Source organism: Dryas octopetala, chromosome 2 (assembly GCF_963921425.1).
Source record: "Dryas octopetala chromosome 2, drDryOcto1.1, whole genome shotgun sequence".
NCBI lineage: Eukaryota > Viridiplantae > Streptophyta > Magnoliopsida > Rosales > Rosaceae > Dryas > Dryas octopetala.
In genome coordinates, this window is record NC_141367.1 from 30,612,511 (window position 1) to 30,679,875 (window position 67,365).

Sequence of the window (67,365 nt, forward strand, 5' to 3'; positions counted from 1 at the left end):
TGGAACCTTGTCTCGAAGTCATTCAGAGTTTCAGTACTTCACATCATACAATCTGTCACGTTTTTGTTTACAGCCCATTGGAAGGTGGGTACTATAGAGTATAAGGAGAATACTAGCGCAGACAATTTAAGATGCTGTTGAAGTATTTATGGCCTTTTTATTTTTCTACTCTTTAATTTTAGGTAGGAGCTGTTATCATAATGATTTTTATCGTACAGTTGCTATTTTTTGTTACATAAATAAACAAAACCATGCAGATCAGTAGGGTTAATTTGTTTTGGTATGATGCACAGTTGGTCAAAACAAAAATTCAAAGAAATTAATGTCCTATACTCTTACACAGTTTATGGAGCATCTTCATACATGACTGGTTCCATATTTCGCATCTGTACCTTTGTAAGGATAGTGCTAGTGCCTTAGTGGTAGACGAGCCACAATTTGTTTGAAGTTCAATATCTATTTACTTTGTGTTTTCCAAAATGGCTGCTATTGCGTTGTTCAACTTATTGACAATCATTCCCAGCATTCAAAAACGACACATCTAATTCTATACTAGTTGGGAGCACCCTTTGTTTATTCTTGAAACTCATATATATATAAAACACATTCAATCTCAAATAGTCCTCCTTTTCCTTTTAATTCTCTTTTTTAATCTTCCGGGTCAGAAACTCTAACACAAGTCTAGTCCAATACATACGGCCCTCAACCTCCCTTTCATCGATCCCCATAATGATTGTCTATATATTAATAAATTCTCTCCTTTTTAACACAACCTACCTGTTTTGTCATCTTTTATAGAATTGAGAGGAAGAGATCCAAAGTAGAAATGAGCATGTGGTGTCCAAAGAGATTGTTAGTGGGTTGTGTTATTTTAGTGGTTGTGGTTTTGGGAATGGCATCAACAGCAAGTTGCAGCAGACCTTTGAAGGAGGACATGGATTCATATAAAAGCTTGATGGTGGAAGGAATGCTTCCAAGAGGACCAGTGACACCTTCGGGACCTTCTCCATGCCATAACAAGCTCAGCCCCAACCGCCACTCCGAGCTCTCTTATACCAATGATTATATCACATGCCCATAATTAAGGGCCATTAACACCATACCAAAAGCTTAATTAATTAAGCACTACTTCTCTCTTACGTACTCTCATCATTCTTTTCATTTTCTTTCTGGTTAGTCAATCAGTGTTTTATTTGTGCAGAGTTCGATTCGAACATAATAGTTTTCCACTTCCGAGAGGTTATTGGAATTCAAGATACAAAGTGGACTGCAATTGGAGCCCCTTGTTCAATTTCTTCAACTTGTAATTAGCATACAAGTAGTTCTATACTCTAACTTCTTGGAAACACACATGTTGATGTAGTACCTCTTTAATATAGATATACTGAATTTCTTTCCCACCAATCAAATGTCATCTATACTATGTTTAATTCTTGTTGGTTAAGCACCAAATTATACATTTCTAAGTGCTAAATTCATTGCATGCACTTTACATTTGAAAAGGTGGAGATTGATTATATGTTTCAATAAATAACATTTTATTATTATACTTACGCAAAGAATTCGACTCTCGTCTCTCTCTTTCTTAAATAAGAAGAAATTATCAAATTAAATGCAAGAAAAAGTCATTGATGACTACACTCTCATCTCCCACGTTGGTCATCTCATCCCCTAACTCAAGCTTAAGCATTTTCTTTTATAATAAAAAAAAAATTAGTTTCCTATTTTACCATCACATTACCTTTTTTTCAAAATTAAAAAACTTTAAAACAAACGTGACTTGCCATGGCTCGCCGATGGGCCATGGTACTTTTCTTGAAGTTGAGTGTTCCGGTAAAATCTTTAGATGCTTTTTTTTAATAAGAATCTTTTTTTTTTTTTTTGGCCACTATTTTTAATAAGAATCTTTAAATGCATTTGAAGTTACAAAATTACCCACAAAACAAAACGAAGAGAAAAAAGTATGACATTGTGTATCTGGTGCAGCCATCTGGAATTTTGGATCCAGCCTACCAAATAGACAAGTAGAAGTAGCCACCTATCCAAATTACCAACTGTTCCAAATCCGGCCCATTCTATTTAAAAATGAATTGGGCTTTGTTGGACATTTCAGGAAGGGGGTATTCTCCTAGGTGAGCCCAAACTCATATTATTTGGACTAAAATTAATTCAACTCTACTTATATCTCCCGGAACAATAATGTAAAAAAACCGCATTTTAGTATCCCATTATCACATTTCTATTAAAAAAGTTTGGTACACTATGTGATACAATAATGTTGTTTTATCTATCATTACTCCATATGGAAAGTGATTAAAAACAAAAAGTAATTGGACGGGTTTCTATTAAAATTAATTTCTAAATCATAAGTTGACATGTTATTTAAGTTGAGATGAGTTGACTTTTGATATTATATATTATAGTCTAGTCTATACTCTACATAGATAAACGAATAACATAATGTGATGATTTTGCATTAGTATGCTGTATGCATATCTATGGGTCAGGAGTGAGGAGGCCACATCCACATCAGTCATCAGCGGTTTAATAAGGCCAACTTTTTTTCTTTTCTTTTTTGTTTATAATTAATAAGGCCAACTTGAGATACAGGCATCTTATGCTCATGCCAAAAAACAAAATTAATCCTCTTCAATTTGAAATAATTAAGTTAACCATAAGGATATTTATAATGGCCAAAAGAAAAACCATAAGGATATTTATAAAAATTGTTTTCATGGGCTTAGAGCCTCATACGTTAGTTTCAGAATATATACAAGGAAATTAAAAGTTTCACTAAGATATTCTTGGGTCCAATTCTTCTATTATCTCAGTTGCTCACGCCTCACGTTGAGGTTGAACTGTTGAAGAAGGCAACCATTTCCGACCACAAAACTTTTAACGCCGAAGAAAAATAAGTTTTCTGAATGTTAATTAAATGAACGACTAAACAGTCTAAACCCGTGTCATGGGCCCCACTGAGAATACAATGAACGGTCCCAATTAATTGGAGCCGAAATAAAAGCTTCTGCTATCAGGAACCAATTAAAACAATGTTGATGGTGGCTCCCGCCTGGTCCACTACCCTTGTTCACGTGTTGTTGTCCATCGGATATCAGGCAAATTAATTTGTAAAAAGGGGAATGCTATCTAGTATCTACCTTCACCAATCCGCCTTCGTCACCGATTTTTTTATTTATTATTATTATTTTATAGTGTATTTTTATAATTAAAATTATTCATTTTTTAGATAATTATTTAAAAATTATCTCCATAAAAAGTCAACTAAATCGAAAATCATTTAATCATGTGTTCATTATTAAATAAACAAATAATAAATCAAATTATTATCAAAATTATATATTTATTTGATCACACTTACATAACTAAACGATTTTTTATTTAGTTGAGTTTTTTTGCATATAAGATCTTTATAGTTAAATCTAAAAAATAAAAGATTCTAATCATGCATTTACACTATAGAATGAGAATAATAAAAAAAAAAGTCGGTGGAAAATATAGATAGCATTTCTCTTGTACAAAAGAGGTCCTTTTCATGGAAAGAAAAATTAGAGACTTTTTTTATCATTGCATATATGTATGTTTTTTTTTGTTTTTGTAATATAAAATGTAAATTGGTCTTTTTTTTTAACCCTCGTTTTCATCAGGAAAGGTTTATGTGAACAGTGAACTTGAAACTCTTCTAATAAAAAGTCCTTAAAGGTAGCTTAGAAAAGTGACGAAGATGAATGAAGTAATGTGTTAGATTTAGGAATCAACTCTATTGCATAATGAAGTTGAAGTACGCCAGGATGGACTGATGAGCTATGTATCTGAATTCTGTACCTCTCCAATTGCCAAATTGGTGGTATTATACTCATCAAATCGATTGTATTCACTAAAATAATGCAGTAATCTTTTATTTATTCAAATTCATAATAACTTCGAATATCATTTATTTATTAACAAATAAAATAGAATAATGTTATATTTATTATATTTTTATATCACATTTTTATATCACTTTACGTGTTATTACTTTATTGGACAAATTTTTTTTTTTTTTTGAGTTTTTATTTTTATTTTTTAGTGTTCAATATATAAATATTATGTAAATTATCACATAAAATGGTATAAAAATATGAAATATCTAGCCCTACTAAATAAAATACTATGTTGAGTAACTTTTATTGCTATGGACATAGACTCATAGTATCAAAATCAAAAGACAGATGTACTGAAGTGATGTAGACCCAACAAACCGGAAGCTATATAAAGTAGTTGGTTAATGACTAAATATGGAAGTTGGTGGGGTTGTGTTCAAGAGGGGGTTGGTACGCTTACAGTTTCAACACCCAACAATTGTTTTAAAAACCAACAAATTAAGACAATAAATGTGTACATGAAAGCCAAAAATATATGGAAAATCTGACGCACAAGCTTTGCTGGGAAGCATTGATCGATGAATATATATACATGCAGTTTTGAAGCAATGAACCTTGCTTGATGTTTAGGTCCTATCAAAGTATCAAGGCCACATGATATCAATATTATAAGTCCATTGAATTGGAGTTAATTACATTTACACCTCTTAAGATTTATCATCTTTTCACATATATTCTTTGAGATTTTGAAAATTACATATACACTCTCTGAGGTTTCAAAACTATTATATATAACCCACTACAAGAAAAAAAAAATAAATAAACAAAAAAAAAATATTTGTATTGAGGTTGAACCTTACACCTTGAGTAATTTTATTAGGCCATTTTCACCCCTTAACATGTTTTTTTGCATAATTTCTCATCATTTTTCATCTCATATAGGGAGTTATATGCAACAGTTTTGAAACCTCAAGGGATGTATGTGTAATTATTGAAACTTCAGGGAGTGTATGTGAAAAAACGATAAACCTCAAGGGGTGTAAGTGTAATTAACTCATTGAATTGTCTTATAGTTTGAAAGAAATTTTGGAACCTATCTGTAGACTTCAGGTGGTGTGGTTGTAATTAACTCTTGATGATGTTGTTTCGATTACCTTTCTTTTTTGTGGGGTGGGGGTAAAATAAAACCATATATATTGAAATTGCTAAGATAAGAATTTAAGATATCTTTAGTTTGATGTTCAAGGAACAGTAATGTATTGGCAATGATCCCAAAAGCAAAATCTCCCTTTATATATAGTTCACAATATTTCCAACAGATGATAAGAATTAATGCGAATGTAGTAGCTGGTCATTTCATTGTGTGGTAATTAATATCACACCGTGTGTTAGGAATCTTAGGAGTTAGGAGGCACATGACACAATTCTCGGTTCTAAACCCAAAAGTCAAAGTGATCTCAAAGACAAAAAAACATTTTAATTTAGTTTGTTAAATAAAAGTATAAAACAAATATAAATTTAATTGATTAATATTGTAGGCTCCATAAATAAAGGTATATATCCTTAGTGGATAATTGATTAACTAATAATTATGTTGGTTGAATTTACCTCTACCATTCCTTTATCCCTTTCTGATCTCATCTCTCCTCGGGGAAGATTACACGTTGATTATCATGTCCTGATCCGCACATTCTCGCATTAACCAAAAGGTTGAAAATAAAGGCAGGCATAGTTGGCACTTTTTAATTAGTATTAATTTTCTTTTTAAGATTCAATCATTTATTATATTAATTTATTTATAGGTTGAAAAGTGCATGAATTTTATATATATTTATATATATTTGAGTGGTGCTTCTTTTCAAAAAATTGTTTTGGGATTAAAATATGGAGTATTATATGTTCAAACAAGCATTTATATGCGCTGAAAGTGTAATAAATGTAAAGTTTTACAATATATAATGGTTTAAATCTCTCAACTCATTACTAACTAATTTTAAATTAGTTATTCCAAAATATTGTATTAATTAGTTAGAGATAATTACAAATTTGGTCAATTTATTTTATGAGTTAATCACACTTACATCTCCTGAGATTTATCGTATTTTCACATATACCCTATGGGGTTTCAATAATTATACAACACCTCATGAGGTTTCAAAACTGTTACATATAACCCCCTATAGTGAGACGAAAAATGATGACAAATTATGCAAAAAAGCATACTAAAGGATTAAATAACCTGATAAGATTACTCAAAGTGTAAGGTCCAACCTCAATACAAATATTTTCTTTTTTATTTATTTTTTTTTCTTGTAGGGGGTTATATGCAATAGTTTTAAAACCTCAGGGAGTGTATGTGTAATTATTGAAACCCCAAGGGGTGTATGTGAAAAGACGATAAACATCAGGGGGTGTAAGTGTAATTAACTCTTATTTTATACCTAGTTCAATTTTGGTTCATGATCTTTTTTAAGTTCTGTTTTGGTCCACTAATTGGTCCACTAATTATTTCAATTGTTCAATAAAGGTCTAGATTTGTTTTCTTAAAATTGTCATGTTTTGTACCCTATCAAATCTCAGCCAAATTCAGCAAACATATACTTATTTTAAAACTATGCATCTCATATTTACAACCATATAAAGATCATTCAAATCGGAGTTCTAAAATTCAAGATAATTAGCCCTAAAGTAGGGTACTCAAAACTACTAATTTTTCCTATCAAATTATCAAATTTTTCAAACTTCACCAAACTTTAATTATTTTTTATTCTAATACTCCAAATTGGTTCCTATGACTAAGAAATAATGAAATATAAATTATACTTCAATTATAATTAAAGAAAACACAATCCAAATTATTTAAAATTATAACTTAAAAAATATCGTAGACTAAAATTGAACTAGATATAAAATAAGTGGACTAAAATTAAACTTAAAAAAGATCGTAAATCAAAATTAAACTAAATATAAAATAAATTGACCAAATTTGTAATTTACTCTAATTAGTTAATTGGTATCTTCGATCTGCCTTTCAAAGGGAGAAAAAAGTATGAGTGCAATCTAGTGGAAATCCAGTCCCTCCTTAATTAATTAGTTTGCTCCTTAATTCCTGACTGTATTGTCCTTTTCGATATGTTTTTCTCAACAATTAATAATAAGGACAATACTTCGGGTGACCTCCATATATAACCCCCACCCAAATGCTTGAGTACAGTAATTAATTAATTAATTTATATACAAATCAATTAGGTTCAAGTGTTCAACGAAAAAGCGGGCAGTTTTAAGTTTTAAAGAAGTGGCCAAGTGGGTCGAGTGGGTGTTTAATTATTAGGAGAAGCCAAGCCCGTGTGTACTGTGTAGTGTGTACTTCACTTCCATTCCAATTTCCACCCAACAGTAAGTAGTACACTAGTACTGAATTACTGATCCAGATTTGATTGACATATTCTAGTTTGTTTGTAATTTCAACTTTATAGTTTCTAGTTTGTTTGTTTTGTATTAAGATCGAGTACTACACGTATACGCATATATGTAGTAAGTAGTTATTAGTTAATAGTGATCGATGCAAATATTGCAATACGTAGCTGTCTCACCTCTATTTATTATTTATGATTATTTTTCTTTCTGTTGAAGGAATTAAACAAATTTCATCAAATTAATTAGCTACTGATCGAGGTGTCATTACTCACCAAAGTCAAGGCAAAATCAAATTAATTTATCTAATTTCTTTGTGGGAATTAATATTTGGGCGGGTCTGTAAAATGAATCCTAATTGATTTCTTTATGGGCCTACAGCCTACTTAAATTAATCCTAGAATAGCACTGAAGTTAATTTAAAGAACTAGATCGACCAACTACAACGGTCCAACCGGTCCCCAAATAATTAAGCTAGCTAGCTAGGGCCTAGCAGTACGTGTAAATTTTGGAGAAGAAAAATGGTTGATTGGTTTCTGCATGTGCTACCTAACTTTTACATCTTAATTCACCAGATTTTCAGATTTATATATGTATACAAACCACTATTATAAATCAATTCAAACATGCAATATTTAAGATATTACATTATTATTTACGATTGCTTTTGGAGGAAAATACAATATAGTTTTAATTTATCTATTTTCATTAAGTGTTAAATTTAAAACTCACATACAACATTAAACATAAATTAAGATGCGTCTTTATTTCAAACATCAAAATAAGTTACAATTAATTAATGTGAGTCAAGACCCGTATCAATTTGTGTAATTTTTTTAAATAATTAATTATAAGTTGGTTTACTTAAAACATAATTTAGTTATTAATTGGATTAATTACTAGTCATATGATCAACATGCATATGATTTCTCCGTGAACACAAATTATACTCAACATTGACCTATTAATTTCATATCAATTTCAAGTGTTGTTATTATGTCATGTAAAAAAGTACCTAGATCTCCTATGGTTTCGGATGGATTAAATTTTACTAGTTTCGTCTTATAGTCACATAATCAATGAGCCGATTGAAAAAAAAAGTACATATCTGTTTTTTAGAGTAATGTTATACGTACTCACCAAATTTATTACCAAATGGTGGGGGCTTATATCTATAGTGGTTAATATTTAGGCTTTTTATCACCAATAGTCTCTCTACTTTCACTCAAATATCAAATTGGTCCCTATAGTGCATTTTCAATTAATTTCATCCTTCATCTTTGCCATCAAACATCAATTTGGTTCCTAAACACACTTTAAAAATTCATTAAAAATAGCTTGGGATATGAAAAAATTCTCCAAAAATTCATACAAACTCGTCTTGACTACTACTATTTTTATATGGGGTTAAATTATCAAATTGATTTTCCAAAAAATTTGGAATTTCCAAACTAGCTAATTCCCCGAATTTTCTGGAAAATACTAATTTCAATTTGATAATTTAACCCTATATAAAAATAGTAGTAGTCAAAAAGAATTCATAGGAATTTTCGGAAAATTTTTTTATATCCTGAGCTATATTTGGCAAATTTTCAAAGTGTGTCTAGAGACCAAATTGATGTTCGGTGGCAAAGATGAGGGATGACATTGAGTGAAAATGTGATTTAGGGACCAAATTGATGTTTTGATGAAAATTGAGAGACTATTTGTGATAAAAAACATAATATTTATTCTTATACTTAAGGTCTCAAGTTTGGATTTCCTTTCTTCCAAAATCATTTGATAAAAAAATAAAAATCTACTAAATAATATGACTCAGTTATTTTAAATATAGAAAATTATGATTAAATACCAAATCCTAATAAGTTTTTGGTATAGCATGAAAACCATATAATATTTCAATTGAACTACTAAATTTAAATATGGTTTTTTAGATTATATCACAAACATGTCGGCCCCTTTAATTTGAGCCTTTTTCATTTGACATTTTTGTCTTTTGGCCCACATATAATGAGTGTTAGTTAAAATTTATAAGGTTTTGACAAAATTGCCCTTGAGGCTTTTACATTATCTTGAAAATTTGCTAATGTAGTCTCAACTTCACATTTAGTTGTGACTGTAAGACAATTACAACTTCAAATTTAGTTGTGACTGAACGATAATCACATCTAAGTTGTGAGACAATCATAGTTAAGTTGTGACTTAATTGAATTTTTTTTAGAGAAATTATATTACAATATAGTATAAATAGAGGTCAAAACAATATTTTTACTCAAAATAATATATAGTATAGTGGTGTGAGTTGTCTCTTTCAATTTACCAAGATAGTCATAGTTAAATTGTGACTGGATTGATTTTTTTTTTAATACAATATAGTATAAATTAATGTAATATTTGTGATGTAATATTATTTTTATTTTTTTATTATAGTGACATGTAATGTAATATTTGTAAATTATAATACCTTTTATTTTATTATTTTGTTTGACTTTTCAATTAGTACCTAATCTAAAATACTATTTAATTTTGGTACCTAAACTAAAAAATTATTGAAATTTAATAGTTAAAATCAATGGACCTTTTTAAATATTGGCCAATTCTAATCTCATTTATTTTTAATAAGTAAGATAATGAAATTAATTTTTTTGACACATTAATTATTTTTTGAGCAATTTTGGTAACTCTAAGATTATAAAGCCAAACCTTCTTTCAGGTCACATGCTTCATCGCTAATATTTAGGGTTTAATGGAAATTTGCAAAACTCAAAAAATATAGGATAATTATGTAAGAAAGTTAGAAGATTACGGTAGGAGTAGTATGTACTAGTAGTTCTCGTGCCCATTAATTAATTATAATGTACTTACGGTTATCACAATATATTTTTGTGATGACATTAGTATATTGTAGATAAGTTGTAAAAATGATGCACATGTAAGGATTAATGGAGTAATGAATTAGAATTAAAAAGATTCATCATTCGGTTTGTTGTAATGCAATTGAAGAAAAAATTGATGCATGTGTTGGTGCGTACTGAGTCTATATACTGACAGAGTGTTTGAGGGTAGCAAGAGCGGAAACCCAAAAAGAAAGGCAAAGGTTTAATTCCATGACACGTACAACGTACGTGTGTGCGTGTGAGGTGCGTGAGAGCCGAATCGATTGGGGAATTAAGGATGGTAGATAAGAAATGAAGTAGTGAAATCATGTGATGAGGTTGGACAAGATCGAACACTACGTACTATTCGATGGTTTGATTCTTGTATCAGCTGAATTTCAGAATCACACGAGTACAGCTAACCTCACCACTACTCACTCACTCACTCACTCACTCACTCTTCAGTCGTCTCTCTTTCTCTCTCCCAAATTTCCATCTACTCTCTCTCTCTCTCTCTCTCTCTCTCTCTCTCTCTCTCTCTCTCTCTCTCTCTCTCTCTCTCTCTCTCTCTCCATCCTTCCTTCTCCATCTCTAAATAAGCTGGTCGTGACCAATCAGGAAAAGGGCAAAAGGGCAAGCGAATTAAAGAAGTAAAAGTGTAAAACCAAAAAGAAAAAAGAGAAAGAAATTAATTTCAGGAAGTTGTTAAGAAAGAGATGCACATGCGCAATTCTCCTAATGCGTGTGTTCCACCCGTGAGTCAAAGCTGCTCACGTGTCCAATGCTTCAACCCCTCTATAAATTCAGACCGAATGTTATGACAAAACCAACCCCATATATGAAAACAATGAACTCATCACTCTCTCTCTCTCTCTCTCTCTCTCTCTCTCTCTCTCTCTCTCTCTCTCTGCCCAGAAGGAAATATCAGAGGTTTGTACTACTTTCTCATCTTGATTTCATCATCTTGCATGTACATCCTTTCAATTCTTTCCAAATTTATCTGTGACTGTTTTTATATAATTAAATTATTGGTTTCAGATGATTCTAAGTTGCAGTTCGCCACATGGATAAAATTTTGTATACTACTGCAGATTTTATATATATGGGTGAGTGGATTCCATGCTAGGCCTGTCATGTGAGCAGTTCTTTCTCGGATTAACCTTTGTTTCGTTGTCTGTTCGACCTTGAACCTATATATATATATATATATATATGCCTAGCTATAAACCTAGCTAGGACCATCGACTATTACATATATATGTATAAAAGAAAAACCCTAACTCCAATTCTTTTGCATATAGAAGAAGAATTAATCATCAACTTCCTTCACATTAATTTGATAGTACGTAGTGACATGTTAGCGAACAGGGTAAGTACTTGATCATTTCTTTTTGTTTCTTTTTTCGATGCATGAATGATCAGATGTATTTTTCTGTGTCAATTGATCAGCTAGCTTAATTAACTAATTTAGTTTTGCTTTGTGAATTATACTAGTAGCTCCATGAAATATGGAGACTAAATTTATTTGCATGAATATGCATTAATTGTAAGCTTGTATGTGGTATTACATGTGTTGTTTGTTAGGTGTAAATTAGTACTATAGGTGTAGTGTAGATATCCTCTGGGTGTACTGATGTACAGATTTGTATATATGTGACTTTCGGGTGCACTGAGAATTCGTAGGGAATTAATGAAATACAAGGCAGTTAAGTACATGCAGTCTCCAAGGTCGTAGTTTTGGGAGTTATTAATTAATGAAAATCATATATTTATACATATAATACATACACATATATATATATAGGTTGATTCGATGATTTTGATATCATGATAACTTGGAGGGTATAATATATTGGTTGGAATATAACATGGTCCACTAATTAAGGATCAAAGGCAAGGCAATGAGTCTAGCTAGCATATATATACACTGCTAGAATCATAGTTTTGTGGTGGCTTTTAATTAATTGAGGAAGTCTCAAAGCTGCATGTAAAAAAATTTAATTGATAAGACACAACGGTAAATTAACATGTCTGTTAAAATTGTAGAAGTACTCCACTGATCAATTGTTTCCTTCAAGGAAAAATATAGCATCATCAAGGAATGTCAAGACACTATTGAGTATTGATGCATGATAGATTAGGTTAATTAATGTTTAGTCGTCTTTAATTACCAATTAAGGTTTGGTATTCATGCTCTCTGAAGTAAATGTAGGTCATATATATGTTATTAATTTGTTCTCACCCATGCTCCAACTGATGTATGATATATGTTAGTTACGTCGGTATCATTAGTCTCAGTGTCTCACTGTCTAGCTAGCTAGGGAGCTCGCTCACATGGGCTGACTCCCAACCCGATGAGTGTTTGAATGAGTGAGTGGTAGGAAATTAAAGCACGCACGTACGGCACGCACGGCACTTACGGCATGTATGTACTGGTACAGTGGTACTTGTTATTATGATCGATGAAGAACTAGTTGTATAGGAAGGTGGGTTGGTTACATTTCAAGGTCGATCTGACAACGAATATGAGGTACATTCAAGGGACTTTTCACTTGACAAGCCTTTGCATGGAATCTGACACCCCAATTCATAATATATTACTCTCCGGCATGCCCAGCTGTTAATTTCAAGGTCCACACTCCACGGCCTCCACACCCAAATTTTATTCTACGTACGTCTTCGCCAAAAAGTTATCACCAACAACTTCATTTCCGGGTCTGATCTCTCTCTCTATCTCTTTCCCATAAAATTAAACCTTCTTAACTAATTATATATATATGATTAGTGATCTTAATTATATATGATATAGTCAACGCTTATGTTGTTTATATTTTCATTAATTGTTTACTTATTCTAATTGATTGTATATATAAAGATTCATGCGAGCTTGTAACTTTCTTAGTCAGCTCTGTTAAAATGCATGCATATAAATGAAAATAGAAACTTGAAGAAGCTAGCTTGTTGCGGCAATTGGCGGGCTGCGAGCATACTGACCTGATCTTCACGTCTTGTACGCGTTACGGCAATTGGTGTTGATTTCCAGCTGATGGAGATATATTAACAGTTTAATTGCTATGATTTTGAGCCTCCCATGTACCTCAGCCAATTAAATAACTCTCCCACTCATTGATGATCATCAGTTAACAAACTCAATTACAGAAACATATATAATATGATCAATAGCTAGCTACAATCTGCTGCTGCTAGCTTCTACCATTTGAAGAACGTCCCTCTGCATATCGATGATCATGAAACTAATATGGTTCCGTGTATGGATGGATCGAGAATGCACGTCCTAATTATAAATATTTATGGATTAAGTTGCTGTTGTTATATCTTGTTTTCATTTCTTTGGTTACATATTACACTTGGAGTGAACCTTTTCTAATCATATCTCATTACCTCACTTGCATCATTGTTTGGGCTAATCTTCTTTTGATCGATTTAACTGTATATATAGATAAATAACAAAAAGAAAATTCATTGGAAGGAAAACTTGCATTTTTATTTGATCGATCTATAGAGTTTAGATTTCAGATCGAATGCATAAATATATATATATACATATATATGAGTTGGATCTACATATATGATTAATTAAGACACAAAATGATTTAGTATATCCTTCATATATAATGTGATATCATGGAGAGTAGTAGCTGGCTAGCTAGTACGAGCTGCGCGCTTCACGTTCTATAATTAACCCCATTAATTCATAATTAATCTGTATATATATATATACATGATAAATGAACCACGTTGCTTGCCCTCTGTGAATAACGCCTTGGTAGCTAATCCATATATGCCACAAATTAATTAATAAAACTACCAATCTTTCAACAAAAGACTGTGTTCGATCGATAACAGCTAATTAGAGGGTATATTAATACACTGTTAACCTACTGGAGACTGAAGTTTAGGTTAATTTCCCAATTCCCATAGTGACGTCCTGCAGATCTTTTATCTTTGATGATCGACCATTAATATATATATATAGGAAGCTTATATATTAATGCAACCCCATAAAACAATTAAAGGAAAAGATTTCTAAATCGTAGGTCGAGGTTTATTAGTTATTATTTGGGTTTAGAAGAGCTATTAAAATAACAATTATATATGAATTATATATGAAGAAGATATTATATTCATCCCAGAAAAAAGATAAAAGAAATGAGTGGAGGCCAGGCGCACTCCGCAGTCGGGTAATGAATCCCAATTTCCAAGTTATCTGGTAAAAGACAAAGAAGGCGCGTCAGCTAGCATAGTCCATCACGTTTTTTTTAATTAATTAATCAACTGTCCGTTAATTAATTTTGAAGTCAAGACCTGGTCTAAGTCTAAGTGTCTAACAAAGAGAAAAATATTATCCATGATTATTACTACCATAGACCACCACATATTTCGGACTATATATCAAGAGGGTTGATCCAAAGTTTGAAAAAACAATAAAACAAAGGCTTATTTACACCATTGCTCCCTGTAAGATACACTTTTTTTCACTTTGCCCCCTGAAACTTAAATCCTCTCAGTTTGCCACCTGAACTTCACAAAGTTATTGCAAAAGACCCTATGCCGTTAACTCTGTCAATTTTTCCGTTAAAATAGCTGACGTAACACCTATATGGCATGAGTGAGACCCTTTTTTAGTTATGTAAAATCCATGTGGACAAAAAAAAATAATTTTTAAACTAAAAATAATAAGATCCATGTCAATTTTTTATAATTTTGCTTGTCTACATGGATCTTACATAACTAAAAAAGGGTCTCACTCATGCCATATAAGTGTCATGTCAGCTATTTTAACGGAAAAATTGACAGAGTTAACGGCATAGGGTCTTTTGCAACAACTTTGCGAAGTTCAGGTGGCAAACTGAGAGGATTTAAGTTTCAGGGGGCAAAGTGAAAAAAAATGTATCTTACAGGGAGCAATGGTATGAATAAGCCTAAAACAAAACTTTGTACGTAAGAGGGTTGGCAATTACAGTGTCAAACAGTATATAATATATATATCCACCGTCAATTAATCAATCAATCAATCAATCTAACTATAACACAAACATTCAAATACCGATTAGTCAATGATGGTCACGTGTGGGGATTTAGCAGAGATGAAGATCCGTATACAGGTCGCACGCTTCACCCTTTTGAAGTTTTGATAAATAATTGAAACTTGAAAGCCAATGAATGAAAGGTCCCTTCTTCTTATCTCTCTCTATAAAATACAGTTAAAACTCAGCAGATATACATCAGGGCATACAACAACATATATAGGAGTGAAAGTGAATTACACCAACTAGCTAGGTATCTTGCTCTAAATACCAGGTTCTTTTTTCTTCTTCTTCTATAACCTATGCTTTAATTATCCATATATATATATATTACATATATATGTTGTGCTTCTTGTTTTGTTCAATCGATTCAGAGCTACATCTGAATCTTGTATATATGTTTTTCTTTTCAGATGGTTCATCTCTTATATATATATATATATATATATGTAAGTTCGAATTCAGACATGAATGAGAGAAAGGAAGCAGATCGATGGATCGAGGGTGAGTGGATTCCATGCTATGCTTGTCAAGTGGACAGTCTTTTGCAAATTAATCTTAGTTTCATTGTCTGTTCGACCTAATCCAAACCAATATATGGTAATTAATTAAATAAAGATCGACTAGACGATCCTCAAAACCCTATCTAGTTCGAAATTACTTGATGTTTTTCTTAAGCTAGTCTTAGCATCATCATCATCTTACAGAATTAACATGACAGCAATTAATATATATATATCATAGATAATATATATTATTAATTGGAGGCATCTTCCAACATGACCTAGCTATTGATCATGTTGAGGCAAAAGATCAAGCAAATACAGTTGTTGTAAAGTACTATATATATATACATATAATTAAATATACACATTGATATTCAAAAGGTGCATATATGTGGTAGGATCACTTATGCTGGATAGATCAAGCTCATGTCTTTAGATGCATATTTGTTAATATGAATACTAAATTATTAATTAAGATGTGCTAGCTAGTTTTAATTTGCATTAACACGTCTCATTAATTGATTATCTCTATTAATTGTTGTGATCAAATTAATTTTGCATGCTCATGTGATCACAATTAAAGAGTCTACCAAACATGGTGGCGGGTGCCACAGTACTTATATATGCCTATAAATTAAAATTCCAAGTAAATTAATTAGACTTTGATCTGTATATGAGGTATAACTAATTAATTAATTTGATCTACATGAATCATATAACTAATTAAATAGCTATATATATTGTAATCCATATGCCATTTGCCATGTTCATCAACATAATTAATGCATGACTTTAGATTTTTTTTTTTGAGGGACATGACTTTATAATTTTATCTATAACGTCTTATATATAGTAAGGGCAGTGCCAGGAAGAATTAGGGTAAACAAGAAACAAACTAAATAACTAAAATTTACATGCAAATTAAGATGAATTAGTGCCATGATAGCTTTGTTTAAGAATTACAATTAAAGTTTAACTAATTAATGCCATGCAAACTAAAGGGAACAAAAAGTCCCTCTTGGAGGGTTTGATGGGATTCCTCTATGATATACGTAGTACTATATATACATTATTTGGTTTCTGACATGACTCATGAGACATCCATATATATGCAGTAGGAAGCTAGATATTGACATGTGATAAAAATAAGAAATATAAGATGATGTGATGAGACTTTTGAGAAAACTCTAGCATATATGGGTACCAATGCTTTTACTCTTGTATGACTATCTGCATGCTAGCTCCCACATGCAAACAAAGCATGCATGCAAATGCAGATATATATATAGGCTTGTGTCATTCTTCTCAGTGGGCAGTGGTCCTCTAATTGGAAAATACTGTGCTACTGTAAGCGCGCTTAGGTTGTTTTTGTTGTTTATGAGTTAAGAGTTATAAGCAATATTCATGCATGCTCAAATCTGAAGACTCTGAACTCACTTGTGACTTGTCTAAATAATTAGTACTACAGTGGCCAAAAAAAACAATTAGTACTACTGGGAAGACATATATATATATTATTATATACTGTAATCCATCTATATATGTAGTATGTTGGTAGCTAGGTCGAACAGACAATGAATCTGAGGTATACGCAAGAGACTGTTCATTTGACGAGCGTCTGCATGGAATTCAACATCCCAGTTAACCTCTTGATCAGTCTTGACTACTCCTCCTGATCAGTGATGAGAAGGCATCGAGGCTTTGCTGCAGGCCAGCGCAAATATTAATTAATTAAACATGCATATATGCATGTATCACCAATTGAACGTCCAATAACACAAAAAAAGTTATATCTGCAGGCAATATATTGCATTGTATATGTGTGTTGTGTTTAATTTCCTTGTGGCTGAAGTATGAATTTTAGGAAGCAAAACAGAAACTTCACCAAAGAAAGGAAATGTACGTATCGGGTAATTTAGACTACAATCTCTCTCCAATAACCTTTTTCCATCTGGAGGTATATGTGCATACATGACTATATATATATATATATATAGTCCTTCTCAGGTAAGGATGTTCGCACCTTGCGAACACCAATACAGTCACGACACGGGGTCGACACAAAATTCTAACCCATGTCGGCACTATATTGGTGTTCGCATCATGTGGACCTCCTTACCTGAAAATTTTCATATATATATATTTCATCATTTTAAATTTATTTATATATGAATGTATGATGACAAATAATTAGCCTATCCAGGAAATTTGTGGTTGCAATGACAACATCAAATTGCGAGAAATTAAACCCCGGCCCTTACGGAACTTAATTAATTGGGATAATTTCTTTGCTGAGAATGGTAGGCCGGGCTATTAATTTGCTGTTATGTATTTTGTTTTCTTATATATGGAGGTTTTTATTTTTTGGTACACTAGGGGCTGTAGCCCAAAGAAACCAAACGAAAGCTAGAAGAGTTCTAGCTCTAGAGAAGCCTGAAGCATGAGCCACCAAGAAGCTAGGAATTAAATGACAGCAGGGGTCCTCAAGTCAGTGCACACTCAGCTCCTTCTTGTAGGCTTGTACGTAGCCTAGGCCAAGCAATCACCAACAGCAGCATTCTGCTCGATCTCTATAGACAAATTTAACCAAACACTTCTCAAAACTGCTACAACAACTAGTCTGCAACTGCTAATGATCGAGGCTAAAGAGAGTATGAGTATCCTCAACAAAATAACAAACTAACCGGTCCACATCAACTAGAGAATCAGCAAGATAAAGGCCATATGGTGCCTTAATTTCTTGGCCTCCCTTGGCACCAATTAAATTTAATATATATATATATATATATGCAACAAACCAAAATAGATGAGTATTGAGTAAAAATATATAGCATGTTAATTTGTACCAAAAAAGATATACAGCATGCGTGGATGTAGATTCTTTTTTGGTATGAGCGGAATGTACGTGGTTAAACTTAGATTCTAAATCTGATATTCCCTTGTAATCGACTGATAAATATATTATAGCATGCCTGAAATTACTTTTTATCAAATATCATCAAATGCCATGACAACTAACTAGATAGATATTTACCTGAGGAAAGATGACTAGAATTAACCTTGTTTTTTTAGAGTTTATTTTCTTAAAGGCTGTGGTGATGTAAAAATCAGTAAGAGAGATGCAACAACTTTGGATGAATGATTTGGCTCATTGGAAGCCTTGTTGGATTGTTGATCGTTGTTGATGAGATCTTCCTGCAAGAACATAAGATTAAAGGAGAAGGATTGGTGTGGTACCAGCTAAATATGCTCCGATGATGAAGTCAATGAAGTGTATTTGATAGTGTTTGAGGAAGAACAAGTAAGAACAAAGTATGAACTTGGGAGAATATGAAGAATAAGGTAAGATCTTCTAGGATATTCTCAGCTGATTGTGGGTTTATTTGTGTGGATTTTGTGAGCAAACTGTGAACCCCTTCCTTTGTGTACATAAGTGAGCTTATATAGGCAAAGGAAAATGTGAAGCTTAAGTTACCTGCATGAAGATGGATGGCTGAGAAGAGGTCATACATTCGGTTATGAATAGTAGCATGCACAGCTACCCGCCACCTTTACATTCAATGCTGCAATGAATGCAAGTATGAAAAATCAAGTGGAATGCTCTAATAGTCATGGCTGTGAGCTGGGAAGTCCCATATGTCAGAAAATCATGTCAGGTGCACTTGAGTATAGCAGTTCGTCCCAACGTGATCTTCTAGAATAGCGGTGGAGTCCGAGCTGAGCCAATCACACATGTTCCCCATACATAGATGTGAAACCCATATATGATCGGATCGAATCAGACAATGACGAGTTAGGCTGAACCAATCAGATAGATGGTGCAATAATTGCTTCAAGTGTAAATCAGCTGTGACTGGAATTTGAGACGATGATCACCAAATGCCGAGCCGATCTGAGATGGCTAAGAAAAGATGAACACTTGAGTTCTTAGAAGATCCCAATATCAGATCGAATCGAGTTGGATCATATCGGATTGGGTGTGCATAAACAGATCCGAACTGCACGATGTGAATGCTGTTGAGCTTAGGGGTGGACAAAACCCGATGCAACCCGACCAACCCAACCAAAATGGGTTGGGTTGGTTCAGTTTCTAACACCCAATTTAGAGAGGTCGGTTCATAACCCGACCAACCCGACCTCAAATGGGTTGGTTAGCGGGTTGACGTTCCAAATAACCGATCAAACCCGACCCAACCCGACCTAAAAATTTAAAAAAATTAAATTAAATATTCACATGTCTAGTTTCTCATCTCACCTTGTTTAGAATGGTCAAAGGCTCAAAGCAATGAGAACTCATCTCACATTCCCTAGTTTCGTGGCCTATGTTCTTTAATATTATAATAAATTAATATTAATCTTTCATATGGCTTTATTCTTTAATATATTAATATTAATGTTTCACATATATGGCTTTCTTGTTTTACATGTGACTGTAATTGTTCCACTGTAAAAGCAGACATGTATTGAATTGCGTTCATGTGTAGAAAATAGAGACATTAATTTTATAACTTAAAGGGAGTTTCATTCATTTATAATTTGGGCCTAAATTTTAATTGTATTTTGAGACATGCCCAAACCGATCAAACCGACCAACGCAACCCGACTTTAATTGGTTTGGTTTGGTTCGGTTGTTTCACCTTCAATGGGTTGGTTTGGTTTGAAAAATCACTAACCCGAAGGCATTGGTTTGGTCTACGGTTTGGGGGCTAAACCGAACCAAACCGACCCGTGTCCATCCCTGGTTGAGCTGGCATGATGATGTGGAAAGTCAAGTTTGACCAAATCGACCGTTGAAAAGTCAAAGTTGAAAGAGATTTGACCAGCCTCGTGTTGGTCTGTGATTGACTGTTGAATCCATGCGGATTTATCCCCAAACAGGTTGTATTCCAATTTATGTAAAAGTGATTTTGTTTTAGGTTCCAAAGTGGGATAACAATACATACTGCGAAATTGAGTCACTTCATTCTTACTTTTTGTAATTTGTTGTTTTTTCTTTATGGTACTTCAGAATTTTTTTTCATGCTTAATTCATTCATTCCTCTTTAAAATTGGTTTTACAGGCCTCAACACCACTCTGATACCCTATGGAAGGAAGAGTATGCGAAGTGGAGGATGGTAAGATGCTTTCTTTGTTATCTACATTGCTTCTTTCTTTTTACTTTTCCATTTGTTTAAGTGTTTCTTCTTCCTGATGACAATAACTTGAACGTTTTGATTACTTATCTTTTTTCATTTTAAGTTGATTTTTTTTTATGTAGGAGATTTGATTTTGGGTAGAATCAGATTTATGAGTTGTTTGCATCACAGGGTGAGAAATATGTTATTTCTTTTCGCATTAAGGAATTAAAAATTGTTTATATTGTTGTTGTAAAAGTCTATTTAATTGTCTTCATTTTATATTTCTAAATTTCACCTCTTAATTTTGTTCAACAGTATACAAAGAATGTGGGTTGAGCCAAAGTCCATAACTACTACAAGACTGTTTTTTCATTTTGCAATATTCGTAGCTCGGGTATTTTAAGTGTTTATAATTTTAATGCATTGAGAATTTTAGTTCGTAGTTCGAAATATTTTAAATGTTTATTTTTTGATGTATTAAATATTATACTGAGTGATATAAAGGAATTCAGGCCCCGTTTGGGATTGTGGTGGAAGACCCAAAAGCTGTTGTGGATGACAATTCTCAATCACCTACAGCAGTTTTGATGTTTGGTAAAAAAATTAAAAACTGCTTTTTCCCACAATTCTCAACTCCCCACAACAAAAACAGAAAGCAGGTTTCTAGGTGCTTTTGAAAGCTGCAGTGAATCACAGCAACAATGAATATTTTATTTTACCCATAATAACCTCATTGATTTCTATATTTTTAATTTGTTTATTTTAAATTAAAAAATATGTTCATTGTTAGTTATATTTTATATTGTGATAATTAATTATGATATTTTATTTGCATGATTAAAATTATAATATACCTAAAAAAATAATAGACATAGTTATTTAATAATGTTGTTCTTAGAAAAATTAATGCTAATAAAAATTTGTAGCCAACAATTTAAAAAACAAGTAAAACACATTTTATTTTTACCAAACAAATAAGTGAAAGACATTTTTAGCATCATGTCTATTTTAGTAATTATACACAGTCACAGCACTTTTACATTAACATTTACCAAACACTTTGATACTGTTTTTTGCACTCACAGCACTTTTGAGAACATACTTTACCAAACACTCAGCTGCTTTACTTTACAGCTGACTTTACTTCACAGCTGTTTTACCTCATAGCTGTTTTTTCACACAGCAATACCAAACTGGCCCTCAGACACTCTCCTAATTACTTTTTCTTAATTACTTTTCTAATCTTTTAATCTTGATGATCTATTGAATATTTGAATTCTATGACTATGATAAAAGTTATTCAATTTTTATTTTTAATTATGCTATTCTAAAACTACGTTGTTTTGATTGAAACCCAACATTCACGCTTTTTTCATCTTTCTCAAATGAACGTTTGAAATTGCAGTGGACAAATAGACATTGACGCCATTGATTTGGTAAGTGGTAAGCGGGAGGGCCAAAGGCCCAAAACACAAACAGCTAACCAGCCACTACACGGGCTCTAGAGATGCCCAGGTAGTCTTCAAACAAAGTCTGTAAACAATCTTGAGGAGGCTGAGGGAACACAAACATAAACGACGTCGTTTCAGTGTTAAAATATAAAAGAAAAATAAAAATCAATCTGTGAAGTCGTCTATTACGAAAGCCCAGTAATTTTTGAGACCCAAAATCAACTTTGGGCTGCCGATACCCAACCCAATGTCGTCCTTGTTTGTTAAGCTCCAGCCTCAACGTACTTCCTCTCCGAACTCTACAAATAACAAGATTGAGTCTTCAGACCGTTGATTTTTGCCGGGGATAGATGGCGTTATCTAGTTGGAAGCTGGTGGGCGGCCCACTTGCTTTGCCGGTCGGAGGAAACCAGTTACCCACGAAGCGGTCCGTGACGACAACCACAAACAGAGCTCTTCCTCTTCAGGTTCTTTAACTCATTTACCATTTCCTTAGTTTGATCACCGCCACCGCTAGCTAGATTCAACACTACTAAAACCCCTTCTAGCTTAGCTTAGCTCAAAGTAGATTCATGTATAATATTTGATGCGTCTTATGATCTATTTTGTGTTTTGTGCATTTGAATCAATTACAAATTGAAATGCATTTGTGTTTCCTTTTGTCAGAAATTTCGACTGAAAAAATTACGTGGATTAATCAATTGGGAACTTTAGATCAATTCATTTATGGTAGATTACTGGGTAGCGTTGTTCTTACAAATATACAGATTACTGACTGAATTTCACAATGATGAATGAGTTGTTTTCTTGTAAGTCCCTTATTTGATGAAATTTCTGAAGAAACTTAAACTATTAGCTTCAAGTTTTGTATTGAGTTTTTTGATACCCTAATGTTTGTGCCAACATTCCATGCCTAGCTGTTTCTCTAACCCACTTGGAGTTGTTTTAATGCTAGTATATTTGGATGATCATAAAATGTTTGATGGCAATGCATTGCCATAGTTGGTTGCTATACACTTACAAAAATGTGGGCATAGTATAGTGTTTAGGTGTATATGGGGAGATACAAGTATTACTAACTTAGAAGTAGTTAGTATAAGATGCACATATATAATCCTCAAAATGCAGCAGGTGATATGCATGTTTCCAAGGGTCAGGCAGCCGGCCAACATGCAAGTTAAGAGCATGACATTAGGCCATGGCATTGTTGGATAGTTGGCTTTTAATTTCGTTGTTTGAATATCTGTATTTTAGGTTTCAGACAAGAGGAGAAGAGACATATTCAGACTTATCATCCCTAGAATCTACTTATTGTATGAATTTGCTGGAGATAAGTTACCAAGATTTTAATAATAGAACCTGGTTTCTTGTGGCAGATTTGTTGTAACCTTTGCCATCTCATGCCCATTGCTCAAGTTAATTTGTGAGCAAAGTGTATATGATGGTTGACATGCCTAACTAGATCAAGCTTATTGTGATGAATTGATGCTGATCTGAGTAAGAAGTGCCAAATATATGCTCTGTTTTGTCATCTCTAGTTTGAGTTTTTTATCCCAAAGGTCCAAGCTACTAGAAATTTTTCATTCATCGGTTGCTGTTTATGAATAGAATGGATCGACCACAAGCAACATAGATATACTTTGACTTAGCGAATACTGAGTTACAGTTATGGCTGATAATAGTGGAAGGATAAGATATTTTAAATGAATTGTTCAGTTGTCCTTCATTCTTTTTATCATTAAGTCCCTCCAAACTGTAGTTCGACAAGGATTAAATTGTAACAGACAGGGATGAATTGTTCAGTTTTTCAGATTGATTCTTAATTGTCAAAAGGCTTGGAGAAGTAGGCAAAGTAGGCTACTTTTGGAAATTCAAATCTTTGTCCTTGCTAGAATCATATCTAACAACCTTCAAATTGTGATGCATTGTGAAGCTACTACTTCCATAATTCTTAAGATCATTCTTTACAAACGATTAAGTTTAGTACAGAGCTGAAGGCACACACTATCTCTGAGAGGTGCCCTTATTTAGCTTCATCGTTTGTCATTCTTTCAGGTAAAAAGTGAGGAGAAACAAAAATTAGAGACACCAAAAGCCTTTGGTGTTTCACGAAGAGATGCGATGATATGTTTGCCTGCTACACTTGCAGCAGTCACTTTTTTTTCAACAGAACCTGCCGAAGCGCGCGTTATTAAGCCTGAGATTAGGAGGAAAATACAGGAAAAGCTTGAGCAGCTCAGGGAAAAGGCTGGCTTATCAAAACCAAAAACCAATGATGAGAAAGGGACATCCCCATCACCACCATTAGCGAAGGACAAGAAGCTTGAAACTTTGCCACCAGCACTGCCTCCAAATCCTCTAGCTGTACCACAAGTGGAAGCAATTCTTCCTTGAGATGGTAATTGTTCTCTGACCAATGATCAACTATGCTATTGGTTCTCTTGACTTGAGATTCTCCCTTCTTATAGTCTAACCATGATGCAGGGCACCAAATGAAGATCAATCCTACTAGCAGAGGCAGATTGAGATCTGAAACTATCACAAAAATGGCCCTCCCACTGTTAGGGTTTGTTGAACTTTAGCTGTTTCGCTTGACATGGTAACACGGCACTTCTCAAAGTCTATGCATCTATTGCTTCTATAGAATTTTGATTGGTATGTCATGTCATGTTATATGTTGAACTCCTTGTGCACTTGTAATTGGTACAATAACCCCATCTTAGATAAAACTGTTTTATTGCAATGACCAAAGAGCAAAGAGGTGTTACAAAAATAATCTACAAAAAAAAAAAAAAAAAAAAAGAGGGAAAAGGTAGAAAAATTAGTTGGTCTTTTTGTTCAAGTTTCCAACAAGCTGGCGCATCTGAAACCTCCAAAACAAGAAATAAGCAAAACCCAAGCCAATCAAAACAAAAATCCAAACATTCTCTTCCTTGCTCTCTGTCTCTGACCTGACCTCCACAATACTAAACATGTCCCTCCCCACATTTCCCATTATACCCTCGATGACGTGCCCATATAACACATAGGCCCTGTCCTCCCCTCCCACCGCCACTGAAGTCGCAAACCTCTCCACGTCCAGCTCCACTCTGTCATAAACCACGGCCTCCCCCCAACTATCTTGGCTCTTCAAGAACCACAGATTCTTATGCGACACCACCAAAACGACGCCGTCTCTGCGAATCGCGATCCCATCGGCAAACCTCAAATCCTCCGGCAACAGCACCTGCCGGGCGATTCCGTCCTCCGCGTCCACCTTGAACATCTTCCCCGTGTTCGATTGCACCACCAAAAGATACCCTTTGCTGATGTAAACGATGCCGTTTAGCCCACAGAAACTGTACGGTAACTCGTGGTCCACGTGGTGCTTTGTGAATGCTTGGGACTTGGACAAGATGGAGGCCTCTCCGTTCACGTTGACCTTCCAGATGAAGTTTCCGGCCGAGTTGGTGACGTAGGCGTTGCCCTTGAAGTCCACGGCAACGTCGTTGGCGATCTGGCGAGCAACGTCGTCGGTGTCGGAGGGGAGGAGGGTGAGGAAGAGGCGTTGGCGCGTGCGGAGGTCGTAGGCGGCGAGGGCGCTGAAGTAGGGGAGTGGGTCCGTGGCTTGGATGGCGGCGAGGAGGCGCTTGTGTACGGAGTCAACGGCGAGGCCGAGGATGGTGACGTTTTCGGGGAGGGTGGGGTCGGAGATTAAGGTGTCGACGACGCCGGCGTCGGAGACGGAGAGGATGGTGCGTTGGTGGATGGAACCGACGATGAAGTGCTGGGCGGAGGGGTCGTAGGCGAGGCCTTCTGGGTAGAGATTAGGGGATCGGAAATTGATGAGGTGAGGCTTCCCGGCATGGGTTTGGGTTGGGAGTGGGCCCACCAGGATGCTGACAATGACGGCGACCAAGGAAACAAATGATGCTTTGGATGAGATTGGAGGCATGGTTGATGTTTCAGTGTGTTTTGACTTTTGAGTGCTGAGTGTTGGTATTTGTAGCTGCAGAAATTCAGAGGTTTTCTTGTCAAACAATCCAGGCCATGCTCAGAGAGACCAGACCTGATTTCTTGTCAAAACAACAAACATTTGTCGTCTGTTTCAATCACGAAAGCGGAAAGCTGAATCGTTTAAGAGTATTTAATCTATAGAATTGCAGAGATAAAATTTTGCTGAAAAATAGATAATAAAACAGTTTCTCTTTGTTCCTAGTGTTATAGGAAAGCCCACCGTTAACAATTTTGAACTCTTTTTTGGGTCCAACAGAAGGGCTGAATGTGGTAGCCCAAGTCCAAATCTCGCCAGCCCATATCAGAAAAAAAAAAAAAAAGATCAAATAACAAAAGATATGGAAATTTATTCACTTTTCCTACTTCATCCTCCTTCTCAAAGGGTTCATTATAGATTTTGCCTCCAAAATATTTTATGTTTGACATTTTGTACCAGAATAAAATTTTTAACACTTTACTCTCAAACTTACTTTTATTAAACACTTTACTAGATAAATTCAACTGCAAAAATAACATTTACTCCAAAAGTAACACTTCTAACAAACACTTTACTCCAAAATTTAACTGCCAATTAATGATCGATTTTTATGGAAAACGAAATCATTGATTAAATATGAACAAATAGTAAGAAAAAATATAATTCAACTTATATGATGGAGTTAACATAAAGGATAAATAAGTGACATTACATTTAATAGTTGAATTTAATATAATTATAAATTAATAATTCGTTAAAGTAAATTTAATTATTGAATATGTTCTTTTACTTATTCTTTATATTAAGTCTCTAATAAGAGTTGAACTAAAAAAAAAATATATATATATAAACATATAAAGCACAATTAAAATTTAAAATTCTATTCGAGCCTTGGAGTTGAAGATATGATGTGCATAGACGGCAAAAAAAGGAAGAAGATATGATTTGCGATGATCAATTAGAAAATTGACATTATTTGTGCTGATCAATTAGAAAAATGACATTATCATTGTCATTGCGAAAGAAGAGAAAAGTGAAGTTACATGTGGCACTACAGGATTATGAAGCATACACTTATACAAGCCATGTGCAAAACAATCACCGTCGATAAACAAGGAACGATTTTTATACGCAAACCCTAGGCTCTTACAAAAATATCTAAGGTCCGCGATCAAAAAAGAAGGTCCACGTCATTTCTAAGTTGTTCCGGAACATTCCGGATTGCACACCCAAATCAAGAAACAGAGACCCCGAGATATTTTTGCTCTCTTCTCAAAAGATTCTCGAACACTTACCTACATATAATCATATATCATATATGATATGCCCTATCACAATTTTACAACTCAGAAACCGCCATAGACATGATTGTATTATAATTACGCTACCACCGCCTTTCACTTTCATTTTGTTGTTATTGACTGCCTTTGGTAATTGCATTGCAGTGGTTATCTGGGTACTAGAACATTGAAGATTAACTGGAATTTTGGTTGGGGACTTTGGGCAACTCGTGCTTTGCGTGATTGGGTGTTTGGGTTTTGTTCTTTTGGGCCGGTATTGGCTGCTTGCTATTTGAAGCTCAGAAATTGGTTTTTATTTGGTGGTGAAGAAGATGGAGGCTGATCATGGGTCGCCTTCTTATTACAGTGTTCTTGGTGTCAGTTCGGAATCTTCTATCGAAGAAATAAGACGGGCGTATCGCAAGCTTGCTATGGTAATGTATATATCATTTCAACTTTTTTGAAAAGACTCTGTTTTTGGGTGGTGAAAATAAAACGAGAGAACAAATGGGGTTGCGTTATGATGGGTCGTTTTGTTAGGTTTCTGTATTTTGGGTTGGTTTCTTTCAGATTTTTGTCCTAGGTGCAATTGAGTATGGAATTGACGGTGTGTATTGATGTTTAACTTGTTTTGGGGCAGCAATGGCATCCGGACAGGTGGACAAGAACCCCTTCTTTGTTGGGTGAAGCCAAGCGAAAATTCCAGCAGATACAAGAAGCCTATTCAGGTATGTAAATGGTGTTTCATGGAGTTCTTATTGAATATATATATATATATATATATTCATTTGAGAGATGTTAGTATTTGGACTCCTTGTATAACCATGTTTGTGTTTGATTGGAGCAGTGCTATCAGACCAGAGGAAGCGAACGATGTACGATGCAGGCTTATATGATCCTGATGACGATGAGGACGAGGTGGGTGTTTCTATTTCTATTTCTATTTATTATTCAAGCTCTTAATTTTTATTTTAGCTCTTAATTTGTATTTTAATTTTGGATGTTGATTAAAATGACCTCTTTTGTTTCCTCTGTTGCTAATTGTGTTGTGCCTTTGGTACTTACTTACACGCAATTGATATTTACTACCGCAGGGCTTCTGTGATTTTGTGCAAGAAATGGTGTCCCTCATGGCCCAATCTAGAAGAGAGGTACAACTCTGATCTCGATCATTCTTGTAAGATTATTACTTAATTCTTTTAAGGTGTATAGAATACACACATTTTAGTCATTTTGGTTCGTGGTCTGATTATGGTTTTTCTAATTGGTTGATTAATTTGTACTTACTGATTAGGAAAAGAATTATAGCATGGCGGACCTACAGACCATGTTTATGGAGATGGCTCAAGGATTCGAGACTCCCTCCTCATTCTTCTGTGGACCGTCCGTTTTTGAAGACTCTGGATGCTCAAAGAGGACACGTCTGGAATCTAATTCAATGGTGGACAGAGGCTCAGCTCTGCAGGCACCAAGCCTAGGGATGTACAGAGAAGGATTTTTTTCATTTTAATCAGGTTGAGGATTAGGTGATTGTGAATGTCTCAGTGAAGAGCAATGGTTGTAAACATGGTGGGCTTTAGAATTGTAGATTCTCGGAGGGCCTGTTTGTTTTGTTGTGGTTAGGCCAGACTTGTAGGCAATGTCCCTTCAACTTTGGGCTTCTATCTGAGGTCTATGTGCTTTTTTGGGCTTTGAAATTGCAAGCAACTTTGCTTAGGGCAATCATGCAAATACGCAGTGTTGCCCATGTTTGGTTTGTGGTTTGCTCGGTCTTTTCTTGAATACTTTGTGTTGTGTTTTTGGCGTTGTTATTTGGTGAATGGCTTAACCTGTTGCATTTCTCTCTGTTGAAAAGCTGTGTTTGATGCGTTTTTTTACGATTGGTCGTCTTCTTAGATGAAGGACTTGAGTTGAAACAAAATGACAACAATATTGTCCACAAGTATTTAATGTAGCCACAGGTTTTGTGTTTATAAATCTTAATCTATTTAATAGAAAACGGCCATCTATATCCAAGTTATACGCTTAACAGAAAAATCTGGTATCTTGGGCTTCAGCCCAACCCAGTTTTCTCTTATGGGCACATTTCAAATTGTTACTAGTCATATAGATTTAAACAATGCATCAGTGTTTCATTATTGGAGTAGCATTAATGGTGATTTGGATTGGGATGAAGGAGAAGCAATGATTCGATTAAGGAAAGAAGGTTGGAAAGGCAATGCTTAGGCTGAATTAATGTGTGTTATTGGGGAAGGTTGAGCTGGATGAAAGCCAAGAAGAAAGGGCACCCCCACACCCACAGGGTACGTATATGCTTTAAGAAAATGGGACGGTGGCCTTTATAACACCAGAGACATCGACGCATGTAGATTCCACATTCCTTGTGATCGATGAGTTTCTTCAGGACTAAGCTCTCCATCACTACATCTTCCTTCTGATTTAAATTAATTAATGACAATTTGTGAAGTAACGCACATAATAATTGAGTATTCTCAATGGCCTCTGATTTAAGGGACTAAAAGTTGACTTGATCACATAAAGATGATTTGATGATTCAACAAAAAGATGCAGGCAATCCAAAACAGACAGAGACCTCTCTCCAATCTTCCTCCTCGGACGGGAGCTGAGTAGGGACGACATGTCATGACTCATGATATGTGTCTAATGTTTAGCGTCTATTATATTTTATCGTTCTATGCATTGGAAATTGGAATCTACAAAGTATTGATAAGACTTCATGTAATGACAACTATTGTTGATGTAGCTTTTGCAAGTGTCCCGCAACACCACTACTCTTTCTTCTAAATTTCAATTCCCCTTATCCTCTCTCGTCATATTTTCTCTTTGACTTTTTATTTTTTGTATCACTGTAATATTATAAGTGCTGATGGCATGACTTCCGACAAAACAAAAAAAGAGCTAATGAGGAAATTACAAAACAAAAATGGGTGCGGGATTTGGGGGAGTTGGGGTTTTGGAGTACCTGGCCGGTGACAATTCTACAATTTAATCAATCCATCTCATATACCAATCATGTGCTGCAACATGAACAATTCCCCCAAAGACGATGATTGAGTTATGTAGAATAATAATGATAATATATATATATATTGATTTCTTGTATTAATAAGTTTTTCAAGTGTTAATAATTATTTGTTTTAGTGTGGATGATACTCAGTTTTTCCTTGATCAAGAATAGTAAAGTAATATTTTTACCAAAAAAAAAAAAGAATAATAAAGCAATATGATTCCCTACTTGTGTTGCTTGATCTCTCATATTGTGCTCCCTATACTATGTGCATAATAAATGATGACTCATTTGTTTGACGTCAGACGTGTGGACTAAATCCTGTTTTGTCTAGGATGTACAGGTGTTCAACTCTTATTAGGTAAAGTATTATATTTCATTATAGTTAATTTCTTCAAGATGAAGCCTCGTTTCTTCTACTAAAAATTTTCTCAGCTTATTGGACTTATTCATGTATACAGTATACCTTTTGTGTAATACAGGTATACAAGTAAAATGAACAAGTTAAAAAAGGCAGTTGCGAATTAATTTATTTCTTAAGAGATTTGTGATCAATTTCCAGCACCAAATTAGATCCTCTTCCCTAGATCAATCTTGTCCAATTTTGCCCGCTTGCTTGATCTTGGATTCTTCATTTATAAACACTTGCTCTAAAAATTTCATGATCCTTCAATAGGGCTATTTATGGGCAAAGGCCTAAAAATCTGGCTCAAGCCATAACCATATTATACGATGTATAATTGTACATTAATGATTGATAAAAAGCAATGTATATAATAAAGAAATAATATATACGCCCCCATAGACCTCAAAAGATTGAATCGCATATGGTAATGGTAGGGCCAATAATTAATTTGTACGATTCCATTGAGAAGGAAAAAAGGCCATAAGAACACGTCTCCTTCACTTGAATTTCCCATCGAATAGCCCAAAAAAGCCTTAGTCTTTACTCTTTGGTGTTTAGTCTTTACCAGTCTCCCATGCACCTAATAACGTAACAAACACTTTCCTCCCCATTTTCTTCCCAACTTGATCAAAGTCATCAAACCCACTAAACCCAAAATTCATTCATTAGCCACCAGAGACTCACTTGCTTCAGATTAAGATGCTTTCCTTCAAACCTCTAAATTTGTTCCTTCTACTTGCTCTTCTAGCGTCTCCACCAGTCTATGGCTTCAACCCAAGGAAGTTAGACGAAACCCCCGCCGTGCCCGGCGAACAAAAGTGTGGCGAATGCGCTCAAAGCCCACCGCCACCATCGCCACCACCGCCACCATCGCCACCATCTCCACCACCGCCATGTCCTCCACCACCAGTTGATCTGCCGCCGCCTACTCCCAAGAAGCCACCGTCTACCCAGTACTACCCTCCGCCACCATCAGGGGGATTGATATACATAACCGGTCCGCCGGGGCAGCTGTATCCTATTGACCAGAACTTCAATGGCGCTGCCCGGAGTTCCGGTTTGCCGGTTTTGCTTGCCTGTGGATTTTTGGGGCTTCTGGCGTTTTGGGTCACTTAATTGCTTCATCATATGGTAAGGGTGGTCAACAGTTTTAAGGGCAGGACATATATAATTAATTTTGTAGTCAAGCGAATTAAGGGGACCAAGGGTTAATACTTTTGTGTCATACTTTGCTCCATCTATCTCAATTCTGTAATAATCTTCAATAACAATCAATCTTTCCGTTTCAATTTTATTATCAATGCCATGATCGATCACAATTCTTAACTAACTTTTTCCTTTCTTTCTGTGCATGATAAAGGTATTGTCCTAACCTTTTTTCTTTTTTATGTTTTTTTTAAACATTCAATTCAATTCTGGTGTTGTGGTTCTTATTCACTCTTGAATTATAAATTTAGAATCGGATAATAATTGATGATCGAGAATTCAGTGTATCTTTTGAGTCAATGGATCACCCAACTCACCAGCTTGCATTTCCACTTGCGTCTTAGATTAAAAAACTTTATCCCATTGTGGACCCCCTTAATTAATTAGTTGACAATTCGCTTAGCTAAAATAACGTCCTTTGTGGACTCGGCTATGAATTTGCCCTCACAAAAACTAAATTCCAATTGCAATTGTTTGCGACTTCTTCTCATAGCGATCACCGGAGTGCTATAAACCCTCTCGATCGTTGCAATTAGATGTTGATCCTAAAAAGTTAATATCACGCACATTTATACAGTTTAATTTTTCTTTTTTTCAGAAACGAATATCTATTCTTATAGGTTTTGAATTTTGGCTATGAAACCTTTTCTCAATTGGGTCCTGTTGTTACTGTTTGTGTAAAGTCTTCTGTGTAATCTCTTTTGTTTGGCTTTGGCTGTAATTAACCAACAAAATTATGCAAAGATAATGATATGTTTGTATGTAATGTACTAACTGGGGCGGCCAATTCAATAAAGGCACTATAATATCAGAGAAAGGGTCACTAGATGCCAACAGTGTAAAAGACAATGCATTCCAAGACGAAAACACACAAATTTCACAATCTGCCAGCCAAAATATACATAATTTACTAATTTAGAATAAACAAAAATTAGGAGACTAATACACAGTGGAGGAGTTCTGATTAATATATATTAGCTAGTGTTGATAATGCAAAAAAATTTTGAGTGGGATTGTAGTATCACCACGAGGTGTTATAATTTCAAGTGTTAAAATATAGATAAATGATGATAATTAAATGAAATTGCTGCATAGGTGACGCGTGTTAATTACATGAAATTACTACTGAGGTTCACAAAATCAGATGGCTTGTCCTCAATCAGTAGGTGGGGCTGTGACATGTAAACTTGAAAATGCCAACCATCTGATCTCGAAGTCAGAGTTCATTCCATTCCGGTAACGTGTCAGATGTACAAGTGCCATGTGCTGCTGTGCATATCAACTTCGGTTTCACCGAACTATGGGCCCCCAGTCATTAGTGCATGCTGCTTTTCACATCAGCCTATGTACTGGGTCGTCATCTTCTCATATATAGCCTCATAGTCATAGGCCAGGTTTGGTAATTAAATTAAATTTAGACTTTTTCTTTTACTTTTTGTGGAAATTAAATGTAGACTTACCTGTTCCATCTACGAACCGATTGTGCTTGACTGCTTGCTCATTAGGTATGCATAATGCACTGGAGTAAAAATAAACTTAATTATAAGTGTGGAGAAATACTAATTTATAAGTGACAATTCATGAATTTAATGAGTAATGTGTTACTTATATAATACGTACAAATTGTGATTGAGTAGAGGAATACTATAATCCAATTAAATTGGGAGCTACTTGGTCACACCATGCATATATGTTGATGGTAAGTGCTCAAATCATTCATGGAAAAAAAGCAATCCAATTACTTGATTTTGAGTAAGTAAGAGATAAAGATTTCAAAATTGTAATTGAAGTGGAGATTCATTTTCTTCTAGTGGACCCAAAAATAATCAGCATGTTACACGACTTTTTTTTTTTCTTTTTTCTTTTGGCCATGAGTAAGCTTATAATTAGCTAGTGGAATTATCCATCTAAGAACTAATCGCTTCCACATTAAGTCAACGAAGGCGCGCATGTAGTTATAAATGAAAGGGAATTTAGAAATTGAAAAGCCAAGCTAATCAACTCGCTCGTCATGTGCTATTGTGCTAAAACTGAATTGAAGGAGCCTATTTTTCATTTTTTGGGTTTATATATATATATTATAATGAAGGGATCTGAATTATTGAGTCAATAACAGATGCTCATGTACATGCATGGTGTTGTTTGAAAGGCATGGAAACATCGTTGTCACGACTCACATATTTTTATTCCATTTTTTATGGTCGTTTCAGTCCTTGAGTTGAATAACAATATACAACAATTAATACTGTGTACAAAATAAAGCACAAAAGTAGACAGACTAGCTGTTTGGTTGACAATAACAGATGGGCCGGAGCACAGTACAGCCTGTGCTGTTGGACCAAAGGGAAATTCAAGTGGCGATCGAGAATTGAACTGACCCAATTAAGCATATATTGGTCAGTCACCAAACAAAAGGTTACAATAATACAATTAAAATGGACAAATGAAGAGGTTGCCAAAGTTATACGGTAGATGCTACTTGAGGCTAGGGAAGGTTCTACTGAATACGATCTACATGTCATGTTTGCCAATGCCAAAGGTGAAAGGACCATATATGTCTCATCACACCTAACCTCTTTCTATATATAGATCGATGACAATAAGGCGTCTTCCTTTCTAAACCAAAAAATCCAAAGTTAAAAAGATTTTATAGAATCTCATTGTAAGTCACCACTCTCTAAAGGCCTACTTTAATTGGGATATAATATAAAGTTAAATTTGTAAGTATACCTTTCAGTTAATGATAAAGAAATGGAAAATATTATTTTTCTGAAAATCAAAGAAAATGGAAATTATATAGATGTATACAAATTAGCCAATTAATACAGCAACCGACAGGTGCAAGCTCACGATGAAGATATTGTTTCACTACTGATTTAGTTTAATTAGATGTTGTGTAGGAACGTAGGTGCAAGAACATTTTTATCTTATACATATTACTTCTAATTTGCTTTGGACTTTTGGGACCAGGGAATCTTGGTCAATAAATATTACTTTTGATCAATTTTATTCAATAGTTAATGAATTAATTAGTGTTTATTTTCATATTCTTTTGAATAATGAAAGAAGTAATTAAAGAGGATATGTAGTAAAGGCATAATGTTGAATGGACTCTATCTATATGGTTATGGTCCTTGTGGAATCAACGGTAGCTATAACCACTACTAGTCTACTATTACGTCAAAATGAGTGTTTCTTTAAAATCTGGAAAGGAGCTTTCCACCGACACAATAAAACTTTGGTGGAAGGAAGAACTTGTCACTAGCTTGTCAGTTGTCACCTAATATGTCTTTAATTTAAAATTGATTGATCTAGTTTGTAAACATTGAGGTAATTAAGCATTAAGCTCACCATATCAGTAGGGTTCCAATGTGCCTAGCTTAAATGAACCAAAAGGCCAAAAATCAATGACCCATTGCCTTATATATGTTGGGTTGTGTTGATCTGGCCTACATACGCCAACGTCAAAATCACTCAACCTCTCATCACACTTTTTTTTCGAGCTGTACGTGTTTCAATTTTGTGCTTGCGTGTTTTCTTGGGATTGAAATTCAGTCACGTACATTTCCAATTTTCCAAACCCCATAGAAAAATTAAAGTCATCAATTTGGAGTTGGACTTACGCTTTTCAATTGCATTTTCTACACCTGTCTCCCTCCATGATTCGATTCCTGATCAATTTCTCACAATCACAATGCTTTAAGAATATCGTTAGGTGTAGAATTTAGTGATGAGTTGTTGACAATATATAATTACGAATTAGCCCACATGCACATGGACCACATTCCCACATCCACCGGAACCCTTTGTTTTTTTTTTTTTTGGCCCTTTTTCCTAACAGAAAAGTACCGTTGCAGGGAACTAGACTTGGACAGTAGAATATTGTGCACCGTTTAAGGAATTAATATATACGTACATATTTTTAATGTTGTGGAAGGCTTATGCCTGAAGAATGTTCCTCATGACTCCTTCCTGAATCCTGATATATATCATAGCAGGTATTGTAATTCGTAGCAGAGTATAGCAGAGTAAGTATATATATATATATATGTGTATTATGGTAATTACTTTGATGACTATCTAGTTTAATGAACAATTAATCACGTCCTGATTTAAGGTAAACTCATTAATTAAGCTCTTAGAAACTCGGTGTCTTAATTTGGACATTCAATTCGAAGCAGATCGAGTTTGGCAAGCTCCAAGATAGATACAGATTAGCACAAGTTTCAAGTTTCAAACTTTGAAGTTTGCACTAGCTACTTAGCTAGTCATGTAGAGAATACTCTATATTGGGAATTGGGAGAGATACTTTATTATTTTCATAGATGACAGAAACAATGATAGTGACTAAAATTACCCTAACAACCACAATAATTTCAAATTTCAATTGCTTTGATGAAAATCCAAGTCATAGCGAACCAATCGCCTAGTTACCATTGAAACTAGCGAGGTAAGCAAATAAATTCCCATTTCTAGCAAGCTAGCACTACATAAGTATCAAGGAATAATTAATGACATAAATAAATTACTTGGGGGGCAGGTAGCCAGGTAATATAAACTAGTGAGTGATATGAACTCAGCTTGCTCGTCTTTTGCTCACTAGAATAATATTCAAATGCATTACAAGACTAGCTCTTATGTGATATCCATTTCTTAATTTGACCTGGTCTCTTTCACAAATAACAACACAAAAGTGCGATAATTGCACATAATTAGAAACAGTAATGTGCAATTTCTCCACCTTGTCTGAAAGTCTCAATAAATAGCTCCACCAAACGGGTCGGTTTCACAAACTAGTAACTAGTAGCCAAAGTTTCCATAAAGCAAAGGTGTACAATGAATCTAGTGTGACATGTTGTCTAAAATTAAATAGAGCTGCTAGCTAGCTACAACTTTCTTTTCTTTGATCCCTTTCATCAAGCCTTTTGGCCCCTTTCTATATATGTTGTTTTATTGAGTCGTGACAAGAAGGCGAGTCGTCTCGTCTCAACTAGCCTTTGTTCTAATAGCTTACCTCCACCACCACTCGGTGATCACTCACCCACTTGTTTACTCCTTCCTCTCAGTCCATTAATTCATCCTCACAAACCCTTAACACCACCATCCATGGCTGCACTACTTGTCTCAACAGCCACCCTCTTCTTCTTGGCCTCAATCCTTGTCAACTTTCCCATGACAACAATATCCGACAATCCATGCCCATATCCATGCTATCCTCCCCCCACCGGTACCGGCGGTACTACTACTACTACTACTACTCCGACAACTCCGGTGACCACAACGCCATCTCCGCCGTCAAGCCAAACGGGAATCTACTCGCCTCCGGTGTACCCTACACCCAGTGGATACTACCCGTACAACCCTCCGCCAAGTGGAAGTGGTGGGTATGGATATGGTGCCAATCCCCCTCCGGACCCTATCCTACCCTATTTTCCTTACTACTACAAAAATGGTGCTCGCAGAGACAAAGACGACTCATCCGCAATCCCCCTTACAAGATCATCAACGCTCATCATTGCCCTCACCAATCAGCTTCTTGTATTTATGTTTCTTTTTTCTTTTTCCATCTGTAACTTATATTAAGTATTATTAGTCGTCACAATTAAGTGTAATCGATCAAAACGTTTTCTGCAATGAGATTCACCTTCAATTATTAATTATATTTGCATATAATTAAGACTCTGCAATGTATTTGGTTGCACAGATCAGGCCAGTAAAGAAACCATTGGCAATGCAAGTGGCCGGGAAGAAGTTGATCATCATCACCATCATGTAGATCATTTTTTTTTTTTTGGTCTTTTCTGTTAATGCTTTGATTATGATTTTGTAACCGCTTAATATATTACATCACCTGTTTTGGTGATTTGCGTAACAGACCTCAAAAAGTGTGAAACAGTCGGCAGGGCCATGGAACCTTCACGTTCCAAGTCATATACCAATTTAGTCATTTGGGAAACAATGGATGACAACCAACGAACCTTGGATGTATGTGCTGGTGGCTGGTGATTAATTGGGTTGCTTCTGGATTATATTCATCAGCTTTTTCTTTCTTTCTTTCCTTTTTTTTTTTTTTTTTTTTTGGTAATTAGATTTCATTGTCGTGCCAGTACACATCCTTGTAGGCCGGTCTCCAACAAGTTGCAAGTTACAACCACTAACGCAATAAGAGTATATATATGATAGGGTGGGTATGGTGGTAGGACCTAGCTAGGAGCCTTTGTTTAAGGTATTACTTAGAGTCAAGTGTACAAACACAAGGGTATCTTCCTCCAAGTCTTTGATCAAACACACTACACTATACTATAATAATTTTAAGGGGAATTTGGTCGTCTAAGAAATCCAAAGAGATCGAAACCATTCCAATCATTAATAAAATGAGTTCCTCATCCCTCTACAGTCTAAAAAGGCTGAAAGAGAACAGAACATGCTCTTCGTCTTCCATTCCAACCAGAACAGAACATGTAATTGTACCATTAGCCCAGCAACACGATTCCATTTGAGATGCTTGATACATACTTTGAAACAGAACTTGCTTTTATTACATAATGAATAATTGAATAAATTTCAATTTTTGGTCCATATATAAGGTGGCAAGAGTGCCTAGGCATATATGTTCTGTTACATGTTCTACTCCCTCAAAACAGCACAACCATTATTATCTATTCGGCTACATGTTTAAGAGTGATAACAAAAAGATATACTAGCCTCAACAACTGCTTTTCATGATTTTTCATAAATACCATAAATTGAAACACATGTATGGATCTCACTATTAGCTTCAGCTTGCTGTTTTCATTTCTCATGGAAAAGTATACCATAGACGAGAGGAGAAAAGGGACCTTCATTCATGAGGCAACACCAACTGCTAGATGACCCATTCTGGAACTGCTTCCAAAGCCAACGCCTTTCATACCCTTCCTTGCCATCTCTCTGTCATTTCTTTCGGCTCCCACTTTCTGCTTCCCCTCAGTTTTCTGACTTTTTGCCACCTTACTACCCTCTAATAATCGATGTTTCTGCAGACTTGTATCCCTCTCTCTTTCTTTTGTCTTGGTGACTTCAATTTTTGTTACAGCGTCTCGGGATAAGTTTTTGCTGCTCAATGGAGTTAAAGAAGTTGAACTAGCTTCAGAGGGCTCAGACATCATGCAGTTGGTTTCTATTGAGGCATCAAGTGATTCAGTTGTGTTTACAAAATCACTAGCAGTGGAAGCTTCATCCTTTCCTGCCTCTGAATGTGATGGCAATCCTCCAGCATCTCCACTCCCTGGACTTGTTGACTTGCTTTGTACTTTAGAGATTTTGGTAAATACATCCTGAAAGACATATAGATAGAAAAAGGATGACATCAGGGTTAACATGCCTTCATATTTGCCAACTTTCCATTTCAAAGTGTTGATCACATTCAGAAATAGACTGTTTGGGGCAAAGAAAGAGCAAATAATCATGATTTAGGCAAAGTGGTGAAACCATGCAACAAAATAGTACACCTCAAGTAAAATTCCACAACCATTTTCACAAATTACTTGGAATTTATGCTCTATTTCCAATTTTCCCTCATTGACTAACTTCGAATTTCCTGCCTTAAAGTATGCAGTGGAAGACATTTATTTACCTTGCTCCCATCAGGCCCTGAAGTCATAGCTACATGGTAGAAAGAAGGCATTGGTGCTGCTTTGAAGTTGAGGCTTTTCCGGAATTGTTTAATCTCAGCTTCTGTCTTTTCCTGCAATAATATTAACTTGAACCCATTAAGTTTCTTAAGAGAAATTTCAGAAGCATGCTATCCGGAAAATTCGAGTGGCATTATCTATCATACGTTTGCCTTCCTTATGAGTAACTGTATATACTTTAGCATCCAAAAGTCCATGAATAGATTAGACCCACAACCTCAAGGACCAAATATAGCATTGTAATAGTTTGAAAGACATAATTATCTTTTTCAACATAGAGATGCATCGCACACTGAAATTGTCAAATAATTCAGCATTATATTTGAAAAGATAGTAGTTGAATCATTGTATGCACCTGTTTTCTTGCTTGGATCTTATTCATCTCATCTTCTTTGGCAAGCATTTTTTCTTCCAACTTCATGAAGAACTGGATTGTATGAGCCACAAGGACAAAGGAATAAGTCATTTCAATATTGTAAGTCATATAAATCTGAACCCAAAATCTAAAGGAACTACAAATTCAGAGGAAATGCATGGTGGCTTGCCTCTTTCCTCCTTTCTGCTCGTTCAGAACTTTTGAAATTGAAAGTTGCAACACTTGGTCTTGTATGAGACTTGGTCAAATTCACTCTGTGGTTAGGCCTATATGAGGAAGGAAAAGGAAGGGGTGACTACCATCAAAATTCAACAGTTCAAAAGATTGAAACAATAATAACAGTCAATAAGAAATGTCTAATAAACCTGTTTGCTGCTTGGCGTCCTTTGGATTCAGACTTGGATGCAGGAGCTTGAGAATCACCAAGTTTCTTGCCCCGTGACTCTCTATCACTACTCTCATAAACAGATTTTCCCTTCAGACCTCTAGACTCCTGTGAAAAAGAACAAAAAGACAAGATAAAAAAAAAAAGAGAATTGACAAATGAAATATTGCAGTATTAAAGGCACACCAATTTTCATTAACCAATAAGTATATAATGTACTATTTAGAGTGTGAAGAACATCATAAAGACGATGATATAAATTGTCTTTTTAGCATTTTAGTGGTATAAACATATCATAAAAAATGCTTACCTCTAATTTTGGAGTCCTGCGTACAGAATGTGTTGTTGGCATAGCTGTTTTTGATGACAGCTTTTCTTTATCCGTTCTTCGAGTACCCTCTCTTTCTCTTGTATGAGAATTCTTTGTAGGATCTTTAGCTGTCTCAGCAGAAATGATTGTCTGGACATGAGAGTTGTTGGCCTTAGAATTGACTCTGGGCTTGGAACATTTGGATTCTTTTGCAGCCTTCAAGTTCAACTAGATAGGACACCGAGGAGTGTAAGCGACATAAGATTGGTTCTCAAACAACAAAAGTAAGGAAGTCTAGAGGCACATTTCTAGATGCTACCAGGTCATAGTTATATCTAGATTTGAATGCAATTGAACTTATAGTAAAAACTATTACTAACTAAAGAAAAATTACTTATTATGATGAAAAGTATGCTTAGGAGCCCAAACCTTTGAAGAAGTACTTTGCCAACTTTCCGCGATAGTTTTATCAACTTTCTCCGCAATAGTTTCATCAACTTTCTCAGATGGTTCAGTAATGGGGCATAAATTAACAGAGTTAGATGATTCATCTGCATTCACTGCATCACTATTATGATTCTTATCTACATCTGTCTCCTGTTCATCAATAATTGAAGAAAAGTTGTCGCAACCTTTCGCAGGTTGATGTGCTTCCTCAGAATTAGCATCTTCAACAGCACAATCCACCAAAATATCAACATCATTCAAGGCAGATGCCCTCTGAGGATTAGACAATGAAGCTTCAGGATCTTCTTTTTCACATTCTGTGACTTCACAGTCTCCAGGATACTCTGAACCCTCCGGGTTCTCATCAAATTGAACATAACAGCTGCCTTCATTTACATGTTCAAATTCTTCTCCGTAAGCATCACTCTCCAAGACTTCATTTTCACAGACTTGATAATCTGCACCATTATGGTTCTCGGGCAAAGTTGGTCTGGGAAGACCCTTCTTGAAACGAGCTTCAAAGTAAGCTTTTTTCTTAATTACTGAACCTGGTTTCAAGCATTTTTCAACCTCTTCAACATATCTGTTATGTGAGAAAGATGACCTCCTTTCCCAAAATAACTCTTCGTTTTCGAATCTTCCAAATGATATGGAACCAGAGTGAAAAGAGTCTGCCTGTCCATTTCAAAGAAGTGGCTTTTAGAAAGATTATCACTATAAAACAGAGTGACCCACTAAACATATTTTTCAATTCATCCACTTTCGTTGATGCAGGACTTGTAAAATGCCTAGCAGCGCCTAGATATCCAATGATTAGAAAACAAAGGTACAAGTCAAGTACTCATTTGGATAATTTGACAATGTAGAATATCCAATGATTAGAAAAATTTGCTGTAATAGACACCTAAAATCAATTTATTACAATAAAGACAATCCTGAAATGCCCACACACTCAGGAATGCCTTAAGAAATGAAGCCATTCAAACTACCAGCTAGAAACTATGTAAAGAAGACAATAATCAACCTTAATCCTATGTTCCTCTTTGAATAAAAAAGTATGTAATGTCTATATCTAGAAGGAAGTCTTAGACAGCATCCAATCCTATATAATATTCAATGCTATCCTTGGACCACTCTACTGAAAATCAAATAAAGAGGTGCAAAGAACTGGTTAGAAAAGCAGATCACAATGTCATGGCTTTTCCTGCGACTTACAAAATTACTGTAACATGACCCCCAAAGAAAATTATTTATATAGGTATAGGTTCTTCCTGATTAAGCAGTTAATCTGATACTGGAGTGGAATTTATGAACCATTTCTTGCTGATAAACAAAATTAGAATAACAAAATTATCCAATCAAGCATAGACTAAAGGGTGGAAATAAAGAAGTACCTGAAAGCTAAAACTAAAGGGTTCTTCTATCTCCCCATCCATGACTATAATCAGCCCTCAAAGGAATGCCAATCTTTCAGAGACAAAAAAAAAATTAATAAGTAACCAAACAGGGACAAGTCCATTTATGTTTCATCCAAAACCCAAAAGAGAGTTTACCTTAAAAGCGCATTTCAGAGGTAGAAGAAACGCATAATGTATCAGATAGCTGGGGATTGAATCCCCTGAGAATGAAACAGTTTGCTTTTGAAGAATGGAACAAAATGTTAGTTACGAATCTGAAGCAAGCGTGTTAGGAGCGAAAACACACACGCAAATACAAAGAAACCCACTGCTGTGTCTTTGCTTTTAGATCTTCTTGTGTTTTTTTTTTGGGGGGGGAGGTTACAATTAGATCTTGTTGTTTGGGTAACAAGACTTTGAGGCTTTGAGAGAAAGAGAGAGACAGAGACAAGACACAGTTTTTGGTAGAGTGAGTGATTAGTGTGGTAATAAATATAACTCTTAATGTACCCAAAATCTAATTAAAGTAGGGATGCTTAAAAAGGTTGTTTGTATCCATCAGCCATCTATGATGCTTGGCTTTTTGCCATCTTATCATTATTTGAGCTTTCTTCTGACACTTCGATAACGATCTCAAATCCTCCGTTTTTTCCGTCATAAAGTCTTGCCTGCCATGGTCAGCTCTAAATCCTATTTTTAAGAATGAGTTAATTATATTTATACTTTTGAAGTTTATTGTCTTTTCACATACACCTTTTAGAATTTTAATAATTACACATACACCCTCTGAGATTCTAAAACTATTGCATATAACCCCTACAAGAGAAAAATAAATAAATAAATAAAAAAGAAAATATTTGTATTCAAGTTGGACCTTACACCTTGAATAATCTTATTAGGCTATTTAATCTCTTAGCATGTTTTTTTGCATAATTTCTCATTATTTTCGTCTCACTATAGGGGGTTATATGTAACAGTTTTAAAACCTCAGGTGGTGTATGTGTAATTATTAAAACCACAGGGGGTGTAAGTGTAATTAACTCTTTCAAGGATCCACAGATTCTTTTACATTCTGTTTTTATACTTTGTTCTTCTCTTCTGCATTTCGGAGTTACTATTACTTTTTTAGATTATTTATGTTAAAATTAAAAATCAATCAAATCCAAAATATTGTATTCACCTAATAGTTCATTTTCTAAATTACTTTATAAAGATTATCACTATTTACTTATTTGAAAACAACTCGATAAGTAAACTATTTTTTTATTTGGTTAATTTTTTTACATAAATACTCATTAAAGGATAAATTATAAAATGAACAATTTCAATCATGGACTACACTTTGTAATGGGCAAGAGAAAAAAAGAGATGGAAGGAGAAAGTAGAAAATATTAGGTAAGTACTAATTACTAGCATTCTTCTCTAATTTTTTGTTATGTCAGAATTTCATGCAATTATTACTTGTGGAGATTAAGAAACATTCAAATTTTGTCATTTTTAATGTCATTCTTGAAATGATTGATTATTTAAGTTAAATTATAAACTCATAATTATTTATAGTTTGTGGACCAACTTGAAATGAACCCTATAATTAATGAGAAAATTTGAAATGTTTGATAGTTTGTGGACCAACTTGAAATAGACTCTATAGTTGGTGGATGTAAATATACTTGAGCCTTTAATTTTTAAATTTTGAATTCAAAAGTCTGAGATCCGAGAATTAAAACAAAATAATTTAAGCATTAAACAATTGCCATTCAATTTGCATCTAAAAATTAAACAAAACTCCAACATGTCAAATGATCGGCAAAGGATTCCGCGGGATCCCATCATTCAACTTACCTATACATCTATTTTAATACATATTTTCTAGGAAAAAAAACAATTTTAGCTATGTGTTGAGCCCAAAAATAAATTTGATCTATGTGGTTTCAAAACTCTGCATTTGGTTATTGTGTTTTATATTGTTTGTAATTTAAGGACATTTTATAACCAAGATGAAATTTTTTTCTCAATTTAAAACTAATAAACTTGCGAGTTTTACTAGAAAATAACAAAAAATCATATATGCAACATTCAATTTGAATTTTAAATACAAATTGAAAATTTAAGTTTGTTAAAATTGTCTTCATATTACAAAAAATAAAATAAAATGCATAGACCAAATGTGGAGTTTTAAAATCATAAAAACCAAATATGTTTTCAGTGTAAAACACGATAAGGGAAATTTTTTTTTCCCTATTTACTATTTACTATGTTTTGAAGCCTTTTTCCTCATGTGTCACAGTAAAATAACTAAGCATTGCATTTAATGGTTAAGAAGGGCAAGTACAAGTGAAGTCATAAAGGTGAAGGGGAAATGGCAACTGTAGCTAGGGGTGGGCACGGTGTGGTTCGGCTCACTTCACCCCGAGAACCATGCACCGCGCCATAAATATTTTCTCGGTGTGGTTCGGTGTTGTAAACCGAACAAATTAGAAAAAAACCAAACCAAACCAGACCATTGTAAAAACGGTTTGGTTCGGTGCATGCACGGTTTTAAAATAAATATAACCTGCTTATTTTGTTGGTTGGGTAGTAGGGGTTTCATTTGGAGTTTTGGCAAATTGGGGTTATAACTTATAAGTTATATCTAATATAAGATTATAATCTGTAACTTTATATATTATATAATCTATTTGTTGGTCTATTTGTTTGGTGTTTTTAATTTATTTTATTTGGGGTTTCGTTTGAGGTTTGGGGAGATTGAGATTTCGTTTGGGGTTTGGACAAATTTGGGTTATAAGTTATAACTATATATAAGATTATATATAAGTATATAACTACTATAGAGTAATGAGTATAGTATATATATAATTATATACTACTATAGTATAGACTAGTATACTACTATAATTATATATTACTTATATAGTTATATATAACTATTGTAGTATATATACAACTATAAACTAAGTTACTAACTATATAGTTATATACTAAGTTTATATATAACTCTATATGCATAAAACATTATTATATAGACTATAGACTATAGAGTATATAGAAATAGAATACACTAATTTTATTATATAAGATATAACTAACATTATATACTAAAACATTATTATATATATAATATTAAACTCATAGGGTTATATAAAATATATTTTAGGGTTTAAAATAAAAATGTATAAAATGTGAACAAAAATGTATAAAATGTGCATAAAAATATATAATTATATTTTTTAAAAATTACTCGGTTTGGTTCGGTTTGGTTCGGGTTAAATGAGCATAAAACCGAAACCGGAACCGTCCATATACGGTTTGGTTCGGTTTTCTCTTACGGTGTTGACTTTTCGGTCAACTCGGTTTTTTTTCGGTTTTTTTACGGTGGGTTTGGTTCGGTTTTTCGGTGCGTCGGTTATTATGCCCACTCCTAACTGTAGCCTCTTGTAGGGTTGGTGCCCCCATTTTGTGATTCATGATCCTTAAAAACTTGTGGATGAATGAATCATTGCCCCATTCATTTGGGTTATTTGGTTATTGGATTTGGATGGTCAAATCCTAAGTCCTAACCAGTAAGCAATAACCACAAAAACTGTTTTTTTTTTTTTGTATCAGAAACCACAAAATTAGTCAATTACGGACCCAAAAGATTAAAGATGCATTTGATGCAACAATTAGCGCCGTTGGATTGGAATTCTCGAGGATATTATAATCTCTTTGTTCAGATCGATTGGGCCGACCACTTACAATTGGGACAAACCCAAAACCTGTGCTGCGCATGTGCATGGGCTGTACAAACCCAAACTATATACCTTTCCTTTCTATTTTTTTTTTTTTTTCAAATTCAACACCATTTTCAGACCAAAAACAATATTTCACCCCTTTTTATTATTATTGTCCACTTCTACTTAATATGTATTAAATGTGATCAGATTTAAAAATCTTTTTTTTTTTTTTTCTATTGGTTTGTATACTAGTGTGGGCCGTGTGGCCTAGCTAATTAAGAGAAAATAATATATACCTACCTAATCCTAATGAGCGCACATCAACCAACAGATGATAGATCCATGGAATCCTCACTAACAAAAGGGACTTCCAACCAACCAACCAACCAACCAGATCTGAAAATTGAAATTGCCGCCTAACCGACTATGTCGTTTCCAACATATGAGATGGCTATATACAAATGAAAAATTAAAAAACAAATGTTGGCCACATTTTTCCAATTATGATATTACAAGACCATCTTCGACTAAAGACAATGACATCATTTATACAAGAAAAGAAAAACGAAGCAATGAGACAAAAATATTAGACCCTACCCATGTGGCACGTACACATAGATATTAGACCCTACCCATGTGGCACGTACAATGTTCTCGTCTAAAAACATTTGGTGAGAGGGATATATCAAATGGAAAGTCTGTGGCTTCACCATAACTTTGAAGAATAAATCAATGGGAGGTGGGCTTCAGTGATGTTCAAGTACTAGTTGTGAAAATAACATGGCAATTGGCAAGTTAGATATTATAAATGGGTTTAGCTGAATTGCCTTGCTTAAGTTGTTACTACAGATTGATGTACATGTCAAGGCTGCACCTAGCTGGTACAATTTGATGGTAGCCATGGGACATGTGACACAGTTTCAAATTAAAGAAATTAAGATGGTAGCCATTGACGGACAACATGTGATATATATTTGGCTCTGCAATATTGCACGACTCACCATGTGACGTTTAATTAATTTCCAGTTTTGGGATCTGTCTTGATCGTATGTATGATTAAACAAATTAAGTAAGATTGTTATATTATAACTAATTAAATTAAATATTAAGAAGTTTATGATCAAAGGGTCCCAAGCTCACATCTGCCGGCAGAAGCATCCTAGGAAGCTCATCATTTTATATTAAACAAAGACAGTTATAGAGTACGTTACCATCAATTGGAAAGGAGAAACCAGAAGTCAAATTGTAACCCTTGATGTAGCTTGTTTCTATATTTATATTATTGATCAGAACCTGATCGAGCGCACTTCTGGTGAAATTACACTGATAATGCTACAAACCTGAGACATTTTGGAATACTAGCTAGCATGGAACTGTACGTGGTGTACACATCAAATCCATGGATGAGTAGCATATGGTAACTATATATGGTTCATCCTTAATTTACACAGAATTAATATATTGGAATTTAATTAAGTTGAATATATATAATAATATCTTGTTTCTCCGTTTCTAGGATATATAGCGCGCAGCCAGTAGCCACAGCCACAGGTAGGTCCACATCCACATTCACATTCCACATGGCTGTGTGCACCGGGCGTACGTAAACAAGATGATGTAGGTAGGTTAGGTAGTTGATGATGGAGTGGTTAATTTCCATTTCTGCTGTAGGTGCTTGCAGATCTGGACACGCTCTTGAGGATGGAAGCCGCGCTTTTGATGGAAGCGCTTTTGGTTAACTCCTTGAGAGGTTTGTCAGTGAATCGAATCAAATTGTAGGTAAATCCACCCAGTATTGTACCAATGAATGGGCCTACGATGTAAACCCACAGTCCCTTGTATATGTTCATCACAACTGCCGGCCCAATGCTCCGAGCTGGGTTCATTGATGCTCCTGATACTGGCCTGCCCGGCCCACATACCATGTACGTACGTACCATCCAATATTAATTAATTAATATAAACCTTTTTAACTTTCATTATCGATCAATTACGTACCCGGCAACGAACACATCGATTAGTATTGTCATTCCTATAGCAATTCCTGCCAATTCTCCAACCTGGCAACCATGAGATCGATTGATTGAGGAGGAAATTAATGATCTAACTGAAACAATTAGACTAACGATCTGTTAATTAATTCAGATGGAATTAGTAATACGAACAGCTCTGTTATCAGTGGCAACGCCTGAAATAACGAACATTAAGAGGAAAGAGGCAATGATCTCAATGACGAAAGATTGACCGTTGGATCCAACTGGTATGGTACCAAAGTAAGCGTCTTCATTTACATCAAAAATAAGGCATAACGTCCCACTTGCAAGGATGGCTCCTACCACCTGCGCCGCAATGTAGAGAGGGAGCTGCATGCATGCGCACAATATATGCCAAATTGCCAATGCAAGTAGTACGTATTCGTTATTAATGAATAATTAATTAAAGTAATTAAATATTAATATTACCTGTTTGAGAGGAAAATGGCGAAAGATGGCAAAAGTGACGCTGACGGCAGGATTAAGGTGGCCGCCGGAGATATGACCAACGGAGTAGATCATAACCATAACAATTAAGCCCCATACTACCGCAACCCCAGGAAACGATATCGACCCATATATCTTATTCACCGCAACCGCACCACACCCAGCAAATACCAAGAAGTACGTTCCAATCCCCTCTGCAATTACCTGCATGCATGCATGCGTAAGATTAGGTACGTATGATGTGAATGCATGCATGCGTAGTAACATCATCGATGTACCTTATTCGTTGTTCGTTACTTAATTAGATAATTACCTTTTGGGTGAGTTGAACAACCTCAGCCGAAGAACAAAATCCAGAAAGTCTGCCGCGCGCGCTTTGCCCCGAGTTGCCGCCCCCTTCTTCCATTCTCGAAATCTCTTGTTCACCTGACATTTTGTTACTCCTTAATTAATTAATTAAATTCACAAGTATTAATTGGTCTCTCTTTCTCTCTCTCTCTCTCTGATCTCTCCCACCTCTCTCTATAGCATGCAAGCAAGAAAAATGATCAATTGATGTCATATAGAAAAAATTGCAAACAATTTCCTGGTTTAATTTGCATAAATATATTGATGGTTTAGCTGCTTTGGTGAGTAGCCAATGGAGGTTAAATGTTTCTATTTATTTCATTTCTGTATTTGCCATCAAAGTCGGCCTTCAATGGAATTAACCGCCAAAGTATACATGTACCTAACACCATTCCAAATTTCCAAGTTTCCAAACTGCATCTTGATTAACAAATTTGTACCAAATTTTGGGTTGGGCTCATTGGTCGTAGCTTTAAAATTTACAAAACGACACTCCATATGAGCCGGTCCAGTTTATGAAAAGAGAGAATCGGCCCGTGTAACCCATGGTTAAAAATTCATGATATTAATAATTGGGCCTGCGTTACCCAGCCCAGTACGCAGCTCACTATGGTAGGCCTTTTCTTTTGTTTTGACTTCGGGCATTGGCCCTTTATAAGATTCAAGAGGTCGAGGGGACCAGAATGCATTTAGCATTACTTTGTGAGTGTGTGGTCCACAGTGGAGGGGAAAAAGAAAAAAATGTAATTTGAGGACCCTCTGTTGAAAAATGGAAGCTTTTAGTTAAGAGTAATATTACTACCTAACTATCGAGTGGTATTCTTCTTCACTCTATCAAAAGAGGAGAAAAATTAATTCATTGATATGAATTATGAAGAAAAATTCGATCCATGGGTGTGCCGCGCGAACTGAGAAATTTATTCATCATTTCTAATTTTTCTAGAAAATCCTGTCAACCCATGATAGAATTATAAATTAGTCGTTCACTTGCAAATTTGGCAAGTACGTACTACGTAGACAATCACTCGCAAATCTAGTCACAGAACAAATTAGTATACACTTTTAATGTTGTTGCTTTTATGTTTTTCATAAAATTAAAACAATGAATTCGATTAAAATTTTTGTATCATCAATATATATTCACATTTAAATATGAATTAAGTTTGCTTTGGATATACATGTGCAGGTAATATCTAGTTTATGGCATTATCCCTATGTACGCACCAATTTCTATTTTTGGTCCCAATTGAGAAAACTCAAGACGCTAACTGTACAGGACCAATGATAATGAATTGAAATAAAGTGGGCAGAAAAAGAAAAGAAAGTGCATCAATGAATCATCAATTATAGGGGACATATATGGGTCCTTAATTGACATACAGTATATGATGCAACTTAGCCCAATTAAGTTAGATAGAAGAAGAAGAAGGTGGGTTTGTAATTTGGATGTGCAAGTTTCTTTGAAATTTGAATTGCATGCACGTAGTGTCTCTCTCAATTAATTAGAGACTCTAGCGAATGGTCCCAGCTACCACGTACAGCTGGTCCATTTCTTTGGCTCTCTCCTGTTCGTTGTTCACCCTACACTGACCATGATGGCACGACCACCACCACCACCATCTCTCTGGCTCATTCATAGATTTTTGTTTCTATGAATTTATTTTTATATGAACCACGCCTTTAATGTTATACATCCTTGTATCTTATCTGATCGAACTCTGAAACATGAGTTGGATTTGGGTATATATCATATACACAAATTAATTTTCTCTGCAGGTATTTTCCACCTGAATATATAATTGCATATATGGGAATTGGGAAGTGATTGAATGGTCATGATGCATCTAGTATAATCATAGTTACATATATAATTTGTAAGATGGGTTTGATTTGGATGAGGTGGTCGTGGTGCCTGCAGATTAGGAGCATGGCCCCCATGGATGCTGGAGAATGAAGCCACGCGCACGAGCACACCACCATATCTTCTCTACATATATATATATATATATATATATATATATGGTGGCCTGCTCATCATCTCATCTTCAAGCCCACCATATATAATCATCATCCATTCATATATTATGGCATTAATACGTTTTGCTCTGTATATATATTATTGATCGACATGCAACAACTAATACTGTAATCCATATGCATGCTACCTACACATTGAATTTCATTACCCGGCCATTACAAGTGTACGTACTATTGATAGCTACAAAATCGTGACAAGTGTATTAATTAACTGCAAACACACCTAAAAAATGTAGGTTATGAATTCATTTTCTCTTTAACTCATATACTTTTTAATTTAATTATAATACACAATTAAAATTAAAAGTTAAGTAAATCAAGTAGAAGACGACATATCCAAATTCACTATGTTGGTGCCTTATGCAAATTCCCAATCAATCTCATGCACATAGGATTTTATTGAGATGAGATGATCGTGTCATGTGTGATGAAATATTTTTTAGCTAGATTGTGAACTAAGCACCATATATATGTTGAAAATGTGCAGTGAAAAGTACAATTGGAAGGCATTAATGTACGACTAAAGTACCGAATAATTAGCAGTAAACGATCAGTCATGCATGCATACTAGTGCAAAATCTATTAAATATAGGTTCAAAGAAATCGATCGACGTGGACTTTTAGGACATTAATTCAAGTACTACTAGCTTCTGCGACATTGTGGGACAGTTTTATGTGGCCCTGGCCTTGCAAGGTAAGAACGTAAAGAGTCTAAAGACTCTTAAATGGGTATAGGACCCTAGCTAGCTAAGTGCATGTGCTTCATGTCACATTGGGGTCCATTCCTTTGTATCCAAAGAAAAGTTGTAACTGCAAAGTCCAAAGCCTCTGCGGAACTTTCCCTACCTCAGTTTGGATCCCATCTTTCTCTTCTCCAACCTTCTTTTCTCTCCCCTCAATAAGTAATTAATAATACACACACCATTACCATGGCATGTTTGGCTACATGCAATATATACATATAATATATCGCTGTTCAAACCCTATGTGTATAGCTAGCTAGCTAGCTCCTCATGACCATAGTATGGGCATCCACATGTTCATGGACCCAGACAAGTGCTTTGGCCACGTGTGCCTCAACTGTACGATGTTATATCTTTAGTCCGATCCTCATGCTCACTAGTCTACATCCACCATACTGCTGCCATGCATGCACATTCTATTCTATCCCCACAAGTTTGTCTTATATTTATACCAATATATATATATATATACAGGCTCCTTCTGTTGAGGTATACCTCAACTTATTTATGTTGAGGTATACCCTGTTGGGGCGTACACGAGTCTTTTTGTGTCGATCCGAACCGTTCATTTTTTACATCTCCATTGATAGATCATCATTGCAAAAAATTAGCCAAATCGGAAATCATTTGCCTATCTAACTTTGATCAAATAAATGGACGAACCAAATATTTTCGATGAAACCGTCTATTTGTTTTATCAAAGTTAGATAGACAAATGATTTTCGATTGGGCTAATTTTTTGCAAGGATGATCTATCAATGAAGATGATCCTTGCGAACGGTTCGGATCGACACAAAACGACTCGTGTGGGCTCCAACAAGGTCATACCTCAACATAAATAAGTTGAGGTATACCTCAACTTATTTATGTTGAGGTATACCCTGTTGGGGCGTACACGAGTCTTTTTGTGTCGATCCGAACCGTTCATTTTTTACATCTCCATTGATAGATCATCATTGCAAAAAATTAGCCAAATCGGAAATCATTTGTCTATCTAACTTTGATCAAATAAATGGACGAACCAAATATTTTCGATGAAACCGTCTATTTGTTTTATCAAAGTTAGATAGACAAATGATTTCCGATTGGGCTAATTTTTTGCAAGGATGATCTATCAATGAAGATGATCCTTGCGAACGGTTCGGATCGACACAAAACGACTCGTGTGGGCTCCAACAAGGTCATACCTCAACATAAATAAGTTGAGGTATACCCTGTTGGGGCGTACACGAGTCTTTTTGTGTCGATCCGAACCGTTCATTTTTTACATCTCCATTGATAGATCATCATTGCAAAAAATTAGCCAAATCGGAAATCATTTGCCTATTTAACTTTGATCAAATAAATGGACGAACCAAATATTTTCGATGAAACCGTCTATTTGTTTTATCAAAGTTAGATAGACAAATGATTTCCGATTGGGCTAATTTTTTGCAAGGATGATCTATCAATGAAGATGATCCTTGCAAACGGTTCGGATCGACACAAAACGACTCGTGTGGGCTCCAACAAGGTCATACCTCAACATAAATAAGTTGAGGTATACCTCAACAGAAGGAGCCTGTATATATATATACCGGCCATCTTAATTGTTGTAATGACTTGCCTTGCGCGCGGTCCATCTCATCTTAGGGAAAAAAATAAAAGAACAAAAAAAATTCTATTTAATGTATACACTTTATGCATTTACACATAAAAGATGTATACAACGTACTGTTATATAGAAGTTTTATTTCATTTTTTATCGTTTGATACTTGGAGGTGTCCTTAAAGATAGGTGAGGGTAGACGAAATAGGGAACCGTCTCTAGCCTAAAATGTTGTATTACATAGAATATGCTAATTATTTACTATTATTTGTAGATTAAGCCGATCAACCCATTTAGATTAGTTTTTCTGGAATCCCATAATCTCATATGCGACCACGTTGATAATATCCATTGTTTACCGCGCATAAACAACCATAATTTCCAACAAGTTAGAAATAAAGTAATATAAATATGAATATAATTCATTGATTTTTATAAGTCGTTGGGTTTTGAGGGGAGCATATATATATATATATATATATTAATGTATGGGAACGAGAAAGTGAGGCTGATGAGCACACACGTGGGGGTGAGAGGCTTAATTTGTTGCAATCTCCCTACAATTGCATGTGAGGGGGTACCATGCATACTAGAATGCATCGATATTCAGCAAGAGCCAATTAAGAGGTTCAAGACCATCGCTTTCGCGTTCTGGGAGTGGCTGTGGCTGTGCCTGAGCATGTTGGTCGATCTTGCCTCTTCCGTGATTTAATGCATGTATTCGTCGTCTTCGATCATTTAACATCAATTCATTAATTAATTATTTACTTAATTAAAGGACTAGCTTTGGTTTTAGTTAACACTTAACACTGTGTAGTGCCTATGTTCCCTCCCTAAACGACATCCTCCTCAATTCTAATCTTGGGATATGGGGTTGCCGTTTGCCAAATTTCAATCCAATTCTAATTAATACAATTACATGCATTCAGGAAATTAATTAGGAATTTTCATCATACACGGCCTTAATTATTGTGCACTCCATGCACACAAAAGTTAATTAAGGATAATTTTTAAAGTTAGCTTATTTAAGTAATTACTAAAGTACTTGTAGATCATATCTTTCTTGGTAAATTAAACTCTCTATGACTCTATCCACCTAGTTCTCAACAAAACTTCTTTTCATAATTTTATTTTCTTCATGTTTTCAAAAATTTAAAATATTGGTTGATACTTATTTTATTCATATTTTTTGGTACACGATTTTATTCATATTTGAATGTACGCGAGTCATGAAATCATATTTATGTACTGTATTCATAATTAATATATTTACAATACATGATTAAAATTGTAACAAAACGCAAGTACACTGTGACTTGCAGTTACAAAAAGCAATCTGAACACTCGATTACCCTTACATGCTTATATAGAAATTATAGAACAAACCCACTTCAGATTTGATTTCTGCTTCTCATTTGAATCAAACCTTTCACTTCGAAAAAAAGACACATAAAAATGAAGAAATGAGGAGAAAAATAAACGACACGTAAAGAGAAAATGAGAAAGAGTAAAAGAGAGAGGAGGGGAGAATGGTGGCTGGCATGAGTTGGGGAAGGTATCGCCGGCGTTGTCGGAAGAAGAGCCGCTGAAAAGACGGCAGGGGATGGGGTTAGATCCTGTAAATTGTTGGGACTAATGGGTTTTTTATTTTTTGATCTTAATATCTTTTATCATAATATCATTTTCTAATGCATGATAACACTTATTAGACTGGTAACACTCACGGCCAATTTATTAGGGGTTGGTCAGTAAACATAGACTCCTTTTGCTAACATACGATCCAGAATTGGATGCTCTATGGATCTTATTCAATCATCCTATTAAGATTGAATTGAGGCACTGATGAATGTGATGATCGTCACCGACTTTATCGGAGGTGATGTCTTGTGATCATAATGAATGAATGAATGAGAGATATAAAATTGATTGGTACCACCACGTGCTTTCATTTTCCATATAATTCAAAAGTTGAAGTGCTGACTAGCCTACCACTGTCTACGGTCTTAATTCGTGACCTCCTCCTAAATAAAGTTGGGTAGGGATGGACAAAAAGTTAAATTTTGGATTTTAAAGAAATTTTGATCGTTTATAAATATAAAAATTTTGATAGAAATTTTAAAAAGAATTTCAATTTTATTGAAAATTAAAATTAAAATTTTTAACAAAATTTTAATAATTTCGTTTTAGGAATATTTTGAAGCCTAAAAAAATGAAAAAAAAAAATTTAATTCCATAATTAGTTATAGCCTTATGGGCGTATCAAAATCTGAAAAAAGCTAAAAAGTAAATAAGCAAAGCTACTTTTGACTCCGGCTAGCTAGCTAGCTTTCCGCTTTTCTTATCCTCTCCCACTTTTTCTCTTAAAAGAAGAAGCCCCTAAAAGCTAAAATGTATAAAGATTCCTACTTGGGTAGACAGTAGACTAGAATAGAAAGACAATGTTCTTTCAGTTTCAGAAAAAAGCAGCCTCGTTCGCTCTAAAGTCTAACCCAACCCAAGTAAGTAGTAACCGGTAAGTACCAAGTACCACCCAAACCAAGCAATTAACCTTCCGGTCCTTTCTAATCTCCACAAGTTGCTTACTTGCTTTCATTGGTCACAGACTCTCAGTGACTGTCTGAACAAAAGAAAACAAACGGAAGAGAGAGATAAGTCTTTGTCTTACTTCATGGTTTTGACTCTTTGCATTAACAACTTAATAATTAAGGTGACTGACAAATATGTCTTCTTTAATTTGGTGCTTAATCATCATTATCAAATCCTTATATATAGAAAAATTAAAGCTAGTCCAAGAAAAACGACAAGTGCAAATAATTGATGGATCCACATTCTACGGACAGTATTATATCAAAACCAGCGCTCTTAACCAATAAAAAAAAAAACCAACGCTAAGAACAAAAGAAACCACACTATACTATATTACTATAGTAGACAAATAATTCTCTATTCATTTTTCACCATATATTCATGAACTAAATTGGGTCGTCACTTCTTTTATATAGTAAGGACGAATTTGCGTGAAATCAGAGTTTAAATTAACTAAGTACAAGCAGCTCCGAGAAGGAATGAAGAGATAGATCGAATTAGATATGATGATTGATATCTATGATGATGATGAATTCAATTCAATTCAATTCCTTGTTTTGCTCTGAGGCTACACGGGCCTACGTTGCTCCCGTCCAGCAGCCTTCGGAAAATTAGACAAACTTTGGCCTTTAATGAGAGCATGATCCTTATAACGGGATTTTACTTCACTCTAAAATTCAAAACCTAAGCCCCCAAAAATTTGGAAATGAAACCTTGGCAATTCTTCTCTTCAGGAAAATCCTCATGCATGTACCCCCAATATTATAGAAAAGTGTGACACATCAATTGACGATGATGACCATACATGCCACAACATGATTGATGATCGATCTAATCTTCATTTTCATTTCTTTGCTTCATTGCTTGTATCTATCTCTGCTTAATTCTATGACACGTACAACATTTACAATCCCAGAACAATATAGTAGACGAGAGTAATTGGTAGTGCTATCAACATTCCAAATATAACCCTGCAATTTGTTCAAATTAAAAGAAAGTTTTTAATTTCAAACCAATTAAAAGTATATTTATATAAAATTCAGTTTGACATTTCTCTACTCACGCAGTGCTAAGAATAGCTGGATGAACATTGTACTCCTTGGCAAACACAAATGGAACAATTCCTTGAGGGAGTGCAGCCTACAAATATTTGACAGGGTATATTTTCATTAGTTAATAAAACACATTGATATATAATTATATATATGATTTTGATGAGAAATAAAGTAGGTACCTGGACAATAGCTAGGTGGAGGAGGGTGCCACGAAGCCCAACAGCTATGGAGGCTGCAGCCATAACGGCTGGGCCAGTGAGGAACCTTACAGCCATTGCAAATCCAGCGACTGAGTTCCCACATGCAATTATCTTGGGTTGAAGAGCCATGAAAAGACCTTTTATTGTATCATCATCACCATATACAGTAGTAGTTTCAGACTTTCAGTACCCTCCAAATCAAGAAAAATACACACTATATATATATATATATATATAAAAGCTACTACAATAATTTTTTGGGTTTCAGCTGGTTTCAACTACCTTCACTATAATTTAGACCGAATTGGCATCAATCATAACCAATACCCACCGACCCTGGACCGCAAGGCCCGGACCCACATGTCGGATGCTCAATAGACTCAATACATTACGTACCCATTTTCAATTATGGTCCAAAGATAAAACTAGTTTCCAGTTACTATTCTTTCTTTGTGACCAATTAAGAAGTATGAACCAGCCAACCAGTGGATGGTTGTAAATAGTCAGAGTGCATATCCACATCCATAGACAGACCACAGTATAAATGCAATTTTGACTTAATAGACACCTTTATGCCAACCCATCCGCTTGCTACTCAATTTGTGCCACGGTTACTTCTAAAATATCTCTTAGCTGGGCGCGCCGCAACTAATTCAGATATTTGTTATTTTCCACCACTATATATACCTATTCTAACTAATTACAAATTTGGACCATCCATTTTGGTATTATTGGGGAAGGAATACTGGAATAGCAAGCTAATTACAGTTTAATTCATAATAAGAATAGGGTAACTGATCATAATAAACCACTCACCTAAGCTGAACATAGCCATTCCTAGCCCAGCATCGGACAGTATAGAGATTGACTTGGCTATTATTCTTGGCATACCCACATGCCACCTGAAATTAATTGATTAATATATAACAATATCGTAATTAATGTTTGAAATGCTGTAACTATCAAATCACATATAAAATTACAGTAGTAAATGAATTATTAAATAATTTGTCTCACCGGAAAGCGATGAGAGACCAGATGAGACCAATGAGACTGGAGTACGTGTTGGGATTGCGGATAAGCTTGCGCCACACCATGATCAAGATCAGACGGGTCATAACGCTCGCAGGAGGCATTTGTTTTCCGCCACTGGGCTCATCATGAGCAGCCCCACCGGCCTTTGGGTGTAGCTCAGCTGTGGAGCTTGACCCCAACTTGTTAAGCCCAGTGGGTCCCTCTTTTTCCCTCTCTTCGTCTCCGGCCTCACCCCTCCCGGCAAAGCTAAACGCTTCCCCACCATAGCTCTCTGCAGCAGCACTCTCCGGAACAGCTACTACACAGTACACAGTTTCAGAAAACAAAAATAATTAATTCAAAAAATAAAGGATAGCTAGTTAAATTCCTTGATTATTGTAATTAATTAATGAAGAACGAAAAAGGCAGCTAGCTAGAAAGTACTAAGTACTAAGTAAGCAGTACCTTTGTTTTCTCCATTTTGGGGGTGATCAGCAACCAACATCCTGATCTCCTTAGCGCCCTGATCGGACCGTCCAGATTGCTCGGACGCACCAAAATCGGTACCACCAAATACGTGGAGCCCCCCACCTTCAGAAACAGGGGACGCACTAGAGCTCCAAACAAACATATGCAGCTCTTTCGCATCGTGGTTCGCTTTACTATTAGGAATTAACTGCTGCGGCGGTTGTTGTTGGTTTTTGGTACTTTTAGCGACGGGGGCCGAGAATTCCGGATTCGGGGCAGGGTACGATGCCGGCACCGTTTGCGCCGGATAAAACCCGAATCGAGGAGAAGTAACCGTTTGCGGCGGCGCCGTCGGAGCGCAATTCTCTTCAAAATTGGAAGGTCTGGGTGTGGGACCTCTTGAGGACTGCACCGAGTAGACGTCGGCGGGACCAAAATTGGAGTGCCTGGCATTAAAACCTTGGCATCCCATCATGGAGTAAAAGTCGGAGGGGTTGAAATTGGAACCCCTCGGGGTTGGGTTCCGGGAGGAGCTCAAGCTGTATATCTCGGCGCCGGTGAGGTTGGAGGGCCGAGGCGTCAATGCCGAGAACGAGCGCCTGGATGCGTTGGACTTTCTGACCTTGACGTGGAGCTTGCCGTCATCGCCGATTTCAGCGTCGGTTTCTAAGAAATCTCGGCCGTCGAGTGAGACGACGTCGGAGTCGACCTTGAAGGAGACAATGGAGGCGGCGGTTTCGGGGAACTGCTCCATGATGAGGAGCTTGGCGCCGCGGTACTCGAAGAGGAAGAGCAAGAGAGTGTACCAAATGATGCACTGCAGAACCACCACTTGGACCATGAGGCTTCCCGCTTCGGGGATTTGATGGCCGTACATGGCGATCAACAACGGAATCCCCATGACCAAAGTGTTTGGGAGAGTAGAAAGTGAGAAAATTGTGATCATCCACTCTAAGTTTCCGTTGCGGGTGAAGTTTGTCCAGAGGCCCAAGGCGAGTAGCATGATGATCTTCTGCAGCGTGTCTGCGGCGATGAACCGGAAGTTCATGGTGTAAGGGTCGTTGGTGGAGATGAAGTGGAAGGAGAGTAGAGGCACTGCGAAGATGGCCACGAACCGGTTTATGCCGGAGCACTGGTCCGCCGAGAAGATCTTCCACCACCGGACGGACCCGTAGGCTAAGATCATGGCCACGTACAGAGGTACCACCGCCGTTAACACGTTGTAGAGGTCATGCCAGGAGATCATTTTTCCTGTTGTGCTTGTAATTTTGTATGTGAAACCTACAAATAATTTGTTTTCAGATCTGGTGGTGGAGGTTTAGTGGCATTTGGCTGTCAATTCAACAAGAGGGAGAGGGCAAAATGGGTAGAAGAGGAAAAACCGTTGCTTAACGAACTTGGAGGAATATATATATATATATATATATATATATATATATATCTATTCTGCAAGTGATGCTAGCCTAGCTGCTCTGAGTGTCCTAGCTTCTGATATGGTGATGACCCTCCCTATAGATGGAAAAGCCAAACACTGAGTGTATATATATGTATGTGTTGTGTGTCTCTCAGAGAGAGAGAGAGATTAATGGAGAGTGATTTTACAAAGCCGGGGTGTGACTAACTTTGGAGGCAATATATATACATATATATATAGAGGAAAGAGAGAACAGTCTGGAATTGTGGATATATACACACGCGCGGGTATATGCTGAATTGCTTATCGAGTTAATTTATAATTATTTAATGTATTTTTTTTTTTTTTTCGGTATAAAAGAGGGATAAAGCCTAGAGAAAAATTATTTAATGTAATTTCAATATTGCTAGTTATATATAATGTATTGATATATACATGGCCCTTCCAATAAGGGATCCCTCATTTAGTGTTAAATGAGGGATCACCTTGTGGGACTCACACGAGTCGTTTTGTGTTAATCCGAACCACCCATTTTTTGCATCTCCATTGATAAATCATTCCTACAAAAAATCAGCCAAATTGAAAATCGTTTATCCGTTCGATTAAGTGGTCAAAGTTTAGGTGTTTATAGATGAATTTGTTATTCGTCTATTTGTTTTAAACTTTGACCGCTTAAATAAACGACTAAACGATTTTCGATTTGGCTGATTTTTTGCAGAAATAATCTATCAACGGAGATGTAAAAAATGGACGGTTCAGATTAACACAAAACGACTCGTGTGGGCCACACAGAGTGATCCCTCATTTAACACTAAATGAGGGATCCCTTATTAGAAGGGCCCTGTTGATATATATATATATATATATATATATAGACATCCATTTCGTTGAAATATACTTTATTTTAAGAACAATAATGCTAGTTGTCCCATATTTTTTTTCCCACATTTGTAGAATAATGCTATACTTATACCATATTCTTAAACCATCTGACGTGTTATTATTTTATTGGACAAAATTTTTCTTTTTCTTTTTGAGTTTTTATTTTATTTTTTAGTATTCAATGTATGAATGTCATGTAAGTTGCCACATAAGGTGGTATGAAATTATGGTATAAAAATGTGATATATGTAGCACTACTGTTATTTTAAACATGATAAAATATAATTTATAGAATCCATTCCGCATTATAATTAATTTAATTATTTGTGCATATTTGCATTTTCAATGTATATGAGCATTATTTTCAACATGTGAGATCAAAGCTTTCGCTATCTTAACATATGGTGTGAGAGTATTTTTAAGTTTAGCAAGTCTTATTATTCTCTCTAAAACAATATTTTTGTTGGTCGAAACAATATTAAACAATGTTAAACAGGCACACACGTGTGTATGTGTGAAATATTGTACTTGGTTCCGACGGCTTTGGGGACAAGAGCAAGTGTACAGTTGGGTTAAGAATTGACCGCCTAATATGATTAGCTTAACCCAACAAGGGGTTGGTAACACATGGTGCTATACTATTCATGTGGTATATGTTTTTCAATGACGTGGACACTCTTCTATCTTCTTTTTTTTCCCCTACTTTCTGGTTTCCCTCTTTCTAATTTTGGTTGCTCTCTTCTCTGTCAAACTAGAAAGCTGTGAAGCCTGTGATAATTGAAAAAGTTCATCCAATTTCAGGACCCCCTGCTGAATTTCTGGGGGTGGCCACATGGCCTTTTCGGGAAATTTCTTTTTTCGTTTTCCTTTTGGCGTGGGCTTTACAAATTTTGACGCATGTCTTACCCCTTCCTAATACAGTGGGGCAAACCACACTGTTATACCTATGGACTGAATATTAATTAACCTAGGTAAATGTTATATATATGCCATTATACATAACATTATCTATTTGGAATATATTTTTCTAGATTTTCAAGAAAAGCTAGGAAACAGACTCATTATCTATTTACATAGCATTGAGCGTTCAAATGAAAGATGCCAAAATTGGTTAGGTCTACATAGTCAAAGTGTGAAACATGAATTAACTATGGCAGCGATTCTGCTTCAATCAAACTGATTGTTCATCAGATTTTGACCATCACATCGTCCAACATTTACTTAACAAACTGTATATGCATTAATTCATACATCCTCATTCAATTAATTTGTCCATCCAATCCTATTCTTCCACTTAACAAGGACCTTCTCTTCTTCTTTTTACAAAATTAATTCCTCCTCAAAAACTTCCCTCACCCTATTCAACATGTTTCTTTGTTTTTCTTTTCATTAAAATTTTGGGACAATTTCTAATACTATTAATTACTTCCTTTTTTTTTTATAACATTTAATTATTAAAGACTTTTAATATTTTTTTATAGTTATCAATAACCATTTAGTTTAATAAATAACACTCAATTTTCTCTTTGCCAGAATGAAGTCTTGAATTCAAATCTTATAAACTATAGTTGTTGATTAATATAAAACAAAACATTTACTAATGAAGACTTGATTAAAATTATTGGAACATTCTTGGAGCACAGCAATACCCAAATTTGAGCTAGTGCTCCAACCCGACCTCCTCTAATTTTTCATGTTGCTATATTTTTGGTTTTACGTATTTCATAGTGTAAGAGAGAGAATTATATTATTAATTTGAAGTAGATGCTATATCAAATATGATAATAATTTGCATGTCGTCGTGATAGGGATGTGCCATCACATCCAAGAGAGAGATAGAGAGAAAGACTTGCCTCCCCCCTCTCTTTCTCTCTCTCTCTCCCCTTTTTCTCTTTCTCTCTCTCTTGCATGTGATGCCACATCTCCTCTAACTGAGACAGGCAAATAACTCTCCTCAAATATATACTTGTTTTCTTTTCTCCCTTTTAAATTGGGTTTAAAACTTTAAACTCTGGAGGAATTTTATGGTGGGTAATGGCAGCCAAAAGGTACCTACTTTTTGTGTGAGATGATAATGGATGTATATTGTTAGAGTTGCAGAGGAGGCCAAGGGGGCTAATATTTTAGGTTTGTGAATGTGATTGATGTTTATCGCTCATGAACTTCCACCTTCTATTATTCCCCTTGATATGGGATCATCCAAATCAGTAGCTCGATCAAGCTCTATTCCTTTACTACTTTTGCCCTTTTCGCCACGAAACGTACTCATTATGATGAATCATATATTTCAACTTAAATAACAATTAATTCTAATGACAAAACTGAAAATAAAATTAAGAAATAGCACCAAAATATGTATCTAGCTCCATGGATAAAGTGATGCAAGATTTTGCTTCTACGCAACCCGGTAGGACTAATCTTCATTTTTATTGCACTGGTTAATATGTGAATAAGACTGGCATATGTAATAATATGTTGATGCTTCACAAAGTCATACTCACTGAGTCACTGACATGCGGGTGTGATTGTAAAGACACATATGGAGGGAAAAGTCCTAAATACGTACAATATATATATATATATATATGTACGTGTGTGTTACGTTATTATACAATTCATACTGATATGGTAGAAAAAGTAATGATGAAATGATATATATAATATAGCTCCTACAAATAAATAAGCGAATCATCTTAATATATATTTGATAGTACCTTGTATAAATTTGAAGGGTCCAGGATCTATTTTGTGGATTTTTTAAATTTTTGGGGAGAGGGGGGTTGTTGAATGTGGGTGGTGGCATACTGGCATGGCATTGATCTTCAATTTAATGTGAAGTTTTTTCGTAAAAAATTAAATTAATGTAAAGTGATAAAGGTGTAATTGATAAGTCTGTTGAGAGTAATGTGGAGTAATGTCACACATCGGAAAACTAAGGCTTAGTATATGTGCTTATAAGTCTTGAGCCTCTCCACCTATTGCCAATTGGTTTTGGGTTGGATATATGCTCTAATTCTATCATGGTATTAGAGTTTGGTTATTCGCATGTAAGGCCCAACGGTCACACGTGCTCCCACATCACCCAATATAATTTGTTCACGTGTAAGGCTCAAAATTTCGCCACACATGCGGGGGTGTGTTGAGAGTAATGTGGAGTAATATATGTGGAGTAATGTCCCACAATGAAAAACTAAGGTTTAGTATATGTGGTTATAAGTTTTAGACTTCTCTACCCATTACCAATTGATTTTGAATTGAATGTTCTAATTCTATTAAAGTCAAGACTGAAGAGTACTATTATTAAAATTTTAAAAGAGAGAAGTGATTGAGATGTGTGAGGGGGGAAAAAGGAGAAAGGTGATATAAATTAAAGGTGCAGAGGTTGATCGAAGATCGATGAGTGGTTCCGAGTGGCTTTCCTTTTGCGCAGTTAGTACATGGCTAATTGGCTATAGCTATTAGCTAGAGGCGTTAGGGGGATGGAATGCGTGAGTGAGTCAAAAGAGGTGAGCCACTGTCGGCCCTTTGGGGCTCCCCCACGCCCCATGCTCATGAATCATCACCATGCTGCTGGAGCCCCGGGCCCAATGCCCACCATGCTCTTCTACTCTTGTGTATGTCAAAAGCTTCGTAATCGCTATCCATCACATATAATCTGGTTTAGCCCTCATATATATATATTGTCTCTTTTATTCCATTGTGAGAGAATTCTCCATACAACATTTTCCATTAAAAACTGATAATCTTTCCACAAAATTCTCTTAAAACTTTCTCTAAAAATTATGAACTCACAACTCAATTTCAATTAATTTAATCATAACACCATTTGACCCACACAGGTGTACGGTCATCAATTTCACATTAATTATTAATTAATAATCACATTAGGCGTCATTCTCACCTTTTCTGATATAATTACTTTTTAGTACTTTTAAACCCCACTTTTACTAGCGATCAAGTACTAATGGTCTTGCAACAACTTAACGATCAATAATCTAGGACCATGGCTTATACATGTGGGAGCAATTGTTGAGGCTTACAAAACAATGTGGTAGGGTTTTTGACTGCATGTAAGAATATATATTATTGACTTGAGATTTTGCTCAAAAGTATCTTAATTAGGAAAATTTAATTGAGGTTTTCTTAGTTAGAGAATATATGTATCTATTTTGACATGTTTATTATATCACAAGTACTTATTTAACAAACTTAATTTAAAAAAATACACGACATGCAATATATTTAATGGTTGGATTTAACACCTCTATATATTAGATAAGAAAATGCACTTAAATTCGGCAATTGAGTGGCTACAGATGCATAGGGCGATCATCCATTCATCCATTCTCCAACCATATTTTTGTGGCAGCCTGCCCGTTAAGGATTTCCTTTGCCTCTAATTGGGCCTATTTCATACCAAAGGTCAACATAGATTGGCCCATTTTTAGGTTTTCCAAGCAATTGCTACCAATATTATTGAGCTTACGCCACATTCCAACCAGTAACTACAAGAGTCTGACTACAAATAAGAATACAACGCAAACCAACTTGCATTTCGTTTTCACAACCCAACCTTTAATTGGATGATCATAATTTTGATTATATTTATGAATAAAACTTCACTTAATTAGTTAAGATTGCGACGACCTATTCACATGCATCGTAATGTGGACTGTTAAACCATAACTCTCCACTCAACACGTGATTACAAGGTTGACTAAATCTTGTGCTCTGATCATAACAAGAATCAAGAAGTAATTAATAAGATTGATTATAATAATTAATTATAAACGTTCTGAACACCCATAAAATTGTGTACCAATTAAGTAGATTTCGTGCTTGCGGGGTTGTTTTGTTAGGTTAATTTATTGAACCCACAGCCATCCATGTGAAAGAACATTCTTTTTGAGTTGGTGATACAAACTCTCATTTCTCTGCCATTTCCATCCCCAAATGGCCTTATACACACACACACACACATATATATATATGTATTTATTTTTGCCCTCTCTTACTATAATTAAATTCCTCCAAAACAAGCAGAAATTTCCAAAATACAGCTAAGAAACAAACTCATTAATTATCTATTTGGAATAAATTTTTCTAGAGTATCAAGAAACAGCTTAAATATGGGGAACACATTAAATAGGCGTTGAGTGTATGTTTTGACACGTTTTAGGTTGGGAAATGAACTTTGTGACTAAATAAATTTCTGATAATATTGTGTCCTGAGAGATGTGCATATCCATGACCATCCATTTGGAATAAGGATCTAGCCAGTGTGTGGCCCATGTGACATACAAGCTGGTTTGGCACCATAGGTGAATTTATTCTAAATGTTCGGTTGGGAGGGAGTTTATATTATAATTAAGTACGTACCCAGTAAAGTGGTCGATCGATCTTTATGAGTTGATAGTACTTAAGTAATTATAAGACAAGCAAATGCTAGCTTTAAGGGCATTCAACTTTGCCCTACCTAACCACATTTCAAGGGCCAGATATGATGGTACTCCACAACCCCCATATTGTCATGTTATTGTACTACAATTTGGATGATTAATTCTGGTAAGTTGCCACAAAATTGTGGTTTCCTAATTTGTTGTAAAATCAAATGAATTACCTGCCAGTTAAATTTGCGACAATTACATAAACTCTATTATACTATTAACATCATCATCAGTGTGCAATGAAAATAAAAAAAAAGACCCAAGTAGCTAGTAAGGGAGCTAGGCTGGGGTAATGGAATAGTATTAAATTATTAATAGAGGAACCCCGACATATATATTTGTTTTATTTAAAAAAAATAACAAGAAATAAAACGAGATGTATATAGAAAGTTCCTCTATGGGATGGGGCAGATGTCCTAAAAAGAAATGACCCAATTAATGCAATGACATCAAATTATAACATGATTATGGCCTGGTATGTCACTGTGTCCTATGTACAGAAGTAACATTAGTTGTAGGTTACGGTCCTTGTCTCAGGCAGGAGCCGCAGGATCAAACAGTGTTTCCTCGGCTTTTTCTGAAGGGGAAAGATCGAGTTCCAACATTTACTAGCTG

General features: G+C 35.2%; 8 protein-coding genes and 2 long non-coding RNA genes across 13 annotated transcripts; 6 read left to right on the forward strand and 4 right to left on the reverse strand.

The window, feature by feature from the left end:
* The first annotated feature begins 11,009 nt into the window (after nucleotides 1-11,009).
* On the forward strand, nucleotides 11,010-19,855 carry LOC147295574 (uncharacterized). 2 transcript variants are annotated; one of them, XR_015120362.1, is made up of 3 exons: nucleotides 11,010-11,101; nucleotides 11,210-12,886; nucleotides 15,633-18,694. It is a non-coding gene; the product is annotated as an uncharacterized LOC147295574 (long non-coding RNA). The 2 variants fall into 2 exon arrangements; XR_015120363.1 differs by adding an exon at nucleotides 19,160-19,855 and having other exon boundaries at nucleotides 11,015-12,886; nucleotides 15,633-19,067.
* A 617-nt stretch (nucleotides 19,856-20,472) lies between these two features.
* Nucleotides 20,473-21,348, forward strand: LOC147295575 (uncharacterized). Its single transcript, XR_015120496.1, has 3 exons — nucleotides 20,473-20,840; nucleotides 20,984-21,033; nucleotides 21,159-21,348. It is a non-coding gene; the product is annotated as an uncharacterized LOC147295575 (long non-coding RNA).
* Nucleotides 21,349-22,431: 1,083 nt separating this feature from the next.
* Nucleotides 22,432-25,045, forward strand: LOC147295576 (uncharacterized). The gene is made up of 3 exons (XM_086232926.1): nucleotides 22,432-22,761; nucleotides 24,350-24,692; nucleotides 24,779-25,045. Exons 1-2 carry the CDS (start codon nucleotides 22,645-22,647, stop codon nucleotides 24,686-24,688), a joined length of 456 nt encoding a protein of 151 aa, XP_086089052.1. The 5' UTR covers nucleotides 22,432-22,644; the 3' UTR covers nucleotides 24,689-24,692; nucleotides 24,779-25,045.
* A 58-nt stretch (nucleotides 25,046-25,103) lies between these two features.
* On the reverse strand, nucleotides 25,104-26,837 carry LOC147295577 (NHL domain-containing protein). The gene has a single exon (XM_086232925.1). It carries the CDS (start codon nucleotides 26,226-26,228, stop codon nucleotides 25,116-25,118), a length of 1,113 nt encoding a protein of 370 aa, XP_086089051.1. The 5' UTR covers nucleotides 26,229-26,837; the 3' UTR covers nucleotides 25,104-25,115.
* Nucleotides 26,838-27,196: 359 nt separating this feature from the next.
* LOC147295578 (uncharacterized) lies at nucleotides 27,197-29,345 on the forward strand. Of its 2 annotated transcripts, XM_086233335.1 has the most exons (6): nucleotides 27,197-27,821; nucleotides 27,915-27,981; nucleotides 28,188-28,275; nucleotides 28,395-28,465; nucleotides 28,642-28,698; nucleotides 28,842-29,345. In XM_086233335.1, the coding sequence occupies exons 2-6, from the start codon at nucleotides 27,979-27,981 to the stop codon at nucleotides 29,055-29,057; spliced, it is 435 nt and encodes a 144-aa protein (XP_086089461.1). In that variant the 5' UTR covers nucleotides 27,197-27,821; nucleotides 27,915-27,978; the 3' UTR covers nucleotides 29,058-29,345. The 2 variants fall into 2 exon arrangements, with proteins under 2 accessions (XP_086089461.1, XP_086089460.1); XM_086233334.1 differs by having other exon boundaries at nucleotides 27,197-27,981.
* Nucleotides 29,346-31,488: 2,143 nt separating this feature from the next.
* Nucleotides 31,489-32,275, forward strand: LOC147295579 (uncharacterized). The gene has a single exon (XM_086233396.1). It carries the CDS (start codon nucleotides 31,681-31,683, stop codon nucleotides 32,095-32,097), a length of 417 nt encoding a protein of 138 aa, XP_086089522.1. The 5' UTR covers nucleotides 31,489-31,680; the 3' UTR covers nucleotides 32,098-32,275.
* A 4,823-nt stretch (nucleotides 32,276-37,098) lies between these two features.
* On the forward strand, nucleotides 37,099-37,844 carry LOC147295580 (hydroxyproline-rich glycoprotein family protein). The gene has a single exon (XM_086233659.1). The coding sequence runs from the start codon at nucleotides 37,294-37,296 to the stop codon at nucleotides 37,768-37,770; it is 477 nt and encodes a 158-aa protein (XP_086089785.1). The 5' UTR covers nucleotides 37,099-37,293; the 3' UTR covers nucleotides 37,771-37,844.
* An 859-nt stretch (nucleotides 37,845-38,703) lies between these two features.
* Nucleotides 38,704-43,165, reverse strand: LOC147295581 (TPX2 (targeting protein for Xklp2) protein family). The gene is made up of 9 exons (XM_086233062.1): nucleotides 42,932-43,165; nucleotides 42,773-42,845; nucleotides 41,361-42,053; nucleotides 40,932-41,159; nucleotides 40,602-40,729; nucleotides 40,406-40,502; nucleotides 40,216-40,287; nucleotides 39,803-39,913; nucleotides 38,704-39,503 (listed from the first exon to the last, which is right to left on the reverse strand). Exons 2-9 carry the CDS (start codon nucleotides 42,812-42,814, stop codon nucleotides 39,033-39,035), a joined length of 1,842 nt encoding a protein of 613 aa, XP_086089188.1. The 5' UTR covers nucleotides 42,815-42,845; nucleotides 42,932-43,165; the 3' UTR covers nucleotides 38,704-39,032.
* Nucleotides 43,166-48,137: 4,972 nt separating this feature from the next.
* Nucleotides 48,138-50,949, reverse strand: LOC147295582 (putative aquaporin NIP-type). Its single transcript, XM_086231273.1, has 6 exons — nucleotides 50,928-50,949; nucleotides 49,282-49,394; nucleotides 48,951-49,172; nucleotides 48,654-48,851; nucleotides 48,487-48,548; nucleotides 48,138-48,393 (listed from the first exon to the last, which is right to left on the reverse strand). Exons 1-6 carry the CDS (start codon nucleotides 50,947-50,949, stop codon nucleotides 48,138-48,140), a joined length of 873 nt encoding a protein of 290 aa, XP_086087399.1.
* A 5,663-nt stretch (nucleotides 50,950-56,612) lies between these two features.
* On the reverse strand, nucleotides 56,613-60,628 carry LOC147295583 (auxin efflux carrier component 7-like). 2 transcript variants are annotated; one of them, XM_086232791.1, is made up of 6 exons: nucleotides 59,005-60,628; nucleotides 58,543-58,855; nucleotides 58,342-58,427; nucleotides 57,505-57,662; nucleotides 57,334-57,410; nucleotides 56,613-57,241 (listed from the first exon to the last, which is right to left on the reverse strand). In XM_086232791.1, exons 1-6 carry the CDS (start codon nucleotides 60,251-60,253, stop codon nucleotides 57,175-57,177), a joined length of 1,950 nt encoding a protein of 649 aa, XP_086088917.1. In that variant the 5' UTR covers nucleotides 60,254-60,628; the 3' UTR covers nucleotides 56,613-57,174. The 2 variants fall into 2 exon arrangements, with proteins under 2 accessions (XP_086088917.1, XP_086088916.1); XM_086232790.1 differs by having other exon boundaries at nucleotides 58,543-58,858.
* Between the last annotated feature and the right edge of the window lie 6,737 nt (nucleotides 60,629-67,365).

Excerpts from the sequence above, each read along its gene's own strand:
- LOC147295581 (XM_086233062.1), bottom strand. The coding sequence starts at position 42,814 with ATGGATGGGGAGATAGAAGAACCCTTTAGTTTTAGCTTTCAG. Across the intron at positions 41,160-41,360 it reads GGCAAAGTACTTCTTCAAAG|TTGAACTTGAAGGCTGCAAA; the intron begins GTTTGGGCTCCT and ends TGTCCTATCTAG. Across the intron at positions 40,730-40,931 it reads GCAGGACTCCAAAATTAGAG|GAGTCTAGAGGTCTGAAGGG; the intron begins GTAAGCATTTTT and ends TCTTTTTCACAG.
- LOC147295580 (XM_086233659.1), top strand. The coding sequence starts at position 37,294 with ATGGCTGCACTACTTGTCTCAACAGCCACCCTCTTCTTCTTGGCCTCA.
- LOC147295582 (XM_086231273.1), bottom strand. The coding sequence starts at position 50,949 with ATGAGCCAGAGAGATGGTGGTG. Across the intron at positions 48,852-48,950 it reads GCCATTTTCCTCTCAAACAG|CTCCCTCTCTACATTGCGGC; the intron begins GTAATATTAATA and ends GCATGCATGCAG. Across the intron at positions 48,549-48,653 it reads TTGCCACTGATAACAGAGCT|GTTGGAGAATTGGCAGGAAT; the intron begins GTTCGTATTACT and ends CATGGTTGCCAG.
- LOC147295577 (XM_086232925.1), bottom strand. The coding sequence starts at position 26,228 with ATGCCTCCAATCTCATCCAAAGCATCATTTGTTTCCTTGGTCGCCGTC.
- LOC147295576 (XM_086232926.1), top strand. The coding sequence starts at position 22,645 with ATGGCGTTATCTAGTTGGAAGCTGGTGGGCGGCCCACTTGCTTTGCCG. Across the intron at positions 22,762-24,349 it reads ACAGAGCTCTTCCTCTTCAG|GTAAAAAGTGAGGAGAAACA; the intron begins GTTCTTTAACTC and ends TCATTCTTTCAG.
- LOC147295583 (XM_086232790.1), bottom strand. The coding sequence starts at position 60,253 with ATGATCTCCTGGCATGACCTCTACAACGTGTTAACGGCGGTGGTACCT. Across the intron at positions 57,663-58,341 it reads AATGGCTATGTTCAGCTTAG|GTCTTTTCATGGCTCTTCAA; the intron begins GTGAGTGGTTTA and ends ATACAATAAAAG. Across the intron at positions 57,242-57,333 it reads CCAGCTATTCTTAGCACTGC|GGTTATATTTGGAATGTTGA; the intron begins GTGAGTAGAGAA and ends AACAAATTGCAG.
- LOC147295579 (XM_086233396.1), top strand. The coding sequence starts at position 31,681 with ATGCTTTCCTTCAAACCTCTAAATTTGTTCCTTCTACTTGCTCTTCTA.
- LOC147295578 (XM_086233334.1), top strand. The coding sequence starts at position 27,880 with ATGGAGGCTGATCATGGGTCGCCTTCTTATTACAGTGTTCTTGGTGTC. Across the intron at positions 27,982-28,187 it reads CGTATCGCAAGCTTGCTATG|CAATGGCATCCGGACAGGTG; the intron begins GTAATGTATATA and ends GTTTTGGGGCAG. Across the intron at positions 28,699-28,841 it reads TGGCCCAATCTAGAAGAGAG|GAAAAGAATTATAGCATGGC; the intron begins GTACAACTCTGA and ends CTTACTGATTAG.